The sequence below is a fragment of the Bombina bombina genome, chromosome 2, assembly GCF_027579735.1.
Source record: "Bombina bombina isolate aBomBom1 chromosome 2, aBomBom1.pri, whole genome shotgun sequence".
Lineage (NCBI taxonomy): Eukaryota > Metazoa > Chordata > Amphibia > Anura > Bombinatoridae > Bombina > Bombina bombina.
Window position 1 is genome coordinate 1,336,362,028 of NC_069500.1, and position 72,089 is coordinate 1,336,434,116.

Consider the following 72,089-nt stretch of genomic DNA (forward strand, 5'->3'; position numbering starts at 1 on the left):
TTAGGGACTTTGGACTCAGGAGGAGTCTGCCCTCCCTATAAATATCCTATAATTGAGAGCAACTTGGCCTCAACTGAGTCTAGTCCGGTTTATCAGATTTCAATTGGACAACATCACTTCAGTGGCTTGTTAGATATGAAGTAGGTGACTCGCATTCTTCAGTGGGCAGAGTCTCATAATTGTCATCTATCTGACATTCATATCCCAGGGGTGGATAACTGGGAAGCGGATTATCTGAGCAGGCAGACATTTCATCCAGGGGAATGGGCTCTCCAGACGGAGGTTTTCTCGATGTTAAACCTCAAGTGGGGAGTTCTGGAGCTGGATCTGATGGAATCTCATCTAAACACCAAGCTTCCAAGATATGGAGCAAGATCAAAAGATCCTCAAGCAGCTCTGGTAGACCCTTTGGCAGTGCCATGGGCTTTCGGTCTAATTGATCTGTTTCCTCTGGTTACCCTCCTTCCTCGGGTGATAGCTCGTTTCAAACAGGAGCAGGCTTTGGTGATTCTAATAGCTCCAGCATGGCCTCGCAGAACTTGGTTTACGGACATAGTGAGGATGTCTTCATTTCCCCCGTGGAAATTGCCTCTGAGGAAGGATCTTCTACTTCAGGGTCTGTGATATACCTTTAAGGTATATCCCGCCCAAGAACAGGTACCTCCCTATAAAAGGGGGTTTGGTACTTAGCATTATTGCCTGAAAATTGTATCAGTCATAGAAAGCTTGTTTTCTTGACTGCCTATTCCAAAGGTCTCCAAATATATCTACTACAGATTCCTTATTACCTACTTTTTGCAGGATTAACCTCTCTGAACTACGGAACTTGTACTGAGGTTATTCGTTTATTCAGCTTACTTTTCTACGTGACTCTCCTGTTACTTCAATCGCTATCAAAGGGCCGCCGGATCTACTTTCTTCTCCGTGACTGGAAGTCGCACTCGCACCGCAGCATCGCTAGCAGCAGGTACGCTTCTCCATAGCTCAGCTCAGCTCCGGATTAAAACCTACTACTCCACTCCAAGGTAACTTTACAAATATCCTTGATTGGCTCCAACTTGTGCTTTTCTGTGGAATACCTTATTTAAAGTATTAGCGGTCTTGTGGTCACTTTCAGTACAAACTTGGATGAATGGACTTGTATATATTTTAAGCTGTGTTTGTGTGAGTGCGTGAAGTCGGTTGAAGACTTAAGGAATCCTTAATGTGAATCTGCAGGATTGGTCTCAAAGTTATACTGAAGTTAACACCTTCTAAGTTTCTACCTTTATTATTACATCTTACACTATCGTTGTAATCTCAGTAAGGTTGCATCGACGAGAATTAAGATTTGTTTATATTTCATAGCAAAGTGCCTCAATTTGAAATAAACAGGTTGTTATAAAAAGTTAACTTCCTGTTTAAAAATTCTAAAGAGCTACAATTCCAAAATTTTAACATGCATAAACCAAAGCATCACATAATTTTCAGGCCAAAAAGTGTTAAAATGAATTGTAGTTATAATGTCTCCTGAGGAAATAGAAAATCAGTTCAGCAGCATAGAACAAAAATTAGATTATCTGGCACATGATTTGACTGAGGTGCAAGCAGAGAATCTAGCTATCAAAACAGTACTTAAAGACTATATGGCTGCTAAAAGTAGTGAGGTACCTGAGCCACACATTCAGTACCCACAACCTTTCACTGGTAAGAGACAAGAGTTTAGGGATTTCAAGACTGCTTGTCATCTACTTTTCTCACTGCGGCCTCACACATATCATTCAAATCGTATAAAAGTCTGTACCACTATATCATTTTTACAGGGTGAGCCCAGAACATGGGCAAACAGATATTATGAAAACAATGACCCCATTTTAGACTCTCTACCAGATTTCTTCCAAGCTATGGCTAATCTGTATGAGGATCCTGACACACAACTATTAGCAGAAACAAAGCTGCGCTCCCTCAAACAAGGGAAGAGGACAGTGGAGGAGTATACTACTGATTTCCAGATGTGGGCAGTAGACTCCCAATGGAACCAGATTAGCTTAAAAAATCAGTTCAGACTGGGCTTGTCTGAGACTCTTAAAGATGAGCTTTCCAGACAGGAACTACCGGATAGTCTCTCAGGACTCATAAAACTGAGTACAGCAATCGATAGAAGGATTAGAGAGAGGCGCGCCGAGAAGGCCACGTATGATTATGTACCTAAGCGACCATTTATGTATACCACTCACACAGAGAAAGCCACTACTAGCTCCACACCTATGGAGATCGGAGTTATTAAGGGTTCTCTCTCAGAGGAAGAAAAGGCAAGGAGAAGATTGGAGAATTTATGTCTATATTGTGGAAAAAAGGAGCACATTGTCTCACAATGTCCACTTCTACAAAGACAAAGGAAGGGTAAGCAAAATAAACTGACTAACATATACCATATTTCAGAAAATATGCAATTGACTTTGATTCTCTATTTACAGTGGGATCAGGAAAGTATCCAGTGCAGGGCGTTGATTGATTCTGGTGCATCCGGAAACTATATAGATTCCCTATATGTTGTAAATAATAAAATCCCTCTTGTGTGTAAGCAAAACCCTGTCTATGTCAAATCTATTGATGGCACCTTAATTGAAAAGGGTCCAATCACACATCAGACCATACCTCTATTAACCATAATAGACAACGGACACACTGAGTACGTCAGTTATGACGTAATACCCATTGCCCTTCATACTATCATACTGGGTTATACTTGGTTGCAAAAACACAACCCCGATATAAACTGGGTACATTCAAACTTAAACTGAACTCTACCTATTGTATGACTACTTGTTTTCCTCATAGTGTTATATCTGCTGTGGTAGAGGTTGTTCCAGTAGTTTATCAGGATTTGGCAGAGGTTTCAATATGTTGGAGGTGGAGAATCTGCCTCCACATAGAAAATTTGATTGCCCTATAGATCTGGTCCCAGGGGCGATAATACCCCATGGAAAGATTTACCCTTTATCCAAAATGAACTAACATTTTTAAGATCTTATTTGGATGATAATTTGAGAAAAGGGTTTATTTCACATTCCACCTCCCCTGCAGCAGCAGGGATGTTTTTGGTAAAAAATAAAGATGGCACGTTGAGACCAATAATCGATTATAGAGCATTGAATGCTGTAACTGTCAAGAATAGATACCCACTCCCATTAATACCCGAATTAATAGAATCTTTAAAGGGTGCCACGATCTATACAAAATTAGACCTGAAGGGAGCATACAATCTTATACGTATGAAAGAGGGAGATGAATGGAAGACTGCGTTTCACACTAGGTATGGGCTCTTTCAATATAACGTTATGCCTTTTGGTTTGAGTAATGCCCCAGCGACGTTCAACATTTTATTAATGAGATCTTTCATGATTTAATGGATATATCATTATTTATTTAGACGATATATTGATTTATTCCAAGACACAGGAGGAACATGAAAGACATGTAAGATGGGTCTTAACAAGGTTAAAAGAACATAAATTATACGCTAAAAAGGAAAAGTGTATATTTCACATAAATAAAATTAAATTCTTAGGGTACATCATAACACCTGATATGATTCAGATGGATCCTGAAAAGGTTTCAGCAGTAATTCAATGGCCTGTACCTACCTCTATACGTGCACTACAAAGATTCATAGGATTTGCAAATTATTATCGTAAATTTATCAATAACTTTTCCGATATAGTTAAACCTTTGACCCAACTTACTAGCAAAAAGCAAAGATTCAAATGGACGGAAGAAGCCCAGAAAGCTTTTGATATTTTAAAACAAAACTTTAGTACGGCCCCCTTATTACATATGCCAAATTCAAAGCTACAATATGTTTTGGAGGTGGATGCCTCTACTTCAGGAATTGGGGCTGTTCTGTCTCAATATAAATTAGAAAAAACAGAGATACATCCTATTGCCTATTACTCAAGAAGGTTTACCTCCTCAGAAAACAACTACAGTATAGGTGACAAAGAATTGCTAGCCATAAAGGTCATTAGAACAGTGGAGACATTTATTAGAAGGCACCATTGAGCCTTTCAGAATATACACCGACCACAAAAATCTCCAATATTTAAAACAAAGCAAAACCTTGTCAGCTAGACAAGTGAGATGGTCGCTGTTCCTAGACAGATTTAATTTCCTGATAACCTATAGGCCTGGGGTATTGATCACTAAGGCGATGCGCTTTCACAATTTTGCGAACAGACTCCTTTAGAAACCCTCAGTCCTATAATTCCTCTTGAAAAATTCATAGGTGTCTTAACACCCCTAGAAATAGAGATTAAAAAAGCGTTAAAGAGAGAACCAATACAACCCAAGACTTGTAACAAAGACACTAAAACTGGATTACTTTATCATAATAAAAAACTGTATATACCTTCTTCCATAAGAAAACAAATACTACATCATACACATGATATACCCCTCGCTGGTCACAGTGGCATACAAAAAACTATAGAAAGAACGAGAAGATCATTCTGGTGGCCTCAGATGGACCAGTCCATACAAGACTACGTCTTATCTTGTGACACTTGCGCCAGAAATAAGATCGACCACAAAGGCCCAATAGGGTTATTGACTCCTCTGCCTGTTCCTGATAGACCCTGGGAAACAATATCTATGGATTACATAGTGGAATTACCCAAATCACAACATTACAATACCATATTAGTAGTAGTGGATCACCTAACTAAGTTAGGGCACTTTATACCATTAAAAGGGTTACCTTTAGCTTATACTACTGCTAATACTTTTTTAGATCATATAGTAAAACTACACGGATTACCAAACAACATAATTACTGACAGGGGTACTCAGTTCACCTCATCTTTCTGGAGGTCTTTATGTAAAAGATTACAAATAAACCCAAAGTTCTCTACTGCTTTCCATACTCAGACCAATGGGTTAACGGAAAGGTTAAACCAAACCTTGGAGCAGTATCTGCGGCTTATAACCCACCAACAGGATGATTGGGTGAATTATCTCCCGATGGCAGAATTCGCTTATAATAACTCAGTTTCCTCTACTACAAAAGTATCACCTTTTTATGCAACATATGGTTTTCATCCAACAACCATATCTTTATCTAACATTGAAGTTAATTCCCCAGCAGCTACTGAATACTCTGAACAATTACAGGAAAGACTAGATTTAATGAAATCACACCTATATGAAGCAAAGACTTCACAAAAACATTATTATGATCTTCATCACAGATCTGCTCCTGAATATCAGGTAGGGGATAAAGTCTTATTATCCACGAAACATCTCAGGTTACACGTACCCACAAAGAAACTTGCTAATCAGTTTATAGGTCCTTTTGTTATTAATAAAATAGTGAATCCGTCTACCGTGAAGTTGACTTTACCTGCACACTATAAATTTCATCCAACATTTCATCTGTCGCTTGTGAAACCTTACAAAGCATCGGACAAATCGGCCTCACAAAATATTACCCCTATCTTAGTAGACGACCAGGAAGAATTCGAGATCGAAAGAATTTTAGATTCTAGATTCCGAGGTGGTCGTCTTGAGTATTTCCTGAAGTGGAAGGGTTTTGGTCCCGAGGAAAACTCTTGGTTACGACACACTGAGGTGCACGCTCCACGTCTGGTCCGTGCATTCCATCACCGTTATCCTATGAAAGCATCACTCACTACTTGAGGGGAAGCTTTGTTGGGGGGAGTGTGTGATATACCTTTAAGGTATATCCCGCCCAAGAACAGGTACCTCCCTATAAAAGGGGGTTTGGTACTTAGCATTATTGCCTGAAAATTGTATCAGTCATAGAAAGCTTGTTTTCTTGACTGCCTATTCCAAAGGTCTCCAAACATATCTACTACAGATTTCTTATTACCTACTTTTTGCAGGATTAACCTCTCTGAACTACGGAACTTGTACTGAGGTTATTTCGTTTATTCAGCTTACTTTTCTACGTGACTCTCCTGTTACTTCAATTGCTATCAAAGGGCCGCCGGATCTACTTTCTCTCCACGACCGGAAGTCGCACTCGCACCGCAGCATCGCTAGCAGCAGGTACGCTTCTCCCTAGCTCAGCTCAGATCTGGATTAAAACCTACTACTCCACTCCAAGGTAACTTTACAAATATCCTTGATTGGCTCCAACTTGTGCTTTTCTGTGGAATACCTTATTTAAAGTATTAGCAGTCTTGTGCTCACTTTCAGTACAAACTTGGATGAATGGACTTGTATATATTTTAAGCTGTGTTTGTGTGAGTGTGTGAAGTCGGTTGAAGACTTAAGGAATCCTTAATGTGAATCTGCAGGATTGGTCTCAAAGTTATACTGAAGTTAACACCTTCTAAGTTTCTACCTTTATTATTACATCTTACACTATCGTTGTAATCTCAGTAAGGTTGCATCGACGAGAATTAAGATTTGTTTATATTTCATAGCAAAGTGCCTCAATTTGAAATAACAGGTTGTTATAAAAAGTTAACTTACTGTTTAAAAATTCTAAAGAGCTACAATTCCAAAATTTTAACACGCATAAACCAAAGCATCACAGGGTCCCTTCCTCCATCCAAACTTAGTCTCTCTGAAGATGACTGCTTGGAGATTGAATGCTTAGTCTTGTCCAGACGAGGTTTTTCTGTGAAAGTTATTGAGACTATGATTCAGGCTCGCAAGATTTATTATAAGGTATGGCGTAAATATCTTCATTGGTGCGGATCTAAGGTTTTTTCTTGGAGTCAGGTGAGAAATCCCTGTATTCTGTCCTTTCTTCAGGAGGGCCTGTAGAATGGTTTATCAGTCAGTACCCTAAAGGTTCAGATTTTAGCTCTGTCGATTCTTCTGCAGAAGCGTCTGGCAATTCTGTTGATATCAAGTTATTGTCCTGGAAGGTTTTGTTTCTGCTGGCAATTTCCTCTGTAGAGTTTCAGAGCTTTTGGCTCTACAGTGTGATTCAACTTATTTTATTCTTCATGCGGATAAGGCGGTTCTCCATACTAAATTAGGATTTGTACCTAAGGTGGTCTTGAAACATAATATTAACCAATAAATTGTTGTTCCTTCATTTTGTCCTAATCCTTCCTCTAAGAAGGAGCGGTTATTGCACATGGATGTTGTGCATGCTTTAAGGTTCTGTTTACAAGCTACAAAAGATTTTCCTCAATCTTCTGCTCTTTTTGTTCTCTTTTCAGGTAAACTGAGGGGTCAGAAGGCCACTTCTTCTTCTCCATCCTTTTGGTTGAGAAGTGTTATTCAATTGACTTATGAGACAGCTGGATAGCAGCCTCCAGAGAAAATTATGGCTCACTCCACTAGGGCTGTCGCTTCCTCTTGGGCTTTTAAAAATAATGCTTCTATGGAACAGATTTGCAAGGAGGCGGCCTCTTGGTCATCATTGCATACTTTTTCCAAATTTTCCAAATTTGATGTTTTTGCCTCAGCTGAGGCTTCTTTTAGGAGGAAAATGCTTCAAGCGGTGGTGCCTTCTGTTTAGATTTGCCTGTCTTGTGTATCCCTCCCTTCCATTATGTGGACTCTAGCTTTGGTATTGGTTCTCACTAGTAATTGAATGGATTCATGGACTCTCCATGCCATTGAAAAAAAACCCATAATTTATACTTACCTGATAAATTCTTTTCTTTTCTGGCATGGAGAGTCCACGATCTGCCTTTATTTTTAAGACAGCTTTTTGTCATTTTTCTAAACCTCAGGCACCTCTATACCCTTTGTGTCTTCACTTTCCATAATTCCTCGGCTGAATGACTGGGGATTGTGGGTAGTAAGAGGATAGTTGAAGCTTTGCTGGGGTGTTCTTTGCCTTCACCTGGTGGCCAGGAGTTGAATTCCCACTAGTAATTTAATGGATTTGTGGGAAGTAAATAATTTATCAAGTAAGTATAAGTTTTTACAAAGTGTATATTTCTGTTATCTTGCTATAGAATAACATCAGCCAAGTCTAAACATTTTAAAACAAATTAGTATCTTGTTTGCTGTGATTGTTTTTCAGAAGCCAAAAACTCTACCCACCACTTTTCTTTGGAGTAGCCAATCCAGACTTGAGTGCGCAGATGACAAGGCTAGCAATGATCTTTATGTTAGTATTAAATTGCTTTTTTTGTTTTGCAGTTGTTATCTGCTAAAGCCAGTTAGGGAATGATATGTAGCATGGTTATCCTTGAGAAGCTTTTATAGTTCTAAGAATGATAAAATCCACAGTTTTCAGATCTAGATTACGTGAAAATATCTAATGAAAGTTTTTTTAATATGGATAACTTAACATTTTATATTAAAATCTCTAGCTGGTTACTGTCTCTTTAAAGGGACACATTTGTCAAAACGGAAATGTGTATGAAATGAGTACATTTAAGTTATGAATGGGAACCTTTTTGTAAAAACAAACTTGTATTAGCAAAAACATTTTTCTATCAAAAGTTATTACATATTCTGAGTGCACCAAGATGGCTTCTTATAGTGAAATGGAAGGTTTATTGCTAAAGGCTGGTGTGAGTACTAGGGTGACCTTGGGAGATGAGACACAGTAACACAAATACTTGGAGCATTTATACAATGGACATCAAAGACATAGTTCAAAGAAATCAAAGGATTACAAAAGACAAATACATTTACATCTGCTTTTAGCTTTATAGCTTTGGGGGTTAAGAGATCTTCAGATATGAGATTTTAAATGGTTATATGAGGTTTATTAGTATAATTACTGCCAAAGTGCCACGGCTTCTTCATGAACATGACTCTGAAAAAACTAATCAAACTAGTCTTTAACTATTTGTAAATAGTTTGTAAACTGTGTCTGACAACAACCTTTACATATAAAGCTTTCTGAAGCTTTTCCTACGACTACAATTGCTATATCTGTTACACACTACTGCTCTCTTCCACACATACATTTAGTACATACTAAAATTCTCAGTTAAATTATGTTGATCATAAACTCACAACTTTTGTAAGCAGGAACAAACCTGGAATATAATTGTGTGTGTTTAATAGAATGAAGTAATGTGTGTTCTTTTTTATCTATGTTTTCGAGAGCATTTTTTAGAAATGTTTTAATTCATATTTTAATATCCCTATTTTTTTTATATATATATTTTTATTGAGACAAAATTGGTGTACATAGCATATCCATGTATACAAAACATATATTGACAATATATCTCCAGCTTAAAAAAAACAAAGCTGGGTAAACATAAGACAAGTATAAGGTATATTGTAGTCGCATATAGTGAATCTCAAGTTTTCTAATTTTTATTATGTTAACAAGGTAAAGGCTAGATTACAAGTTTTGCATTATGAGCGGCTCGGTACTAACTTGCAAGTTATTTCCACCACTCACCTCCCTATAGCGCTGCTATTACATGTTTGCAAAAACCCGGCATTAGCAGGCAATATTGCAGCGTTGAGCTCCATTGAGCTCCATACCGCACCCAAATACCAGCGCTGCTTTGAGCTGGTTTTACGTGCTCGTGCACGATTTCCCCATAGACATCAATGGGGAGAGCCGGCTAAAAAAAAGCCTAACACCTGCAATAAAGGAGTGTAAAGCTCCGTAATGCAGCCCCATTGATTCCTAAGGGGAAACAAAATGTATGTTTACACCTAACACCCTAACATAGACCCCGATCCAATCAGCCAATAGGATTGAGCTTGCATTCTATTGGCTGTTCCAATCAGCCAATAAAATGGGAGCTCAATCCTATTGGCTGATTGGATCAGCCAATAGGATTGAAACTTAATCCTATTGACTGATTGCATCAGCCAATAGGATTTTTTCACCTTTAATTCCAATTGGCTGATAGAATTCCATCAGCCAATCGGAATTCAAGGAACGCCATCTTGAATGACGTCCCTTAAAGGAACCTTCATTCTTCAGTAGCCATCGTCAGAAGAGGATGCTCCGAGACGGATATCTTGAAGATGGAGCCGATCCACGTTGGAAGGATGAAGATAGAAGATGCCGCTTGGATGAAGACTTCTGCCCGCCTGGAGGACCACTTCTTGCTGCTTGGATGAAGACTTCTCCCGGCTTCGTTGAGGACTTCTTGCTGCTTGGATGAAGACTTCTCCCGGCTTCATTGAGGATGGATGTCCGGTCTTCAAAAACTGTAAGTGGATCTTCGGGGGTTAGTGTTAGGTTTTTTTAAGGGTTTATTGGGTGGGTTTTATTTTTAGCTTAGGGTTTGGGCTGAAAAAGAGCTAAATGCCCTTTTAAGGGCAATGCCCATACAAATGCCCTTTTCAGGGCAATGGGGAGCTTAGGTTTTTTAGATAGCATTTTATTTGGGGGGTTTGGTTGTGTGGGTGGTGGGTTTTACTGTTGGGAGGTTGTTGTTTTTTACAGGTAAAAGAGCTGATTTCTTTGGGGCAATGCCACACATAAGGCCCTTTTAAAGGGCTATTGGCAATTTAGTTTAGGCTAGGGTTTTTTTTATTTTGGGGGGATTTTTTATTTTGATAGGGCTATTAGATTAGGTGTAATTAGTCTAAATATTTGATAATTTATTTTTTATTTTGTGTAATTTAGTGTTTGCTTTTGTAATTTAGTTAATTGTATTTAATTAATGTAATTGATTTAATTGTAGTGTAAGGTTAGGTGTTAGTGTAACTCAGGTTAGGTTTTATTTTACAGGTAAATTTGTATTTATTTTAGCTAGGTAGCTAGTAAATAGTTAATAACTATTGAGTAACTAGTCTACCTAGTTAAAATAAATACAAACTTACCCGTGAAATAAAATAAAACCTAAGTTAGATACAGTGTAACTATTAGTTATATTGTAGCTAGCTTAGGGTTTATTTTATAGGTATTTAGTTTTAAATAGGAATTATTTAGGTATTAATTGTAATTTTTATTTAGATTTAGTTTAATTATATTAAAGTTAGTGGGTGTTAGGGTTAGACTTAGGGTTAGGTTTAGGGGTTAATAACTTTAGTATAGTGGCAACGATTTTGGGGGCAGCAGGTTAGGGGTTAATAACAGTAATGTAGGTTGCGGCAATGTTAGGGACAGCAGATTAGGGGTTAATAATATTAACTAGTGTTTGCGATGCGGGAGTACGGCAGATTAGATATTAATATGTTTATTCTAGTGGTGGCGATGTCCGGAGCGGCAGATTAGGGGTTAATACATTTTTATTAGTGTTTGCAATGTGGGAGGGCCTCAGTTTAGGGGTTAATAGGTAGTTTTATGTTATGGCTTTGTAACATAAAAGCCATAACTACTGACTTTCAGTTTACGGTACGGATCTTGATGGTATGGGCTGTACCGGCCACTTTTTGGCCGGACAGGCAAATTCGTAATACCGGCTCTATGGAAGTCCCATTGAAAAAGGACTTTTGGAAAGCTGCGGTAGTTACGTTGCGTGATGGCCAAAAAAAGTGTGCGGTACAGCTGTACCTGCAAGACTCGTAATAGCAGCGGTAGTAAAAAAAACAGCATTATGAGGCTTTTTCACCCATAACGCAAAACTCGTAATTTAGCCGTAAGTTACCTTCCTTAAACTATAGAAGCCACTCTTGGGTCTCATCAAACTAGATATTGACTGTATATAGTAGGGAAACGTATCTGATCATGAAAATAATAAATAGGTTCTGAATTTTTTTTTTTAAGCTATAAACCAAACACTCATATCCTCAACTGCGGCATGTTAAGCTATCTCAGATTGAAAAACTTTTGAAGCTTAATATCTCATATTAAAAAACTGTTAAGGTTTAAGGTAAGCTGCAAAATTCAGGGGGTGCATTTTCCTAAGCTTACAAAGTAACCAATATTTGGTGGGGGGCAGGGTTGGCGAAAGGGTACTATGGGAACTAAGATCCTTGTATGTGTATAATGGTTTCTATTTGACATTGTAATTTTATTACGTTGGTTTTAAGGGTAAGACTAAAGCATATTGGATCTATACCAGTACACAGATAGCTACCAAAAATTGCTAGGCTGGTATCTGTTAGGTGTTAGCTTAAACTGTGAGGAGGGGGGGACCCAAAGCTAGCAAGAATAGTATAGATATTAGGTGCAGGGATATAGACATTCTGGGGCCATCCTTAATGTTTAACATAGATGTAGAGATATATCTGCTTAGACCCCTACTAACATTAAAATTATTTGTGGCAGGCTTATGCATTTAAAATATGAGACAGCATGGGGTACCCAGTAAATCACACAAGATAAGCAATATAAATAATAAACCATACAGTGTCATGAACTATAAACAGAAACATAATGTCGAGAGCATACCATAAAAAACACAAAATCCTTAAACATAAAAGGGCCCATATCATTAGTGTAAGGAAACTGTAACATACAAGCCTATATCTCGACCCATCAGGTGTTAAGAGGAAGTAAGCCTACAAACATATAAATCCTGCTTGTTAGTTATAGAGATGGTTTAGGACTGTATTAACAAATGAACTATAATAAAATTAGAAACACTGCAATTTATGAGTAAGAATATGACTCACATAAACTCTAGCCAACTAGGAAAAATTGTGGTGGCAGTTCAAATATAAAGCTAGTTATATCTCTCTCCCTCGATCTCTAGGTAGGTGTATTGTCCCATTATGTAAATTACATGCCTTGTAGAATGGATATCCAGGTCTAAGGTCCCATGGAGAACTAGGAGACTTCAAGGAGGATCTTATGTCTAGCCTACACCAGATCGAATGGGGAGTTGCACATAATAACTCTCTAGAACATCAGCACCTCTTCTTTGATTTATAGGACTGGTAGAGGCTGTTAGCACCCTAATAAGGTTTCTCAGGTAAACCACAGCATAGAACAACATATTACTGTTGTACTCTTATTCCCCCAGGACAAAATCGACTTAACCAGTTGACTAGCTGACACATCATTAGTTTTTTGTGTCCTGGCAAACAGAGTGGGGATATGAGGCTAAGATTGTAGGTTAGTCTCTGAAGCGATCACTTTATAGAGCCTGACTCCCGTTGTTTCTAATGCAGCCATAGACTCAGGCAGAGTCATCAGGTCGACTTGTCGAGTTTCCTCTAGTAGTCCCATAAAAATATGAATCCCAGCCTCTGAGATCCCAGATCCGTCTAACAGACATCTTTGGGACACTAGCACTCCATCAGCTGCTGCGCAATTGGCAAAGGCAGAGACAAACACGGCTTCTATCTCTTTGGTAAGGTTCCCAAAATGATCCACTATATTGTTGCATAGATCGGTGAGTATTAAATCAATCTTAGTCTCCATGTTCGAGCTGAGGAGGATATTAGTCCATAACACTCCAGTACAGTGCCACGATGTAGACACGTCCTACGTTTCTCCACTACTGGTGCTCTGTGAGGTTAGTGCGGCCTGGGTAACATGCAGTGGGATTCCACAATGTCTTTGTTTCTCACTAAAGTAGGCACATCAACAGGTATAAGTTCCATACATCTCCAAAATCTTCAAGAGCCGCAATAGCTCTACTTTCAGGGAAGCTTTTTGTGATCATACGCTTACTTACAGGTCACCACACGTGCAGAAAGATGGCTGCTCTTCTAAGATCACTGCAAGTATTGTCGCAAAAGTTAATGGAGTTGCTTTTCTCACGGATTCTCTGTATCTCAGAGTGTTTAATGGGTCATTAGCCACATTTTAATTACAAATTAGGCTGAATTTAACGGTCTAACCGACGGTTATTTGTAATATATAGCCAAAGCTATTGTAGTGTGCGACTGTTCAGTTCAGAGCTTGCTCCGCCCCCTTAATATCCCCATTTTTGTTATACTTTTTTAACTCCAGGTTTTTTGGAGAAAAAAAAAATATATATATATATATATATATATATATATATATATATATATATGTGTGTGTGTGTGTGTGTGTGTGTGTGTGTGTGTGTGTAATATATAATATACTGTACATATATTTTTTAAAAATAAAATTTTCTCTAAAGTGAAGAACATAGGTATTTAAAGTATTTCTTATCGCACATTCGGCTTAAGCACAGTTGTCCTAGCACACCTTCGGGTTATTGCGCAAGCGAAAGCCATGAGAGGTTTTTTTAGCACGCCCCATAGAACTCTATGGAGAAAGGGAGTAAGCTTGGTCACGGTGTACGACCTCCAGATGTTAGCACATCTATGCCTTTTACCTGTGTACTAACTTTTTACTTCCAACTTGTAATATGAGTGCAAGAGTAGAAGCGCTCTTAATTTAACTTGAGCACAGTAAGCGAACAATAGAAATCTAGGCTTATATTGGTGGACTGTAAATGAGAAAAAAGTCACCAGTGCTAGATCAAGGATATTAGTTATATAAAAGGAAATGACTCCTAATATGTGTGGCGAGCTAATACTTAGATGTCAAATGGTAGTCCTATGACGGTGTGTGAGGACTAAAAGGAGATAGCGTGCTGCCTCTGTATTGAAACAGAGTACCCCTGACTCTGTAAAAGTATGTATAGAAAGAGGACAATTCAATATAGAGGAGGCGCTCAGCTATAAGGTGGTACACTTAGTGTATTATATACTTGTATAGGTATAAGTCCACAGAAAATATAATAAAAAAGGGTGGTGTCCTGGTAGAAATCTTCACAAGAAAATAATCAGTCAAGTAAGAATTTACTGCTTACCAGCTGTTACCTCAATCATATGAGGTAAGTTGTTGGCCCAATAAGAGATGGTACACTGTAATGATATCCCCGTCTCTGTCCTGGTGATGGTCCGTAAAGGCTTTGTTGAAGAAAAGGGGGGGTTCCCCTTTCAGGTTTTCTTGAACTTGTATGAATGAAGATCCTGGACTCTCTTTGGTGAAAAAGATGAAGCCTGTAATTCGTCTGTGTATATCTCTTTTAAATGGTGGTAGGAATACTTGTTCCCTTCTGGATGATCCTTGGGATGGTATGCCCTCAGATGGTGAGAATCTCCATCTCCTTGGAGAAGTAAATTGAAGCTGTGTCTCTTGGGCTCCCACCCCTAGAGGTGCCTGTGTGGATCTGATGTCTGGAGACCCTCAGCTGGCTCTTTATGAGGGGGATGAGTGCAGTTAGGTGGAGCGAAAGGCGCCTCTGGAAGGCAGAGCACAGCTGGAGAGAAGCCACAAGGTGCCCCAATTCGACTGGTCCTAACACTGCCTTTTGCCACAGAGGGCTGAATAATTCCTGCTTTTACTCTTCATTATATTGGTGGACGGTGACATAACCCACAAGTATGTAAACAAAAAAGTATTTATATATAAAATTCCGAACAGTGTGCACTCCAGATCGATAATCCACAACAGCCTTGGGTGCAGCAAAAATTATTAGAATATCCACAGAACAGAGCGCACTCCAAAGGACTTAGTATATAATCGCTTTAATCTGTGTGAACGTTTTCGGGTAAGGCTACCCGTCCTCAGACAAACAGTGAATCAAACAGCTTACTTACCCACCACCAAGCATATAACACTTCGCAACACACTTCTGGACGCTGCGTTCTCCCCAGTAGCCACGCCCCCAACATGGGCGTAATCATCCAGGGCAGCGCATGTCCGCATATTGACATTCTGTTACAAAAGAACTTTCATTAATAAAATCAAAAAAATAACTCAAAATATCATGACTATAATGAAGGCAATACTTTCTAGCTTATTACCAATAGCGATAATAGCGTAACAGTGAGTGCATCCCATGGGTTGCATATGTGCCTCCGTGGTTACCATAGTAACATATACACAAAACGCCAATCGGCGGAGGATAAAACATATGCTGCCCTTGTAGGCAATTCACATACTTACGCCTAGATTTAGAGTTTTGCGTTAGAAGGGGTGCGTTAGCTATGCATGTCTTCTTTCCCCCGCACCTTTTAAACAACGCTGGTATTGAGAGTTCTCTGAAGGGCTGCATTAGGCTCCAAAAAGGGAGCGTACAGCATATTTACCGCCACTGCAACTCTCAATACCAGCTTCAAAAACGTGCTTGTGCACAATATCCCCATAGGAAACAATGGGGCAGTTTGAGCTGGAAAAAAACCTAACACCTGCAAAAAAGCAGCGTTCAGCTCCTAACGCAGCCCCATTGTTTCTATGGGGAAACACCTCCTAAGTCTGCACCTAACACCCTAACATGAACCCCGAGTCTAAACACCCCTAACCTTACACTTATTAACCCCAATCTGCCGCCCCCGCTATCGCTGACCCTGCATATTATTTTTATCCCCTAATCTGCCGCTCCATACACCGCCGCAACCTACATTATTCCTATGTACCCCTAATCTGCTGCCCCTAACATCGCCAACCCCTATATTATATTTATTAACCCTAATCTGCCCCCCAACGTCACCGCTACCTACCTACACTTATTAACCCTAATCTGCCGACCGGACCTCGCCGCCACTAAAATAAATGTATTAACCCCTAAACCGCCTCACTCCCGCCTCAAAAACCCTATATAATAAATAGTATTACCCCTAATCTGCCCTCCCTAACATAGCTGACACCTAACTTCAAGTATTAACCCCTAATCTGCCGACCGGACCTCACCGCTACTATAATAAATGTATTAACCCTAAAGCTAAGTCTAACCCTAACACCCCCCTAAGTTAAATATAATTTAAATCTAACGAAATAAAATAAATCTTATTAAATAAATTAATCCTATTTAAAACTAAATACTTACCTGTAAAATAAACCCTAATGTAGCTACAATATAAATAATAATTATTTTGTAGCTATTTTAACATTTATATTTATTTTACAGACAACTTTGTATTTATTTTAACCAGGTACAATAGCTATTAAATAGTTAATAACTATTTAATAGCTGCCTAGTTAAAATAAGTACAAAATTACCTGTAAAATAAATCCTAACCTAAGTTACAATTAAACCTAACACTACACTATCAATAAATTAATTTAATAAACTACCTACAATTATCTACAATTAAATCAACTAAACTAAATTACAAAAAAAAACAAAACACTAAATTACAAAAATAAAAAAAAGATTACAAGAATTTTAAACTAATTACACCTACTCTAAGCCCCCAAAAAATAACAAAGCCCCCCAAAATAAAAAATGCCCTACCCTATTCTAAAATAAAAAGTTAACTCTTTTACCTTACCAGCCCTGAAAAGGGCCTTTTGCGGGGCATGCCCCAATGAAAACAGCTCTTTTGCATTTAAAAAAAACATACAATACCCCCCCAACATTACAACCCACCACCCACATATCCCTAATCTAACCCAATCCCCCCCTTAAAAAACCTAACACTTAGCCCCTGAAGATCTCCCTACCTTATCTTCACCATGCCGGGTATCACCGATCCGTCCAGAAGAAGGTCCGAAGTCTTCATCCTATCCGGCAAGAAGAGGTCCAAAAGAGGGTCCGAAGTCTTCATCCTATCCGGCAAGAAGAGGACATCCGGACCAGTAGACATCTTCATCCAGGCGGCATCTTCTATCTTCTTCCATCCGGCGCGGAGCAAAACCATCTTGAAGAAGCCGACACGAATCCATCCTCTTCTTCCGGCGACTTCTGACGAATGAAGGTTCCTTTAAGTGACGTCATCCAAGATGGCGTCCCTCGAATTCCAATTGGCTGATAGGATTCTATCAGCCAATCGGAATTAAGGTAGGAAAAATCTGATTGGCTGATTGAATCAGCCAATCAGATTCAAGTTCAATCCGATTGCTGATGCAATCAGCCAATCAGATTGAGCTCACATTCTATTGACTGTTCCGATCAGCTCTGGTTAACTGTTTCTCAAAACTAAAATTTTTCACAAAACACATCAGAAATGGAGGAGGTGGGGGAGGGATAACCTGCGTAGTTTCACTTCTTATCCCTTTTTTCCCTTTTTTTTTTTTTCTCTTCTTTTTCTTTTTCTTTTGGTTTTCATGGTTTTCATGCTATAAATATAAAAATCCCAACAGTGTTTCAAAAGATTCAAATAAAGAAAGCCTAGAGCTACTTTTCAACGGAAAAAAAACATAATTTATGCTTACCTGATAAATTTATTTCTCTTGTAGTGTATCCAGTCCACGGATCATCCATTACTTATGGGATATATTCTCCTTCCCAACAGGAAGTTGCAAGAGTCCACCCACAGCAAAGCTGCTATATAGCTCCTCCCCTAACTGCCATTACCAGTCATTCGACCGAAAACATGCAGAGAAAGGAAAACCATAGGGTGCAGTGGTGACTGTAGTTTAATGGAAAAATTACCTGCCTTAAAGTGACAGGGCGGGCCGTGGACTGGATACACTACAAGAGAAATAAATTTATCAGGTAAGCATAAATTATGTTTTCTCTTGTTAAGTGTATCCAGTCCACGGATCATCCATTACTTATGGGATACCAATACCAAAGCTAAAGTACACGGATGATGGGAGGGACAAGGCAGGTACTTAAACGGAAGTTACCACTGCCTGTAAAAAACCCTTTCTCCCAAAAATAGCCTCCGAAGAAGCAAGGTATCAAATTTGTTAAATTTGAAAAAGTATGAAACGCAGACCAAGACTCCGTATTGTAATCTGTTCAACAGAAGCCACATTTAAAAAAGGCCCAAGTGAAAACCACAGCTCTAGTAGAATGAGCTGTAATCCCTTCAGGAGGCTGCTGTCCAGCAGTCTCATAAGCTAAATGAATTATGCTTTTTAACCAAAAAGACAGAGAGGTTGCTGAAGTCCTTTGACCTCTCCTCTGTCCAGAATAGACAACAAACAAGGTGAATGTTTGATGAAAATCTGTAGTAGCTTGTAAGTAAAACTTTAAAACACGAACCACGTCCAAATTGTGTAATAGACGTTCCTTCTTTGAAGAAGGATTAGGATACAAGAATGGAACAACAATCTCTTGAGTGATATTCTTGTTAGATACCACCTTAGGTAAAAACCCAGGTTGGTACACAGGACTACCTTATCCGTACGGAGAACCAGATAAGGAGAATCACATTGCAACGCAGATAACTCGGAGACTCTATGAGCCAAGGAAATAGCTACCAAAAGGAACTTTCCAAGATAGAAGTTTGATATCTATGGAATGAAAAGGTTCAAATGGAACTCCTTGAAGAACCTTAAGAACCAGCTTTAAGCTCCATGGCGGAGCAACATTTTTAACCACAGGCTTGGTTCTAACCAAAGCCTGACCAAATGCCTGAACGTCTATAATACCTGCCAGACGCTTGTGCAAAAGAATAGACAGAGTAGAAATCTGTCCTTTTAAAGAACTAGCTGACAACCCTTTTCTCAAAATCATCTTGGAGAAAAGATAATATCCTGGGAATCCAGACTTTACTCCATGAGTAACCCTTGGATTCATAACAATAAGATATTTACACCATATCTTATGTTAAATTTTCCTAGAGACAGGCTTTTATGCCTGTATTAAGGTATCAATTACTGACTCGGAGAAGCCATGCTTTGATAACATCAAGCGTTCTGTCTCCAGGCAGTCCATCTCAGATTAGTTATATTTAGATGGTTGAAAAGACCCTGAGGTAGAGGGTCCTGTCTCAGAAGCAGAGACCGTGGTGGAAAGGATGACATGTCCACCAGATCTGCATACCAGGTCCTGCGTGGCCACGCAGGCGCTGTCAAAAGCACCAAAGCACTCTCCTGCTTGATCTTGTGCAAACCCCTCCGGAGGGAATTCCCACTCCCCCGGATGAAAAGTCTGACGACTTAGAAAATCTGCCTCCCAGTTCTCAACACCTGGGATAGGGATAGCTTTTAGACAAGAGTGAGTCTCTGTCCAGTGAATTATTTTAAGACTTCTAACATTGCTAGGGAACTTCTGTTCCCCCTTGATGGTTGATGTAAGCCACAGTCGTGATATTGTCCGACTGAAATATGATGTACCTCAGAGTTGCTAACTGAGGCCAAGTCTGAAGAGCATGGAATATCGCTCCCAGTTCCAGAATATTCATTAGAAGGAGGGTCTCCTCCTGAGTCCACTATCCCTGAGCCTTCAGGGAGTTCCAGACTGTATCCCAACCTAAAAGGCTGGCATCTGTTGTAACAATTGTCCCATCTGACCTGCGGAAGGTCATACCCTTGGACAGATGGACCCGAGATAGTCACCAGAGAAGAGAATCTCTGGTTTCTTGGTCCGGATTTAACAGGAGAACAAATCTGTGTAATCCCCGTTCCTCTGGCTGAGCATGCATAGTTGCAGTGGTCTGAAATGTAGGCGTGCAAACGGTACTATGTCCCTTGCCGCTACCATTAAGCCGATTACATTCATGTACTGAGCCACCAAAGGGCGCGGATGGAATGAAGAACACGGCAGAAATTTAGAAACTTTGACAACCTGGACTCCGTCAGGTAAATTTTAATTTCTACAAAATCTATCAGAATCCCTAGGAGGGAAACCCTTGATATTGGGGATAGAGAACTCTTTCCTTGTTCACTTTCCACCCATGCGATCTCAGAAATGCCAGTACTACGTCCGTATGAGACTTGGCAACTTGGATGTTTGACACCTGTATCAGGATGTCGTCTAAATAAGGGGCCACTTCTATGCCCCGCGGCCTAAGGACCGCCAAAGTGACCCCAGAACCTCCATAAAGATTCTAGGGGCTGTAGTTAACCCAAAGGAAAGAGCTACAAACTGGTAATGCCTGTCTAGAAAGGCAAACCTGAAAAACCGATGGTGATCTTTATGCATCGTAATGTGAGGATAAGCATCCTTCAAATCCATTGTAGTCCTCTATTGACTCTCCTGGATCATAGTTAAGATGGTACGAATAGTTTCCATCTTAAATGATAGAATTCTAAAGAATTTGTTTAAGATCTTTTAGATCCAAAATAGGTCTGAAGGTTTCCTTTCCTTGGGAACCACAAACCGATTTGAGGAAAACTGTGTCCCTGTTCCTCTATTGGAACTGAATGGGTCACGTACACAATGCAAGAATGTCTCTTTCTTTATCTGGTTTGCAGATAAATGTGAAAGGCAAAAACTCCCCTTTTTTGGGGGGGAAAGCTTTGAAATCCAGAAGATATCTCTGGGGTATAATTTCCAATGCCCAGGGATCCTGGGCATCTCTTGCCCACGCCTGGGCGAAGAATGAAGTCTGCCCCCTATAGGATCCGTTTACCAGATAGGGGTCCGTTCCTCATGCTGTTTTAGAGGCAGCAGCAGGCTCCTTGACCTGCTTATCTTTGTTCCAGGTCCGGTTGTCTCCAGACCGCCTTGGACTGAGCAAAAGTTCCCTCTTATTTTGCCTTAGAGGAAGTTGATGCCACACCTGCCTTGAATTTTCGAAAGGCACGAAAATTAGGCCTTTTTTGTCCCTTGATTTGGACCTGTCCTGATGAAGGGCATGATCTTTTCCTCCAGTGATATAAGTAATAATCTCCTTCAAACTAGGCCTGAATAGGGTCTGCCCCTTGAAGGGAAGTTAAGTAGCTTATTTATTAAAGTCACGACAACTGACCATGATATAAGCCATAGCGCTCTGCGCGCCAGTATAGTAAAAAACAGAATTCTTAGCCGTTAGTCTAGTCAAAGGAACAAAGGCATCAGAAAACAAAGGAATTGGCTAGCTTAAGTGCTCTAAGCTTGTCAAATATATTCATCCAATGGAGCCTGTAAAGCCTCATCAAGAGACTCAAACCAGAACGCCGCAGCAGCAGTGACAGGAGCAATGCGTGCAAGGGGCTGCAGGATAAAACCTTGTTGAATAAACATTTTTTATCCATTGGATCTAAAAAAGCACAACAGTCCTCGCCAGAGGTAGTGGTACGCTTAGCTAGAGTAGAAACTCTTCTCTCCACCTTAGGAACTGTCTGCCATAAGTCCCGTGTGGTGGCAACTATTAGAAAACATTCTTCTAAAAAATAGGAGGGGAAGAGAACGGCACACCTGGTCTATCCCATTCCTTATGAAAAATTTTAGTAAACCTCTTTAGGTATTGGAAAAACATAAGTACACACCGGCACTGCATATTATTTATCCAGTCTACACAATTTCTCTGGCACTGCGATTGTACACATTCATTCAGAGCAGCTAAAGCCTCCCTGAGCAACAAGTGGAGGTTCTCAAGCCTAAATTTTAAATGTAGAAATATCAGAATCAGGTTAAATCATCTTCCCTGAGTCACAAATATCACCCACAGACTAAGCATATTGTGAGGTAGTATCAGACATGGTTCTTAAAGCGTCTGTATGCTCTGTATCTACCCCCAGAGCTGTTTTGCTTTCCTTTAATTTCAGGTAGTCTGACTAATACTGCTGCCAGTGTATTATACACAACCTTTGCCATGTCTTGTAAAATAAACGCTATGGGCGCCATTGATATACTTGGCGCCATTTGAGCGTGAGTCCCTGGAGCGGGAGTCAAAGGGTCTGACACGTGGGGAGAGTTAGTCGGCATAACTTCCCCCTCGACAGAATCCTCTGGTAAAATAAACGCTATGGGTGCCCTTGATGTACTTGGCGCCATTTGAGCGTGAGTCCCTAAAGCGGGAGTCAAAGGGTCTGACACGTGGGGAGAGTTAGTCGGCATAACTTCCCCCTCGACAGAATCCTCTGGTGATAATGTTTTTAAATACAAAAAATGATCTTTATTGTTTAACATGAAATCAGTACATCTGGTACACATTCTAAAATGGGGTTCCACCATGGCTTTAAACATAATAAACACAGAGCCTCCTCTATGTTAGACATGTTAGAACTAATAAAGAGACTAGTAAGCTTGGAAAACACTTTAAATCAAGTTAACAAGCAAATATAACAAACGTTACTGTGCCTTTAAGAGAAACAAATTTTGTCAAAATTTGAAAAACAGTGAAAAAAGGCAGTAAATCAAACGAAATTTTTACAGTACATGTAATAAGTTAACAGAGCATTGCACCCACTTGCAAATGGATGATTAACCCCTTAATGCAAAAAACAGATAAAAAAAAAAAAAACGACATTTTTTTAAACAGACACAACAAAACTGCCACAGCTGAGCTGTGGATTACCTTCCCTATAACTGTTTCTATGCAAAATTTAAGCCAGCCATGTGGAAAAATTAGGCCCCAATAAGTTTTATCACCAAACATATGTTAAAAAACTATTAAACATGCCAGCAAACGTTTTAAAACACATTCTTATAAGAGTATGTATGTCTATTAATAAGCCTGATCCAGTCGCTATCACTGCATTTAAGGCTTTACTTACATTACTTCGGTATCAGCAGTATTTTCTTAGTCAATTCCATTCCTTAGAAAAATATATTACTGCACATACCTTAGCATATATCTCTATCAATCAGCCTGGTACCAGTCGCTTTCACTGCATTTAAAGGCTGTACTTACATTACTTCGGTATCAGCAGTATTTTCTTAGTCAATTCCATTCCTTAGAAAAATATTTTACTGCACATACCTTATTTGCAGGAAAACCTGCACGCCATTCCCCCTCTGAAGTACCTTACTCCTCAGAATGTGTGAGAACAGCAACTGGATCTTAGTTACGTCTGCTAAGATCATAGAAAAAACGCAGGCAGATTCTTCTTCCAAATACTGCCTGAGATAAACAGCACACTCCGGTGCCATTTAAAAATAACAAACTTTTGATTGAAGAAATAAACTAAGTATAAAAAACCACAGACTCTCACGACCTCCTATCTATGTTGAGACTTGCAAGAGAATGACTGGTAATGGCAGTTAGGGGAGGAGCTATATAGCAGCTTTGCTGTGGGTGGACTCTTGCAACTTCCTGTTGGGAAGGAGAATATATCCCATAAGTAATGGATGATCCGTGGACTGGATACACTTAACAAGAGAAAAACACATCAGAAATACGTTACAAAGTACACTTATACTTATAATGACACTATCTGATAAGAATTATTTAAAAAAAATATTGCACACAAAAGTTATAAGGGCTCAAAGATATGAGATCTCAGGTGTTAGAAAAAAAGACAAGCAAAGGGCTTTAAAATAGAGATACATATATGAGAATATGCTATCCGGTTTGCATGCGAGTAGGGTGTTAAGTTTTTCCACTTTTTTTCTCTCCATTGACTTCTATGGGGGAATACGGGAACCCCCCCCCCTCTGGACCTATCTGACGCTCAGTGGGAGGTGGAGTCTACAACCCGGTGGACACTGGAGCTGGTTTGCCGATATAACTATTTTGTTACATGCTTTTATACACATTTTATCTTCTCAGTTATTTTCTTGAATAGGGATATCTGTCAATAAATATCACTTTTTATCTGCACTTAGATGAGTGTGTGCTCTTTTCGCCTGATCTTTTTTAGTGTCTTTTCAATGGGTCTGTGATGGGACTTTTTTGAGGAGCTGCAGTTCGTTTGAAGATTGGATTCACAATGAGCACATATAACAGTTACACAAAAGAGACTAATAGTGCCTATATTGGACATTGCAAGGTATCTATATGAATGTGTTCTTGTGTATATTGATCTATGACATTATTATCTCTTTGGATAGTTGAGGTTTTTACATCTGTTTATTTTATAACAATAGTCAGCAGCGCCTAGTGTAACTGTCTTTAAGAATACGTGAATGTGCACGCAATATTCTAAGTTCGTCTTTTTGCGCTCGTCGGGTTAGCACATGAGCGAAAACAGTGTACTTTTAACTCATACAAGCGCAAACCGACGAGTGCAAAAAACTTATTTCTAGCAAAGTTATCGCTCGAGTGGGAGAATAAATTAGAGCTCCACTCGTAATCTGGCCCTAAGTGCTTTTGCATTGTCTTTTTATAAGGCATTTATAGACTACTAGTCCTAAAGCCCGTTCACACGGGCCGTGTGGTTTTATTTTTATATTCTCTCTCTCCCCTATCTCTCTCTCTCCCCTCTTTCTCCCCCCCCGTCTCTCTCTCTCTCTCCCCTGTCTCTCTCACTCTCTCTCCCCTGTCTCTCTCACTCTCTCTCCCCTGTCTCTCTCACTCTCTCTCGCCTGTCTCTCTCACTCTCTCCCCTGTCTCTCTCACTCTCTCCCCCCTGTCTCTCTCACTCTCTCCCCCTGTCTCTCTCACTCCCGTCTCTCTCACTCCCCTGTCTCTCTCTCTCTCCCCTGTCTCTCTCCCCTGTCTCTCTCTCTCCCCTGTCTCTCTCTCTCCTACCCCCTCTCTCTCTCTCCCCTGTCTCTCTCTCCCCTGTCTACATAAGTCCAGACGCAATTTTTTTTAAGTACAGAGCAAATGTTTGTTTTTAAAATTAAAATATGTGTTTTGTATGTGCTGTGTAGATAAGTCCGGACCTTTCAAATGACCTTTCTATCACTGCGTTGCGCATTTGTATTAAGTTTTGTGAAGCCTCGCAACGCTTTCAACTGCTAGTCACGCGACTACTCGCGCCGGTAGCTCGCGCTGAGGCTATGTTTGCGTGCGCGTGGGTGCGAGGGTGCGCGTGCGCATGCGTGCTAAGTGTGTGTGTGTGCAAGGGTGCGCGTGCGCGTTCGGCCAAGTAAGTGTGTTAATGGCTAAGTGTGTGGGGATAGGCTAAGTGGCGTGCGGGCAAGTTTGTGGGTGCGAGTGTGCGCGTGCAAGGTACAATGGCTAAGTGTTAATGGCTAAGTATGTGAGGATAGGCTAAGTGGCGTGCGGGCAAGTTTGTGGGTGCGAGTGTGCGCGTGCGAGGTACAATGGCTAAGTGTTAATGGCTAAGTATGTGGGGATAGGCTAAGTGGTGTGCGGGCAAGTTTGTGGGTGTGTGGGTGCGAGGGTGCGCGTGCGAGGTACAATGTGGGTGTGTGGGTGCGAGGGTGCGCGTGCGGTGAGGGTGCGCGTGCGAGGTACAATCTGTCAGCTGTCAGCTGTGCCGAGGTGCGCGTGCGAGGATCTAAGGCCAAGTGTTTGTCTCTACTGCGCATGACGGCTTCAGACAAACACTTGCCTTTTATAATATAGGATGCTATTCTACTGTATTTAACACCATTTGCTAATCATCCAGCAGATGCACAAACACCCCCACAGTGCTGCCACCCAGCGTCCCCTGCTCCACTAAACCCTCCCTAGCACTTCAAGACACCACACAAAGAATTAGAGAAATGGAGAGGATGGCAGACCCCTTAATGTCCCACATGGCTTATGGTGGGTTTTTAAATTGAACCCTTTTCCAATCTGTTTTGAAAACTCAACAATACCTCACTTATTACAAACCATGAAAGGCATTTGTAGTGGGATAACACCCCATAACCTTTTTCACATCCCATTCAATTTGCAAGCAGTATGATATGCACAGTGTTGGTTGTACTGGTGGAGCATGAATGTGCAAATTCACCCCTATATTTCAGGATGCACCACCATTGTGCTGAGGGGGAGTGAGAAAATTGTCCCTTTCACTTAGCAAAGCCCCTAATATTCTTGCAATGCCCCCAGACCAGCCAACTCCATCCATTAAACATAGGATCCTACCCCCACCAAAAATGAGCATTCCCTTTCTCTCATAACCATTCCCCAGAGTATGTGACATCATCATGCAATAAACATAACGCAGAGGAATATTTTCCCACCTCATTAAACCTCAAAAGGTAAGAAATGCCAAGGGTCCTATTGGAGTTTTCTCCCCAAATGTAGATGTGAAACATGGGACAAGTTCTCCTGCATCCTCAAGATAAGTGGTTTAGCTGCAGTGAAACAAGTCTATGGTTAATGAAAAATGCCAGCACAATGCCAGTTTTAATAGACATTAAATCTTACTTGTTTTGTCTTTTTCTAGTGACATTATTCCTTTAAAGTACTCTTTACGATGTAGCTGTATGACCTTCTCATAATTAAAAAAAACAGAAATCACAATATATAGCTACAGCCTTAATTGTGCTAGAATGCATCGTTAATTATACATGGGACTATATATGTAAGACATAGACTTAAAACACATTTATTGCTACTTGAAGCCTGAGTTTCGTAATGTTCAAATGTAACATTAATGCTTTGACACAGACATGAATCTTGTTAAGACATTTAATGATGGTATTTAAAAAACAAATAACTGATGATATATTAATGTATATTCCTGTAATGGAGCACGTAGCCTTTAAGGCAAGCAAATCTTTGTGTAAAAACGTAGCTCTACATTTAATGAAATTTTGACAAAATGTGGGAAAGATCTAACCATGGTATACATATGGGGTACATTTATCATAGAGATAACAGACTATCAGTGCATATATATGACTATAATTTCACAAAAGATAGAACTGTAAAATGCCACATGTTTTTTTAAACACAAAATTCTGACTCTGACATACAAAGCCCTCAACTGCACTGCTCCCCCCTATATCTCAGACCTTGGGGTCGATTTATCATCGGTCTGTCTGACATGATCCGCTCAGTGGATCATGTCCGACAGACATTAGTGAATGCCGACAGCATACACTGTTGGCATTTATCATTGCACAAGCAGTTCTTGGCAGATTTGCAACCAATCACCCACTAGCAGGGGGTGTCAATCAGCCCGATCATATGAGATCGGGAGGATTGATGTCCGCAGCCTCAGAGCAGGCGGACTAGTTAAAGAGTAGCGGGGGCCATTCGGCCCTTGATAAATCGGCCCCCTTGTCTCCAGATACTCTTCCTCCTGTCCCCTTCACTCTGCTCATGACCTCCTCCTCTCTTGTTACCTCCTCACATTCCCATTTACAAAACTTCTCCAGACTGGCTCCCATCTTGTGAGACTCTCTGTCACGCCGCCCGGCTGCCGCTTCGTCAGTTGCCATGGCCGTTGCCATGGACGCTGTGGTGAACTTCGGTGCCGGCAATGATGTCATCGCCACGAGCCTCTCTTCCTGATGCCAGTCCGGATTTCTCCTGTGGTGCAAATCCTGCAGCTATGTAAGTACCTCACTTACATTCATCTGTGCCCAAGTATAGGTGTTGCTTCGTGTGCTCCTGGGTGCTGGGTTACTTTATGCTAGATTGCCATACTGTTATTGAACTCTGCCTGTCTGACTACTCTGCTTGCTTAATCCATGAACTGCTGGACTGCCATACTGTTATTGAACTCTTCCTGTCTGACCACTCTGCTTGCTTAACCCCTCAACTGCTGGATTACCATACTGTTATTGAACTCTGCTTGTCTGACCATTCTATTGGTTTACCCCTGAACTGCAACACTGATGGATTGTTTTCCTTTTGCCGGACTCACCCTATCTTGACCATTCTCTGCCTTCTTCTTATTGCCCTGAAGGACTACCTTGTCTACCGTGAGTACTGCTTACCTCATTTCACTAACCTACACTAACCTTTCCTAACTCCTTGAACCCCTTAGCATGTAAGCCTATGAGCCTATGGGGAAGTCTCCCTATGGGTGATGGGGGAAACCAGACGTGGACTCCTTGCCCAGTGTGCTTAGAGGAATGTGGCTGCCCCTCACTGACGAGGCCCATAGGAGGCCGAAACGATCGTCTGGGGTTGTCATGTTCCTTGTTCAGAGGAGAATTGCCTGGTATTTCGGGACTGGACTGACCTTACTTGGCGGGATCAGACTGATATACTTCAGGAAAGTTTTCTTCTGTGAAAAGCACACTGGTCTAAAAGAGGCTGCTTCCGGGTGGTAAATCGCCATAGAACAAGCCACTGAGCTGTTGTTCGTTCCTGGTAGAGCGCTTCTCTCTTCGTATGCATGTAAGCCTATGAGCCCAGCTGTTTGTATATCACCTTCATAAGAGCTGACTACAACAGTGCAAATCTCAGCAGGGCCCCCTACCCATTTAATCCCTATAAATGTTATCTTGAAAACCGTGCTGCAGAATCTGTTACCACTCTACAAATACCTAATAATAATAATAATAATAATGTTTGTATGAGAAACTGCCCTTCCTTAAAATGAATAGACATAGAACATATATGCATAAAACCCCACAGACAAATACTTCAAAAATGCCCATTATATGCAACATGCACTTGTATAGTAGAGTCCCACATAAAGGTAAATGTCTGCTTATTCGGTCATACATTAATTTACTACATTCTTGCAATAAGTCCTACAATTTGTCCTATGTACATCATAAATATATATTCCAATATTTATTAACAAAGAAAAAATACTGTTTAGAATACATTCAAATCTATAAAAACTAACATTCAAAATTTAGCATTCAATAATCAAATGTTACATTGAAGAAGAAAAAAAAAAAGGAAATTTATGTGTTAATGAATGTGCTGAACATTTGACCATCAATACCTACACCAAACCAAACCATCACCACCAACATCACCATCGGTTAAACATTTGAATGCAAATGGAATTGAATATATAAATTCTGCAACTAAATGCTTTGTGCCAGCTTGCCAATGCTTCTGCTTTTTATTTTGCTTACAAAACTCTAAGGTCACTTGTACTTAGTTCCATAAATAATGGAACCAATCAGGCACAAAGTATTGCTTTTTGTTTTGTGGTGGGGTGTTATGTCCTGAGACACAGGGGTGGTCTCTCTCACCAGTACTGACAAAACGGAAGCCACCACAAGAATTCAGTATAACAATAGTAGTGTTTATTATGAACTTATTACAACAATATAAAGCAGTAATAGCAAGGTGATGATTAAACTATAAACGTTACTTATCTTCGGATTTTAAGGGATATTTTAGACCTCTGTCTTAGATGTTGAAGTTATAACAGATAAGATACAAGGTAGCTTTACATGATTATTTCATGATAAAGACATTGTCCTGCAAGCACCCTCTTGGCAGTTCCTCGGGCCAAGCCCTTTTACCCCCCCAGAAATCTTATGATGAGCAGTATAGCTGATGAGAAGCCCCAGAGCCTATTAGATGTTTTTTCTTTCTTTCTAGTTTATAAGGGGCTAATACGGGCATAGTTGTATACTACAGGTACAAATCCCTTTATCCAAACTGCTCGGGACTGAAAATTTGAATTTTGGAATATTCGTATATTTGCATTGGTAAAATGGAACAGCTTGGAGAGGGGTTGGGGCCAAGTTTAAATAACACTATCTTATGTCATTTAGGTAATATTTATATGTTAAAATGCAGCTTATACATGCAACCTATTGTAGTTTTATATATTTTTTATATATTTGTAGACATAGTACTGTCATTAAGGTAGTACAGTACTGTAATCAGAAAGGTAATAGTTGATTTTTTAAATAAACATGGACTATTATTTGCATTTTAGAACACAAAAACAAAACCAAAGATGAAGGCAAAGGAAATTATAACTTAATGACAGGGGAAAATAGTAATTGTTAATATTTTTTTATGAACAAGTCAGTTTTGTGGAATAATTCTGGATTTAGAATTCTGAATTTGGGGATTTATACTAGCACTCCTTTTCACTGTGCTTCAACAATTACAGGATATCTATGGATGAGGCCAATTGGTGCCGTCCTATAATGGAAAAAAAACAATGAGGAGGTCTTTAAAAAAATTATAATTTTAGACATGCAGGGACCTAAATTGTGGTTTTTTTTTCAGGAATAATGGAATCTTGTTTGAGATTTATGTCCATGACAATCAGGGCCTCCTTTAGCAATAGCGAACCCCTAGGCAAGACAAATTTGTGGAGCTCCTCAGCCCAGCCTCCTAATTCCCTTCCCCCCGTATGGCCTGCACGCTGTATAGCCCACCCTTGTCCCAACATTCAATATGTCTTATATAAAGAATCAATGACACCATATATTGCCTCTCCTGATACCATAAACGCATCCTAATAAACTAAATACATTGTGTACATTGCACCTTCCCATACCCTCACTCTTGATGGTAGTGTGGGGTCTTCCAAAGTGTGGTGCCCTGTGTAGGTGCCTCTCTTTTGCCCTGCCAAAAGGACAGGCCTTATGAGAAGTATCTGTCAAGTTAACATGGTCAGACGCCATATAATAATGTTCTAGAACTATCACTTATTCTATAGATTGCGATTGTTTGGAATTTAAGAACCAAATGATTGATTTATGCAAAAACAGTTCTTAGGTTTAATATGACTTTACTTTTATTTTAATGGAGATCATATCATTACAGCAAGTTTATGAATAAACAAAATAAATAGAGATTATAATTTTTTTTCAGATAAGGAAAGTAGAAATGTTTTAACAGTGTTTTTGTCTTGTATAAAATTAAATTAAGCAGTTTCACATCTGTAAATAAAACTGTAATATTGCTGAGTTTCTACTGCCAGCACACTTGGCATAATACACGCCTGGGATGAACATCTGTCTTGTGAAAGACCACAGGGAATGTTATCACACATGATCCAATTGCCTGCAGCAAGGAACACTAGTTACAGCCAACCAACGTCTTTATTCATGCATTAGTGGGAAATAGGCCAACACAAGTCGCACTACAGACAAATTAAATTAATCAGAACTCAAGTACATGGTATAAGGTGTCTGGTCAAACATTATGTTAAGCTAAGTTCTGCCCTTTAAATGATATGTTTGTATAATTCTCATCAACAGGGACTCCAGACTTTTACTTAATCTAATTTATGCAAAACAATTAGACTTTACATTCTTCACCTGAAACTGTTTTATGACATAGCCAGAAGAGACAACTTCCAGGAAAATCAGCATGTTCAGTGTTTCTTAGTAAAGGTCATCATGGGTTTGTGACTCCTAAAAAAAAAACATTAGAAAATTATTGCATGAACAACAAATAAACAATGTTTTCCTGTTTCTGATCACAGCTCCATCTCTTTCAATTTGGCAAAGTATTTAAAACAAGCCTTGTTTCAGTCTAGCCAATCACTCTTCATAATTGTGTTAACTCCCCCTATATGATTAGTGATGAATAGGTTGTACTGTACTGCCTGTGCTAAGCTGCACGTACCTAACGCATTTAGGAATATATCATCAGTCTTTTAGAAGGGCACATTTTTTTTCCAGTAATAATAATGCAACTTTGAAACAGCAATAATCAGCATATGATCGGGTTGATTGTCATATGCAGCTAACAGAGTCACTGCTGGGCCAGAAATATGAAGTATGATGGCATATGGCTGACATAGGGCCTGCAAAGCCAAGGGGCTGGATTGACATTTACAGGATTTGTGGTTGACAGAGGCGCTGCTGGTTTGTCTATACTGATGCCGCATGTGGCTGTGAGAGGGGCATCAATTCCATGGGGCTAAAGTGGAAATCTTATTTCATATCATATATGGGGTTCAGGGGCTCTTATTGTGCATGCAGCTGAGTTTATTTGATGTGGTATGTAGGGCCAATTAAGTGGTCTGATGTGGCATGCAGGGCCAAGTGTTTCTGATGTGGCATGCAGGGCCAATTGTTCTGAAATGGCATGCAGCTGAGCTTATTTGATATGACATGCAGGGCCAAGTGTTCTGATGTGACATGCAGGGCCATGTGCTCTGATGTGGCATGCAGGGCCAAGTGTTCTGATGTGAGATGCAGGGCCATGTGCTCTGATGTGGCATGCAGGGCCAAGTGTTCTGATGTGACATGCAGGGCCATGTGTTCTGATGTGGCATGCAGGGCCAATTGTTCTGATGTGGCATGCAGGGCCATGTATTCTGATGTTGCATGCAGGGCCAAGTGTTCTGATGTGGCATGCAGGGCCATGTGTTCTGATGTGGCATGCAGGGCCAAGTGTTCTGATGTGGCATGCAGGGCCATGTGTTCTGATGTTGCATGCAGGGCCAAGTGTTCTGATGTGGCATGCAGGGCCATGTGTTCTGATGTTGCATGCAGGACCAAGTGTTCTGATGTGGCATGCAGGGCCAAGTGTTCTGATGTGGCATGCAGGGCCATGTGTTCTGATGTGGCATGCAGGGCCAAGTGTTCTGATGTGGCATGCAGGACCAAGTGTTCTGATGTTGCATGCAGGACCAAGTGTTCTGATGTGGCATGCAGGGCCATGTGTTCTGATGTTGCATGCAGGGCCATGTGTTCTGATGTGGCATGCAGGGCCAATTGTTCTGATGTGGCATTCAGGGCCATGTATTCTGATGTTGCATGCAGGACCAAGTGTTCTGATGTGGCATGCAGGGCCAAGTGTTCTGATGTGGCATGCAGGGCCGAGTGTTCTGATGTGGCATGCAGGGCCAAGTGTTCTGATGTGGCATGCAGGGCCAAGTGTTCTGATGTGGCATGCAGGACCAAGTGTTCTGATGTGGCATGCAGGGCCAAGTGTTCTGATGTGGCATGCATGGACAAGTGATCTGAAATGGCATGCAGCTGTGCTTATTTGCTATGGCATGAATTTCACAGTGTAAGCTCATTACCAGGGGTTTGTTCTAATTTGGGTGTGTAGATGAAAAGGGACTGCAGGGGCTGACATGAATGATTTGATACAGCGTGCACATGTCTGCCTTTAAATGCCCTCATGGGTATGCATAGGTATCAAAGAATAGCAAATTCCAGAAAACCTGGAGAATTGGCTCTGAAAAGCCATTAATCAACTCACTTACTTGTTTTATAAGCGGTGAGCGTGGAGATCCTCTTCGTACTATCACCGCCGCACACTGAGGATTGAATTCAAGGTACGCCTTTAAATATGGGGTACCTTACATTCCTATTGTCTGATTTGATTCTTTAAATTCAAATCAGTCAATAGGATGAGAGCTACTGAAATCCTATTGGCTGTTCAAATCAGCCAATAGGATTTCAGTAGCTCTCATCCTATTGGCTGATTTGAATTTGAAGAATCAAATCAGCCAATAGGAATGCAAGGTACCCCATATTTAAACACGTACCTTGAATTCAATCCTCAGTGTGCGGCGGTGATCGTACGAAGAGGATCTCCACGCTCAATGGCTCCGCGGTCGCCGGTCTTCTGTTTCACATTGGCTTGGTCCTGGATGAAGATAGAAGATGTTACTGCGATGGAAGAAGATATCGCAGCTTGGAAGAAGACTTCACCGCTTGGAAGAAGACTTTTTCCACCGGACTTCAGGAACGGTAAGTACCTATTTGGGGGTTAGAGTTAAAGTAAAGGTAAAGTTAACATTTGTTTAATTAATTTAATCATTTCTCAGTATCAACTTATAATAGTCGCTAAGTTTTTTTTTAATGAATATTCAAATATATATGTTAAAAATTAATTTGAAAATCCCTACCATTTGTCTCCCGACTCCTCCCAAGCCTTTACTTCCTGCTGCATTTTGTGAAGTCTCTACCCCTCTCAAATGCGCGTGCACGACCCAGGATAAAAATTGCGCATGCGTTACTCTCCTATTATTTTACAATGCGCATGCGCTAATTTGCCTTGTAGTATAGTATTGAATGAATAGGTATATTCATTCAGTACTATACGATCAGAGACAGGAGCTGCATCTATTCTTATCGTTCAAACGTTTCTTAAAAACATTGATCTATTAACTCGGTTTGCCCAATTGTACTATAAAATCTATAGTACAATTGGGCAAACAGAGTTAATAGATCGATGTTTTTAAGAAACGTTTCAACAATATCAATAAATGCAGCTCCTGGCTCTGATTGTGCACACTGTAACAAGACGATGAGGTAGTCTGTGGGACGCATGCGCGAAACTGGAGCGCGCTTGGTTGATAAGAAGGAGACAAATTAAAGTGCGCATGCGACGACGAGTAAAGGGGCGGATGACGTCGGATGACGGCCGCTTAACGGCCTAAAAATCAATTGGGTATAAAATACATGTGATGTTAAGTAGAAAAAAAAGAAAAATACGGGTTGAATTTGGGGATGTATATAATTAGGATTATACAGGTAATATATTTATTTATAACTATTTATATAAAATATGATGAATTAAAGTCATATTATTTTTAAACATTGAATCATATTCTAGATAGTGATGAGGGTAACTTTACCTTCACTTTAAGATTTTATTTTAATTTTTTTTTATTTTTTTTAGAATAGGAATTTTGGGCAATGAAAAAGAGCGGAATGCCCTTTTAAGGGCAATGCCCATACAAATGCCCCTTTAGGGGCAATGGGTAGTTTAGGATTTTTTAGTGTTAGGTTTTTTTATTTTTGGGGGTTTAGTGGGTGGGGGGTTTTACTGTTAGAGGGGGACTTAGTATTTTTTTAAGGTAAAAGAGCTGTTTAACTTAGGTCAATGCCCTACAAAAGGCCCTTTTAAGGGCTATTGGTAGTTTAGTTTAGATTAGGGGGTGTTTTTATTTTGGGGGGCTTTTTATTTTCATAGGGATTAGGTTTATTTTTTTATTTTTAATAATTTGGTTTATTATTTTTGTAATGTTAGGTTTTTAATTGTAAATTAGTATTGGTTAATTTAGGGGGCATTAGGTTAGGGGGCTTAGTAATTTAATGAGTTATTTGCGTTTTGGGGTGCTGGCGGTTTAGGAGTTAATAGCTTAATTAGGTTAATTGTGTTGTGGGGGTTTGGCGGTTTAGGGGTAAATAGATTTATTAGGTTTATTGCGATGTGGGTTAATGGCGGATTATGGATTGCGGATTATGGATTAATAGTTTTATTAGTTATTGCGCTGGGGGTTGACAGGTAGATAGATATTACGCATGCGTTAGGTGTTAATGATAATTTTCAGGGAGTAACGGGAGTTAAGGTGCTTACATTTTCAGCACAAGGCTTGCTGCGCCTGCCTATGTGTGACGAGGTGAAAATGGAGTAAAATTTCTCAATTTTTGCAGAGTAGTCCTTGCGCTGAATATGTAATACCGATTTGCAACACGGTTCTATGTTAGTTTATGGGAGTAAAATTAGCAAGCAACAAGTGAAATATACTCGCCACATTTATATGTGGCGCCATATATGTGATAGCAAAACCGGACTAAAGACCGTTGTCTCTGGCTTTTGCGGGCGACGCTGCATATATAATCTTGCCCAGAGATTTAGAGTGTCACTTCTACTAAAATGACAAACTAGAGCATGTATTTGTTTTCTTTAAAATGTCCCTTTAAATGGATATGAAACCCATTTTATTTTCATGCTTGCGATAGAGCATGTCATTTTAAACAGCTTTCACATTTACTGGAGTTAAGGTGCTTACATTTTCAGCGCAAGGATTGCTGTGCCTGCCTATGTGTGACGAGGTGAAAATGGAGTAAAATTTCTCAATTTTTGCAGAGTAGTCCTTGTGCTGAATATGTGATACCAATTTGCAACACGGTTCTATGTTAGTTTATGGGAGTAAAATTAGCAAGCGACAAGTGAAATATACTCGCCACATTTATATGCGGCGCCATAAATGTGATAGCAAAACCAGACTAAGACCGTTGTTGCTGGCTTTTGCGGGTGACGCTGTATATATAATCTTGCCCAGAGATTTAGAGTGTCACTTCTACTAAAATGACAAATTAGAGCATGTATTTGTTTTCTTTAAAATGTCCCTTTAAATGGATATGAAACCCATTTTTTTTCATGCTTGCGATAGAGCATGTCATTTTAAACAGCTTTCACATTTACGCCTATTATCTAATTTGTTTCATTTTCTTGATATCCTTTAATGAAATCTAGGCAGGCTCAGGAGCAGCAATGCATTACTAGGTGCTAGCTGCTGATTGGTGGCTGCACATACGGTATATACTGCTTATAATTGACTCACCTCATGTGTTTAGCTAGCACCCAGCAGTGCTTTGCTACTCCTTCAAATTTTATAATAGTAATAAACTAGAAAGTTGTTTCAAATTATATGTTCTATCTGAACCATGACATTTTTTTAAATTTTATTTCCCTTTAAGATGGAACCACTACACAAAAACTGCTCTCAACTAATTTAAGTTATAGCCCATCATTTTTGTATTGTTTATAGATCTGTATAGAGTTCGCTTTGAGTCTTTTAATTATTTTGTTTTATTTAGCGAATGCATTTTTCATATGCCAAGTGTGCTAAAGGTAAACAGCTACTGTCAGTGGGTGGCAAAGTTGTCAGTGATATACAGCTTATTTTACTGATCCGATTTAGAAGTGTAACACCATGTGTGTATATGTGATTATGCTAATGAGAGTCAGAGAACAATAATTATATTTAATGAATGAGTTCATGAATTCTAAATAACCGCAGCTATACTAAAGAATGTGTAACTGTGCAGACTGTGCAGACTGTGCATGCAATTGATTGACAGGCATCAATTTTAAAAAAAAAGAATAATAATATAATGAAGCTTTATTTTCCCTTTTTTTTTTTTACAAATAAATGTATATTGCAAAAAAAAAAACGCCCTACTTGCACGCAAACCCGATCGCATATTCTCGTGTGCTAACCCAATATGAAAATATGAATATTTCACATAGCAGAATATATTCTATTTATTCATAAAACATTTTTTTTATTCCCCCCCCCCACAAATATATATCTATACCTAGGTATATACATATTTATATATATAGGAATATATATTTAAAAATACATAGAACATATTCCCTTATGTGCAGAACATTAGAATGTGTAATATTTACAGTAAATACACAGAATAACACTTTATTAAATATGGATATTGCATAAATATGCTTTTGCATGTTTTCCTCTTCTTGACTGCAAAGGGCTCCAAGCACTTTGTTATATATGTCTATTTATGTATACATATGTATTTATGTGTTTATATATGTCTGTAACTACATATACACATATAAATACCTACAGTATGTACATATATATATAGCCCTTTGCCTGCCTTATCTTTCTAACACCTAAGACCTCATATCTTTAAGTCCTTATTTTTGTGCAATATGTTTTTTAAATAATTTTTATTAGATGGTGTTATTTTGAGTGTAACTGTACTTGTAATGTATTTTTGATGTGTTTACACTTTTTTGTTTAACGCAACGGTTAACCAGAGCTTTAAGGTCACGCTAACCCGATGCACATTAACTCCAATTGCGCTCAAGTGATTACATTTACTTTCAATGAGCGAAAAACTCAACGCGTGCAAACACCCGCGATAAACCCCATGTAACTGTCATAATTTGGCCCTAAATAGTTGCTAGATAGAATAATTGAAAGCAAAGATTTGCCTGAGATTAATATGCAGATATATTTTTCAAAATCATATTATTTAAAAAATCAAGTGTAGAATTTTAGTCTCCTTAAAACAATTTGGCACCGTCATATTGTAACCTAGGTTTCCTTCTCTGCTTAGGCCAATTAGGGACAGCTGTAAATTAGTGTGTAACCAATGACTGTGTGGTACATGGCACTGTATAGAGTTTGCACTTCCACTCCACTTTCTAGAATTATAAACCCCACAATATTGAAAGATAAATTACAGGAAAAAGGGACAAAATAAATAACATATTACACAAGTTTTTTTACTACACATAATTAAAATTTTACAGTGGTACAATCTCATAGTGTGTAATTTCCTTTAGCAATGTGTTTAACCCCTTTGAAGGAAATGGTTTTATCATGAAATATTTATTTTTATCTGATCGATAGCTGGTCTCATTTTTCAATCTCTCTCTCTCTCTCTCTCTCTCTCTCTCTCTCTCTCTCTCTCTCTCATAAAGAGTACTAACAAAATAATTTTTTTTTTAACTACAATGTTTTGAACTAGATTGTTTATTTTTTTAAATAGAAAGTTTATTTTTTTTAAGCTAGAATGTTTATTTTTTAAACTAGGTTTAGAGAATTTAGAGAAAAAGTCCTAACAAAATCATATTTTTTAACTACAATGTTTTAAACTAGAATGTTTTCATTTTTAAACTGGAATGTTAATTTTTTTAGTACTAGAATTTTATTTATTTTTTAACTTAGAATGTTTATTTTTGAATTGGAATGTTTATTCCTTCTGTAACACTGTCTGCCTAAGTCCATAATTGTGAGAAGAATATATCAGCGTAAAACACATTTGGTTTTAACCTAAGCTATTTTTGTACTAATGGTTTTGGCAAAACAGTTAAACCATAGCAATTGTTGGTCTACTGCAAGATCATAATGCACTGTTTGGACATAGCTACTGTAGATAATAATAACTGTATTATTTATATGGCTATTTTCTCCCTACCCAAAATGCTTGGCACACATGTCTCTTCTGCTAACCATAATTGTTAGCTATAAATAACTATTTACCCAACATAGGGTTAGATTTCACGAGGCAAGCTAATGATAGCGCACACAATAACTATTTTCACTTGACAGCGCTACCATAAGAGCTGCGGGCGAACATATGCGATGTTCGATCCGCCCCCTATGTGTCATCATTGAGGAAACTTTGACCCTGTATCTCACAGCCTTCTGACACATTTGAGCCAATCAGCAGCAGACATTCCCTCACAGACCCTCCCAGCTCCTTGGCAGCAGCCATTTTAGATTCATTACGATCTTGCTTTCTTAGTGAGAGGAGCTTTAGTGTTGCTGCTGCTGACATTATAGGGAAATAGATAGCTAGGCTAATGTATTTAGTGTCCACTACAGTCCTGAAGGACTCATCTAATCTCTGCTGTAAGGACAGCACCCCAAAAAGCCCTTTTTAGGGCTATAACTTCAGTCGTTTTTTTTTTTATTATTTGTAATTTTATTGCTAGTGTAATCTAATTTTTTTCTATCAGGCCTGTGTGTCAGGCTTACACAGCATACTGTGGTTAATTGCTGTGCTAGCAGCCACCACTCATATCTGCTTAACATTATTTTAAATTTTAAAAAAATATTTTAAATCATTTTGCTAGTGTAATCTAATTTCATTTTCTATCAGGCCTGTGTGTCAGGCTTACACAGCATACAACGTTGTTTAATTGCTGTGCCAGCAGCCACCACTCATATCTGCTTAACATTATTTTAAATTTTAAAAAAAAACTTTTAAATCATTTTGCTAGTGTAATCTAATTTCATTTTCTATCAGGCCTGTGTGTCAGGCTTACACAGCATACAACGTTGTTTAATTGCTGTGCCAGCAGCCACCACAAATATCTGCTTAACATTATTTTAAATTTAAAAAAAAAACTTTTAAATCATTTTGCTAGTGTAATCTAATTTCATTTTCTATCAGGCCTGTGTGTCAGGCTTACACAGCATACAACGTTGTTTAATTGCTGTGCCAGCAGCCACCACTCATATCTGCTTAACATTATTTTAAATTTAAAAAAAAAACTTTTAAATCATTTTGCTAGTGTAATCTAATTTCATTTTCTATCAGGCCTGTGTGTCAGGCTTACACAGCATACAACGTTGTTTAATTGCTGTGCCAGCAGCCACCACAAATATCTGCTTAACATTATTTTAAATTTAAAAAAAAAACTTTTAAATCATTTTGCTAGTGTAATCTAATTTCATTTTCTATCAGGCCTGTGTCTCAGGCTCACACAGCATATACTGTGGTTAATTGCTGTGCCAGCCACCACTCATAAACATTATTGTAAATAAAAAAATAAAAAATTTAAATAATTTTGCTAGTGTAATCTAATTTCATTTTCCATCAGGCCTGTGTGTCAGGCCCACATCATATAGTGTGATTAATAGCTCTTTTTTCCACCACTTATATCTGGTGTAACATTACTGTAAATTTTGTAAAAAAATTTTTTTTACATCAGTCCTCTTCTAGTGTTATTTAATATTAGTTGCCAGGCCAGCCTGGCTGCAATTAGTGCCAGCCTGTGTGTCAGGCTGCCAGCATATACTGTGCCTACTTCCATCCTCAGTGCCAGTCCACCACTCCTATCTGGTGTAACATTAGTTTAAATTTTGTAAAAAAAAACTTTTACATCAGTCTTCTAGTGTTATTTAATTTTATTTGCCACGCCAGCCTGCCACTAGTGCCAGCCTGTGTGTCAGGCTGCCAGCACATACTGTGCCTACTTCTATCCTGAGTGCCATCACTCCTATCTGTTGTAACATTAGTGTAACTTTTTTTAAAAAACTTTTACAACAGTCTGCTATTGTTATTTAATTGCAGTTGCCTATCTGCCAGCGTGTGTGCCAGGCCCACTTTCCAACTAGTGCCACGAATCATATTTGTTATAACAGTAGTGTAAATATTTAAAATAAAAACTTTTTTGACTGTGAATCATCAGTCTGCTAGTGCAATTGAATTGCAGTTGCCTGTCTGCCAGCGTGTGTGCCAGGCCCACTTGCCAACTAGTGCCACCAATCATATTTGTTAGAACAGTATTGTAAATATTTAAAATAAAAACTTTTTTGACTGAGAAACCTCAGTCATCTGGTGTAATCTAATTGCAGTTGCCTTCCTCCCAGCGTGTGTGCCAGGCCCACTTGCCAACCAGTGCCACCAATCATATTTGTTATAACAGTAGTGTAAATATTTAAAAAAATAAATTTTTGACTGTGAAAGATCAGTCTGCTAGTGTAATCTAATTGAAGTTGCCTGCCTGCCAGCGTGTGTGCCGATAGGGGGAGTAACAGGAATTAAAGTGCTAAGAATAGTACTACTTAACACAACCTAGTTACCATGGGTCCCAGACCGCATGTCTTATTATTATATTTTGTCAGGATAATCATGCAGGCCATATACACCTCCCCCGATAGGGGGAGTAACAGGGATTAAAGTGCTAAGAATAGTACTACTTAACACAACCTAGTTACCATGGGTCCCAGACCGCATGTTTTGTTGTTATACTTTGTCAGGGTAATCATGCAGGCCATATAGACCTCCCCCGATAGGGGGAGTAACAGGGATTAAAGTGCTAAGAATAGTACTACTTAACACAACCTAGTTACCATGGATCCCAGACCGCATGTCTTATTATTATATTTTGTCAGGATAATCATGCAGGCCATATACACCTCCCCCGATAGGGGGAGTAACAGGGATTAAAGTTCTAAGAATAGTATTACTTAACACAACCTAGTTAACATGGGTCCCAGACCGCATGTTTTGTTGTTATACTTTGTCAGGGTAATCATGCAGGCCATATAGACCTCCCCCGATAGGGGGAGTAACAGGGATTAAAATGCTAACAATAGTACTACTTAACACAACCTAGTTACCATGGGTCCCAGACCGCATGTTTTATTATTATACTTTTTCAGGGTAATTATATATCTATCAAATCTATCTATTTATCTTCTATCGATTCTATCTAACTATCAATCTATGTATATCTATCTATCAAATCTATCTATCTCGTGGCCGGACTGTTTTGAGACAGCCACTTGTGTTGAGGACAAATTTGAAGTAGGAGGACAGACCAATCATCTTCTTCCATCTCCCTGTTCCAAAAATGCAGACCATATAGACCTCCCCCGATAGGGGGAGTAACAGGTAGTAGTAAACTGCTAAGAATAGTACTACTTAACACACCACGGGTCCCAGACCGCATGTCTTATTGTTATACTCTGTCAGGGAAATTATATATCTTTCAAATCTATCTATTTATCTATCAAATCTATCTAACTATCAATCGTATCTATCAAATGTATATTGCATCTATTGATCAATGTAATTCGTATCTATCAAATGTATATTGCATCTTTTGATCTATGTAATTCGTATCTATCAAATGTATATTGCATCTTTTGATCTATATAATTTGTATCTATCAAATGGATATTGCATCTATTGATTTATGTAATTCGTATTTATCAAATGTATATTGCATCTGTTGATCTATGTAATTTGTATCGATCATATGTATATTGCATCTATTGAGCTATGTAATCTATGTATCTATCTATCAAATCTATCTATCTCGTGGTTGTGCAAATGGACTGTTTGCGGTGCGTTACACTTGGAGTTTGGTCTGTCACTGTGAAGTGGGCGTAACCCTTACACTACCTGATCGATACAACATCATAACTGATGTTTTAAAGCACGTTATTCCAAACAATTTAGGAATGTTAGGTGATTTAGGCCCTTTATGGGTTAAAAGCAGACTCTGCATCAACTATGTAATTTTCCATGGGAGTTTTGCCATGGATCCCCTTCCAGCATGCCACAGTCCAGGTGTTAGTACCCTTGAAACAACTTTTCCATCGCTATTGTGGCCAGAAAGAGTCCTTGTGGGTTTTAAAGTTCGCCTGCCTATTGAAGTCAATGGCTGTTCGCGCGGTTCGCCGGTTCGCGAACAGTAGCGGAAGTTCGAGTCCGCCGTTCGCGAACCGAAATTTTTAAGTTCGCGACATCACTATTTAGCACACCTTGAGACCTGAAGTAAACTGCAAGGGTTAAAAAAAAATGTTGCACAAAACACAAGAATAACATATTACAAGGATGCATTACACATATATGTACACTTTTTTTAATAAAAAATATATAATTTATATATTAATAAAAAGGGTTTATAAGGGTTTAAAGGTATATGGCAAAGTGTTGGACTGGAACGGGCTCCAATGTATATAGATATGGTATGTCTAAATATGTGTATATATGTATATATGTGTGTGTATATAAGTGTATACATGTGGATTTATTTGTTTATATGTGTAAATATGTATGTGCATATATGGATACATATATAAACATATAATCACATAAATGCACATGTATACATTTCTATACACATATTCATACACATTCATACACACACACACACACATATACAGGGAGTGCAGAATTATTAGGCAAGTTGTATTTTTGAGGATTAATTTTATTATTGAACAACAACCATGTTCTCAATGAACCCAAAAAACTCATTAATATCAAAGCTGAATAGTTTTGGAAGTAGTTTTTAGTTTGTTTTTAGTTATAGCTATTTTAGGGGGATATCTGTGTGTGCAGGTGACTATTACTGTGCATAATTATTAGGCAACTTAACAAAAAAAAAAATATATACCCATTTCAATTATTTATTTTTACCAGTGAAACCAATATAACATCTCAACATTCACAAATATACATTTCTGACATTCAAAAACAAAACAAAAACAAATCAGTGACCAATATAGCCACCTTTCTTTGCAAGGAAACTCAAAAGCCTGCCATCCATGGATTCTGTCAGTGTTTTGATCTGTTCACCATCAACATTGCGTGCAGCAGCAACCACAGCCTCCCAGACACTGTTCAGAGAGGTGTACTATTTTCCCTCCTTGTCTTCTTTTATACCCTTTCTTGCCAGCCACGCTGTGGAGTACTTGGACGCGTGTGATGGAGCATTGTCCTGCATGAAAATCATGTTTTTCTTGAAGGATGCAGACTTCTTCCTGTACCACTGCTTGAAGAAGGTGTCTTCCAGAAACTGGCAGTAGGACTGGGAGTTGAGCTTGACTCCATCCTCAACCCGAAAAGGCCCCACAAGCTCATCTTTGATGATACCAGCCCAAACCAGTACTCCACCTCCACCTTGCTGGCGTCTGAGTCGGACTGGAGCTCTCTGCCCTTTACCAATCCAGCCACGGGCCCATCCATCTGGCCCATCAAGACTCACTCTCATTTCATCAGTCCATAAAACTTTAGAAAAATCAGTCTTGAGATATTTCTTGGCCCAGTCTTGACGTTTCAGCTTGTGTGTCTTGTTCAGTGGTGGTCGTCTTTCAGCCTTTCTTACCTTGGCCATGTCTCTGAGTATTGCACACCTTGTGCTTTTGGGCACTCCAGTGATGTTGCAGCTCTGAAATATGGCCAAACTGGTGGCAAGTGGCATCTTGGCAGCTGCACGCTTGACTTTTTCTCAGTTCATGGGCAGTTATTTTGCGCCTTGGTTTTTCCACACGCTTCTTGCGACCCTGTTGACTATTTTGAATGAAACGCTTGATTGTTCGATGATCACGCTTCAGAAGCTTTGCAATTTTAAGAGTGCTGCATCCCTCTGCAAGATATCTCACTATTTTTGACTTTTCTGAGCCTGTCAAGTCCTTCTTTTGACCCATTTTGCCAAAGGAAAGGAAGTTGCCTAATAATTATGCACACCTGATATAGGGTGTTGATGTCATTAGACCACACCCCTTCTCATTACAGAGATGCACATCACCTAAAATGCTTAATTGGTAGTAGGCATTCGAGCCTATACAGCTTGGAGTAAGACAACATGCATAAAGAGGATGATGTGGTCAAATTACTCATTTGCCTAATAATTATGCACACAGTGTATATATACATACAATTTTGAGACTTTCCAATCAAATACCTTGAAAGATGAAATATAATTGTTATTCTTTTATTTAAGTAAAAAAAAAATAACTTTATTTAATCCATCCAAAGACAGAAACAGTTACAGTGTAGTACCAACCAGTGATGACAACAAAATGTTACCTCACTTACATACTTTTAAAGCAATAGGTCAGCTACTCACAGTTAATCAGTCTTATGCAAAATGTTTTGCTTGTCCTTTTCCAGTTTTCTAAAGAATGTATGCATAAAAACAGCATAAAACCAAATGACAAAAACCAAATAAGTAATTAAACCTCCTAAGGATATCACCTTGATAAATGAAATAACCAAGTGTTCTTAAAGAAAGGTATACTCATATTTATAAAATGAATATGTGAACATTAAAACACATATAGATGTAAATGTAAAAGAAAAGGCTGCTTGTTCCACTCCCTTCTCAAGGCCATCCAATCAGAAATGTCATTTTGCTAGTTATCGTGAATCATAATAACTCTCAAAGTCTATTGGTCAAAGGTCAAAAGTCCATGAGTCTCTTGATTACCTGTTCATGAAACAATCCGTAATCCTCAGTGGGTATATGATTTGCTTCTGAGCCTCATATGGCTACGAAAGTAAATATAATTCCCGTTTTCCTACAAATTTATTATTTTTTATGTCCTGATATTGCTGTTTTGTTTGTCTTATATCGTGCACTTTATTTTTTCAATGCGATTTCACTAGATTAGCAAAGTGAATAAAGATTTTTGTTGTTTTCTGGAGAGTATAATTATTTATTTCTATTCTTTATTTATAAAGCGCCAACAAATTCTGCAGCGCTGTCCATGAGTACAAAGATAAAAGTAGGATGATACAGAATTTTTAAGACACAGGATAAAATTTACCAAACAAATACAAGAGGAAAATGAGGGCCCTATTCCCATGGGAACTTACAATCTAGAAGAGAGATAATGGAGATAATGATCTTGTGTTTGGGAGTACAACAGAGGCGCTTTTGATCGCTGGAAAAACACACTGACAATATCATTCGATGTCCATAAATCAGTATTGACATAAAATAACTCAGATATGGTGATCAACCCTAAGGCCTCTATTTATCAAAGGTCTTGCGGACATGATCCAACAGTGCGGATCAGGTCCGCAAGACCTCGCTAAATGCGGAGAGCAATACGCTCTCCGCATTTAACATTGCACCAGCAGCTCACAAGAGCTGCTGGTGCAACACCGCCCCCTGCTGAATTGGCCGCCAGCAGGGAGGTGTCAATCAACCTGATCGTACTTGATCAGGTTGATTTCCGGCAATTCCTGTCCGCCTGCTCTGAGCAGGCAGACAGTTTATGGAGCAGCGGTCTTTAGACCGCTGCTTCATAACTTGTGTTTCTGGCGAGTCTGAAGACTCGCCAGAAACACGGCCCTTCAAGCTCCGTATGGAGTTTGATAAATATGGGCCTAGTCTTAGATATGATCTTGCGCATAGGAGAATCCCTCATATTTGTAGTTTTCTGACTAAGATATCATTGCAACAATTATTGCACATATCAATGTTGGTCCCTGTTGTATAAAATAAAGACCAATTTTATTTAAAAGGTTTGGCTGGACTGATGTCTGTGTATGCAGTGGTGAAGTCCTTGGCAAGCACAGCACATGCCAGACAAGGAATATGTTTGGGTGGTGTTGTTCTTTGACCTAAAATGGCCATCTGTCACCTGCTAGGGGGTCATACTTTTGTGAGTGTACTAGTCACCGAGGGTGAGCAGACTGTCTCTTTAAAGGATGATTAAATACAGTAGAATTGCATAGTCAACAAATGTATAATAATGCAAAATTTACTTCAATTAGCGCCCTCCCCATTTTACAGCTACCGCTTGACTCTTGCACATGCTCACTAGTAGCTGACGTCTCGGAAACTGTGTACATAAAAAGACTTTGTTATGCTATGAGAGTGCCCATTTTTTCACTTTAGCATAACTATTACTTTTGGGGTTTTTTTAAGCGACCTGACACACTGCCATAAATCTTGCACATATGATCTCAAAGCATTTAATTAGAATCACCTTTTTATATTACCACAACTTGTGGCTAATGATATTGTGTAAACATTGTTTCTTTTAAGAAAACACTAACCACCTTCTTTCAAAACAATCTGTGTCTTTTGAACTGTTTAGCTTTTATGTATTCACTAAACAGACCTAACAACACAATGTGCAAGAAAAGTTACAATTTATAAGTATCTTACAATACATTACTAAAAATATTTCTTAGACATATAGATGGTAAAATGTTATTAAAATATTTTTTTCTCTCTCATGATTCAGACAGAGCATGCAATTTTAAGCAATTTTCTAATTTCCTCCTATTATGATTTTTTCTTCATTCTCTTGGTATCTTTATTTGAAAAAGAAAAAAATGCAAGCTTTGGAGCTAGCCTATTTTTGGCTTAGCACCCTGGGTAGCGCTTGCTGATTGGTGGCTTCTACCAGAGGGTAAGTAGCGCAGCGATGGCAGCAAATATAAATACATGTGTATATAATTATATACATATATATTTATTTGTTAATTTGTATAAATACACATAATAACGCATAAATATATATGTATGTAAGCTAAATATAGTTACTTTGAACACACAGTTCCCATAGACATCAATGTAAATGCACTTTTCAGTGCCGTTTTTTTTCTAACACCCCTCTCCCACCAACTTGACCCCCAAAATACTGCCTAGTTCAGTTATTTTATTAAAAAATAAAGATGCCGCTATGTTTATTTTTTATAAAATACACTACAATGTATTTTGGTATATTTGGGGCACATTTATAAAATTAACCAGAAATCTGATCATTAATTTTATAATCGCTAATTGCTACCGTACGTTCATGGTAGCAATAGCCAGTCACTTATAAGGGCTGATTAATTATCATGTGCCCACAAACTGTTCGCGGGCGCACAATAATTTAGCACTCCACTTGTAATCTAGCGCTTATTTGGCAGCATCCAACCTAAGGCAGAACTTTTCATGTGGGGACAATCAGCTAGATTACAAGTTTTGAACGCTATAGAGTTGTAATCTAAACTTGTAACATTACTAATACATATGATAGAAAAACTATACACATGTGCAATACAGAAAATGTTGCAAATTGAGCACCATATAACATTTAAGGCTCTAAAACCTGTGACAAAAGAAATATATGAACACGCAATATATAGCATTTAATACCAGTCAGCTGTGGACCTAAGATAAAATATTCAGTGGTATTATATATCTTAACATCAACTACCTAATACAAAAGTTCATGAGATGCAGTAAAAGATCCAGCAATTGATAAAAAAAATATACACACAAATAGTGAGGTTTATTAACCTAATAGATGCTGTAGATATATAGATATTGCATGCAATGATATCTTTACAATAATAAATAATGTCAAGAAATATAAATAATAATTGAACTCTGGGAGACCAACAATTTGATACCGGGAAAAACATATATATACACCTTATGACGTTCAAATAAACACTGAGATTTGCTAAGAAATACATCCATATTCAGTGGTGTTTATCAAATAAACAAACACTGAGATTTGATAAGGAATACATTTATTTAAAAAAATTCATTAATAAACACAGTAATTAAAAATAGCATTGAAACAACAATAGCTGAAGGAAAATTGAAGAATAAAAAACCAAGCTCAATATATCCATAATCAGTGCTGTTTATTAATTAAATGAATATAGAGATTTGATAAGGAATATATTTTCTGTAAAACTTTCCAACTAATACAGCATTTATAAACAGTGCAGAAAGAATAACAGCAAAAAAGCTCAATATATATTAATATATACAATTTATTCCAAGTTGCAAAATTTAACTATTCGGGAGTAACAAATAAACCAGGAATATCATGCAGTTGATGTTACATTACATATTGATACATTAAAGGGACACTGTACCCAAAATATTTCTTTCGTGATTCAGATTGAGCATGAAATTTTAAGCAACTTTCTAATTTACTCCTATTATCAAATTTTCTTCATTCTCTTGGTATCTTTATTTGAAATGCAAGAATGTAAGTTTAGATGCCGGCCCATTTTTGGTGAACAACCTGGGTTGTCCTTGCTGATTGGTGGATAAATCCATCCACCAATAAAAAAGTGCTGTCCAGAGTACTGAAACAAAAAAAAGCTTAGATGCCTTCTTTTTCAAATAATGATAGCAAGAGAACGAAGAAAAATTGATAATTGGAGTAAATTAGAAAGTTGCTTAAAATTGCATGCTCTATCTGAATTACAAAAGAAAAAATTTGGGTACAGTGTCCCTTTAACCAACTGTGGGATTAGAAATACACAATAAAGGATATACGACTATCAGGCAAAATATTCAAAGCAATACTATCAATTGCCAAATTAAGAACCACACAAGTTTAAAATATTTGACCACTATAGATATCAACTTAAACAGGATCTTTTGACAAAAGGTCAAAATTTGAATTTATGATCACAGCTACCTTAGCAAATATAGCGGTCATCCTGACAGTATACAATTAAAATGTCCACAATAATGAGCCAATGACTAGAGCACAATATAATACAATATATCCCGCAATTGATAAAGTTTGTGGACAAATCAAGCAAAATATTCTAAGCAATATTATAAATTGCCAAATTAAGAACCATACAAGGTTAAAGTATTTGACCAATAGATATCAACTCAAATAGGATCTTCTGACAAAGGTCAAAATTTGAATCTATGATTACAGCTACTTTAGCCAATATAGCGGTCATCCTGATAGTATACAATTAAAGTGTCTCCAATATATTACATATTAGATAAGGCCGGATTGGATAAATAAGTGAGACACTTCAAAAGACTAGCACATTGTTTATGAAAGTGATTTTAACCATTTTTGTAATGTTCACCCATCTTTTAAATGTAAACAACAAATAAAAATTACATTTTAACCCCTTAACGACACGAGTCGTACAGGGTACGTCGCACACAACCTGGTCTTTAAAGACCAGCGACGTACCCTGTACGACTTTGGGGATTAAAGCGGCTGGAAGCGATCCTGATCGCTTCCAGCCGCTTTACAGTTATTGCAGTGATGCCTCGATATCGAGGCATCCTGCAATAACATTTTTCCCCCATCCGATGCAGAGAGAGCCACTCTGTGGCCCTCTCTGCACCGGCATCGATGGCCGCAATCGTTGGTGGGTGGGAGCTGACGTGGGAAGCGGGTGGGCGGCCATCGATGAAAGGCTGAAGAGAGAGGAGGGCGGGATCGCGGGCGGGGTTGTCGGGAGTGCGCACCGGAGCGCGCGCGTGCACGGGGGGCGGCGGGCGGGCGCGTGCACGGGGAGGGAGCGGGTGGGAACCGCTTCACTACGGAAAAAGACATTGTACAGAAGTGGCAGTAAGGGGGGATAAAATCCCTAATAAAAGTTAATCTAAGGGATCTGGGAGCGGGTGGGGGATTGGTGGGGGGGGGGAAGCTACACTACACTACAGAAAAAAGGAAAATAAATAAAAAAAATAAAAAAAAAATACATTTTTATTTGCAAACTGGGTACTGGCAGACAGCTGCCAGTACCCAAGATGGCTCCCAGTAAGTTAGAGGTGGAGGGTAGAGAGCTGTTTGGGGGGGATCGGGGAGGTTGGGGGCTAAGGGGGGATCCTACACAGCTGCATATGTAAATATGCTATACAATTTTTTTTTTATTTTTTAAATACACCTTTTATTTTAGTACTGGCAGACTTTCTGCCAGTACTTAAGATGGCGGGGGCAATTGTGGGGTGGGGGAGGGAAGGGAGCTGTTTGGGAGGGATCAGGGGGTGGGATGTGTCAGGTGGGAGGCTGATCTCTACGCTAAAGCTAAAATGAACCCTGCACGCTCCCTACAAATGACCTAATTAACCCCTGCACTGCTGGGCATAATACACGTGTGGTGCGCAGCGGCATTTAGCGGTCTTATAATTACCAAAAAGCAAAGGGGATCTCAGAGAAGTATTTACAATCATTTATGCCATGCTTGCAAAAGTTGTTTGTAAATAATTTCAGTGAGAAACCTAAAATTGTGAAAAATTTTACGTTTTTTTTTATTTAATCGCATTTAGCGGTGAAATGGTAGCATGAAATATACCAAGATGGGCCTAGATCAATACTTGGGGTTGTCTACTACACTACACTAAAGCTAAAATTAACCCTAGACGCTCCCTACATGCTCCCTAATTAACCCCTTCACTGCTGGGCATAATACACGTGTGATGCGCAGTGGCATTTAGCGGCCTTCTAATTACCAAAAAGCAACGCCAAAGTCATATATGTCTGCTATTTCTGAACAAAGGGGATCCCAGAGAAGCATTTACAACCATTTATGCCATAATTGCACAAGTTGTTTGTAAATAATTTCAGTGAGGAACCTAAAGTTTGTGAAAATATTTGGGAAAAAGTGAACATTTTTTTTTATTTGATCGCATTTGGTGGTGAAATGGGGGCATGAAATATACCAAAATGGGCCTACATCAATACTTTGGGATGTCTTCTAAAAAAAAATATATACATGTAAAGGGATATTCAGGGATTCCTGAAAGATATCAGTGTTCCAATGTAACTAGCGCTAATTTTGAAAAAAAAGTGGTTTGGAAATAGCAAAGTGCTACTTGTATTTATGGCCCTATAACTTGCAAAAAAAGCAAAGAACATGTAAACATTGGGTATTTCTAAACTCAGGACAAAATTTAGAAACTATTTAGCATGGGTGTTTTTTGGTGGTTGTAGATGTGTAACAGATTGTGGGGGTCAAAGTTAGAAAAAGTGTGTTTTTTTCCATTTTTTCCTCATATTTTATCATTTTTTTAAAGTAAATGATAAGATATGATAAAAATAATGGTATCTTTAGAAAGTCCATTTAATGGCGAGAAAAACGGTATATAATATGTGTGGGTACAGTAAATGAGTAAGAGGAAAATTACAGCTAAACACAAACACTGCAGAAATTTAAAAAAAGCCCTGGTCCTTCAGGGAAAGAAATTGAAAAATGGCCGTGTCCTTAAGGGGTTAAGGCTGTTTTTTCCCACCTTCATAGTCTGGGCACAGAGTGTTGTTAAAGCATTTCTTTTTGTGGAACATAGTTCCACATACCTTTTTTTGTAAAGTTGAATACATAAATGTGAGCACCACTCCTCAAAAATTAAATTTGAGCAATATATATCTTATAATTAAATTTATTTTGTAACATGAGGAGATTGCCTTCATAGTGCCTTTGTCAAACTCTTGTGTATGTGAATTATTAACCCCTAAACCTCTGGCCTCCCACATCACTAACACTACATAAATATATTAACCCCTAAACCTAACCCTAACCTAACCCTAAGCATAAGTCTAACCCTAATGTAACCCATCCGGCACGGAGCAGGTCCATCTTCAAGACATCCGGTGCGGAGCATCCTCTTCTTCCAATGGTCGCTGTAGAATGAAGTTTCCCTTTAAGTGACGTCATCCAAGATGGCGTCCCTTACATTCTTATTTACTGATAATAGGAATTAAAGGTGAAAAAATTCTATTGGCTGTTGCAATCAGCCAATAGGATTGAGCTTGCATTCTATTTACTAACTATTTACTAACTAGTCTACCTATTTAAAATAAATACAAACTTACGTGTCAAATAAAAATAAAACCTAAGCTAGCTACAATGTAACTATTAGTTATATAGCTAGCTTAGGTTTTATTTTACTGGTAAGTATGTATTTAGTTTTAAATAGGAATTATTTAGGTAATAATTGTAAGTTTTATTTAGATTTATTTTAATTATATTTGAGTTAGGGGGTGTTAGGGTTATGGTTACGTTAGGGTTAGACTTAGGGTTACATTAGGGTTAGGTTTAGGGGCTAATAGGTTTATTATAGCTGCGGTTTGGGCGGACGGCAGATTAGGGGTTAATAATATTTAAATAGTGCACACAAAGAGAGGAAAGAAACCTCACAAATGACTGCACTGGTAGCACTCTTAGTCTGGACTGGATGTAAGAGATTGGAAAATTAAAAAATAACTTTTATTAGAAAATCTAAAATTAAGGACTCCAAGTTAAAAACAACTAAAGAACTGTTGGCCAGTATCCTATATCTATAAGTAAGCCTTTGATATGTTATAGGTAGTTGCAGGATAGTGCAAATGCGGTGATGCTTTACCATAAATCAACTATTACAGATAGATAGAAATATAATTAGTAATTTCTAATAGCTGCAATTACATTGGTTATGTAATAGCATACATTCACGTGGTTGTCGTACACATACAGTATGATTTTCGGTGTCACTTGAGTAAAAATGTGACTAGCAACTATTTTGTGAGGTAACAGCTAATAGTATCATAGAAGTACTTGAATATTATTAGTTCTCATAGATAATGCTGCCTTCTTAACTCTGTTGTTTCTATCCTACATATAGTATAAGTACCAGATAGTATGTAACATATATACAGGTTAAAGGTAGTCTAGAGGTTCTATCGTAATTCTGATCCTATTATCAGAATAATACTGAACAACCTCTACTATGGTTGCTAGGTTATTAATGCAGTGTATCCACCTATAATAAACTGCAGTTATTATTTAGAGTCAACAAACATAATTCTGCATAAAGTAATAATAGGTATTTATTGTAGCCAAGATTGGATGTTATATTAGATATGATTCTATACGTGTGGAGATATTTCTCACAGTATTATAATACTGAAATATTGTAGCAAGCGGTATCGATATTAATAGTACATATATTTATGGACCATACGTTATCTTATTCGGATCCCCTTCGTTGGGAATTGTAATTCAGAAATATTCCTAGTGGTTACCATATAATTATATGTGAGTAGACAGTCACTATGGAGGCTAGTAAATATGAAATATAGTGTAAGTATGCTTATACGTTACTACACCTGTCACGTGACTCTATTCACCAAATTTCAGGCAATATCAGTTATAACAGTATTGCCTCATAATCTCCACGTCTGGTTAATTGAGTCTTTGTTATATAAGTGCATTAAATATCCTATGGTTGTTGTCACCAACTGTGGTTTATGAAATTACCACTCTCTATGACAGAATCTGTCCGTTTTTAAAATTAGATGTATAGTTAACCAACTAAGTCCAATGGGGCGGGATTGCTGTTTGGAATTGGTCTGAAATACTATTCACAAAAAGAAGGCACTTAATAGTTGGTGGTTCTACAGCGTAAGCAACTGGTATAGAAATGTCTGTGCGGTCTACCGTAATGACCATAAGATATCTATTGCTCAGTTAATCAAAGGGTTCAAATAATACTCTTTGAAAGCAATTACTGATAGTGTAATTTATAGATATATCGGTAACAGCCACATTACTATCCAGTGTTAGCTCTACTCAATGGTATGATATACGGTTAATCAGCTGTCTGTAATAGGGCGGGACTACAATCTGCATACGGTTGTTGAATAACATTCGTTAATATCAGGGTAGATTTGTGCTTAAATTTACAAATTGCAGTCGAGCCATGATTATTGCTGATATACTAATAAATATGCGGTCCCCCCGCTGTAATTGCAAGGCTTTTATTTGTGTATCCCTAATACCCCGTTGGTTAGTAAGATAGTCGGTGTCAGCTGTTATTTTTGAAAGGACAAATGCTGACTACATTGTTTGCCGCTCGATGCGGTCCATCATTTAAGTATATATTAAGTAGTAGTTATAGTTGTAAAAATCAATATCCTCCAGGATCTTACTTATATACGCTATACGTATATGAGCTACCGTATTGTTAGAGAGTAAATACTGACTGAATCAGAAAAGTTTATTTTGACTTGAGTTTCCCTTTAAAGGGCCATAATACCCAAATATTTAAACACTTGAAAGTGATGCAGCATAGCTGTAAAAAGCTGACTAGAAAATATCACCTGAACATCTCTATGTAAAAAAGAAAGATATTTTACCTCAAAAGTTCCTCAGTAGCCACCTCCTATTGTAAAGGAATTCTAAGCAGCATTTTAGTGTGTCTGTCCTGGGACAGCTGAAAGGATGAGCCTTGTGAACTCTCATATTATTTCACCAATCAGGTAAAGGAAGCTTACTATGAAATCTCATGAGAGTTAAGTCAAATCTCATGAGATCACAGTAAGAGTTCATGACCTCAGCACTGCTGATGCTGATTGGCTGCTGTTCATTTCTTAATTTTTTTTTTTTTTTTTACCTGCAGCTGGGAGCAGGTGAAGTATAACTTTTCACACAGAACTTACTCTGCTGAGCTGAGGAGATTGTGAGGTAAAAGATCTTCCTTTTTTATATAGAGATGCTCAGGTGATATTTTCCTGTCAGCTTTTTACAGTTATACTGCATCAGTTTCAAGCGATTTAGCATATGAGTATTATGTCCTTTTAAGTGTAACCCTCAAGCTTAATTATGATTGATTTCACAATAGCAAACACTTCACACCACTGATTTTATTTGGGGTGGGGGGGGCAGTGACTCCAAAAGACCATATAAATTAAATCATAAGATACAAGTTGGTATTCTCACTGTTCATGAAAAGGTTGAAAAGTCATTCCCTTCAATGTCTAACTGAGTAATTTTAGGTTGCAAGCTTTAGGTCACTGACATGCTTTCTTCAGGCGATTGCTTAAACAAACAAAAGGTTTCATGTTCCTATGACTGTCATGTGATTGTCATAGTAATAAGATTTGCCATGCCTACTAGCTTGTGCTGATGTCGGTGTCTAATTTCACAAATTATGATCACTCTGAGAATTACTAAAAATCTGGTTAAATGTAAAATAGGCGAGGTTTTTAAAGGGACAGTAAAGTCAAAATTAAATTTGCTTTCTTCTCTTGGTATCCTTTGTTGAATAGCAAAGCTATGTAGGCTGATAGGAGTTTGGGCGTGTGCACTTGTCTATGACCGTCTCTAGGCTAGAATATGAGTGGCACGTAACTGTTGTGCGCAGGTGATAAGGGGATTATCGCGACTCTTTGCACGCATCTGAAGTAGCGCAGGTATTACAAGTTGTAAGCAAACACATTCACTAGAGCACAATGGAATTGAATGTGCGTTGGGAAAGGGTGACCTCAGAGCTATGGTTAACTGTTATGCTCAACTAAAAAGTGTCACAAAACACAACAAAATGGCATTTAAAAGTTACAGTTACACTCATAATAACACTATCTAATAAATAATAACACTATCTAATAAATAATAACACTAATAAATAATAACACTATCTAATAAATAATAACACTAATAAATAATAACACTATCTAATAAATAATAACACTAATAAATAATAATACTATCTAATAAATAATAACACTAATAAATAATAACACTAATAAATAATAACACTATCTAATAAATAATAACACTATCTAATAAATAATAACACTAATAAATAATAACACTAATAAATAATAACACTATCTAATAAATAATAACACTAATAAATAATAACACTAATAAATAATAACACTATCTAATAAATAATAACACTAATAAATAATAACACTATCTAATAAATAATAACACTATCTAATAAATAATAACACTAATAAATAATAACACTATCTAATAAATAATAACACTAATAAATAATAACACTAATAAATAATAACACTATCTAATAATTAATAACACTAATAAATAATAACACTAATAAATAATAATACTAATAAACAATAACACTATCTAAAAATTATTTTAAAAATGTCAATTAAACTTTATAAGGGCTCAAAGATATAAGGTCTGCAAAGAGCTTTAACATTGAGATTTAGACATGTATATGTATGTATCTCTATGTTAAAGCTATTTGCAGACTTTTTTTATAATACCTGAGACCATGGGCGTCCGCAGATTTTTTTCAGGGGAGGGCAAAAAAGGGAAATATAACCAGACAATAAATATATATATAATAATCTAAATTTCAAGAAAAACACGTGTAACTTATTTTCAAACATCACTCGGGGTGGCTGCCCGAGTTCACAGAGGATCTGTTGTGCCTTGACCGGGCCTTGACCGGGCCCTGAGGAAAAGGGAAATCGAGACAGCTGCAGCACTAAAAGCGGATTGAAAGTGGCGATTATTGCAACGGAGGTCACGCAGAAGTATATCGAATTGGTTTCACATAACCCAGGAGGTGGTGAGAGTGTATATGGGACCCTTAGTGGAAGTATATCTTTCAGTAGGATTATCCCTAAGTACCGATAACTGTGAACCTGCATATCAATGCTATATATATGACCGTATTTGCAAAGACTGCTTTCTAACAACCTACAGCTATATGTGACTGCTGAACTGTGTCCTGAGTTTAACGCCATATGCATGAGCTGCTCATACTAATCAATTGGTTCTTTTGCACTCACTATGCTTGCATGAATTATCGACTAGCATATGTGTATATTGCTTCCTTTCAACCTAACTACAATTGAGCAATATGATAGACTGCTTTAATGCAAGAATGCTTGGATTACACTGACTTGCTAACAACTACGCATTGATACCAACTTACATGCATGCACTGTCTGTAATCATCTATGACTGCATTTAACCTTGTCGTTTATACCATGTTGCTTACTGCATTATTTGCTTATTAATGTATATGACGTACAGGTACACTATTGCATCTGTCTCTTATCTTATTTGTCTGTAGTCCTTATACCATTTAGTAATGTCATACCTAATTATGACATTTTCACGATAGTGATATTGATTCTGCAATGGTATAGTTATACAGACTTTTAGTTTTTCCCTATGGCCATAGGTCTGTTTTAATTGATATTCTATGTATACTTAGGGTATTATTTGTATGTCTTTTCTCCTATGTGTAGGTGATCAATAAATATAATTGTATTATAAATGGACATGTGCATTTGTGAATCTTTGCTGTGTATTTGGTTCTATGTATCCCCTTGGTGCTATGTTTTCCTAGTATAGATTATATCAGAATAGGATAGTGCTGGCTATGGAATCCTAGTATTTTTCTGACTTTTTTTCTTACCTGGTATTTCTTGCTGTTCTTTAGAGTAATTATTAATTCTTTTTGATTCCACCTTGCACCCTGGACTCATACATTAGTAGTCACAGGTAATCCTATCTTGAAATTTAGATTATTTCAGGTATTCTTAGAGCTGGTTTACTAAACAATTAGAATTTAGTGTAATTGGAGTTTACCTAGTAAACTAGTACTCTTTCTCTTGTCATTCTTAGCTCCCTGATAGATTTGGATTGTAGTGGCCCCTAGGGGAGGCGGACCTTGACATAGCTTTAGCATTGCTACTATTAACGATGAAGAATGGGAAAGTGATATATCAGAAACTTTCTCTGTATGTACTGAGACTGCCACTAGCAGTCAGGATGAGACAAGCGCTGACAATAATATTTACAAATCTTTTAAAACATATAAGAATCGTTCTGTTAAACAACTTAAACTAAAGTGGGAGATATCGAGCATAAATAAATATCTTGAATCTAAAATCATCCCTAGAGGACTAAGATTCAAGATAAGACCTGGGAATAACTTAAGAGATCCATTACTTACAGACTTTACAAAAACATGGGATGATTATTTATCTGATTGGGACTAATTGTTAAAGAGAATGAATTGAGATCAGAGCGAGCTAAAAAGGAAATGGATGAGAGTAAATCAGTAATTGATAAATGGCAGACCCATACAGAGTATGAAAGACTAATGAATGGAGTAAAACTAGAATTAAGGAAAATACAAGAAGAAACTAAGTCCAGAAAGAAGAGAACATTTCAGAGAGATTACCAAGACTACCAAACTAAAAAGGTCTATGATTTTGGCAGAGAGTGGAACACAGATATTTCCTCCGATACAGATAAATCAACTAATAGTGATGGGAATAGAAACAAAAATAAAAAGAAGAACCGCAGAAGGAATCAGAGATCTTTTTTAGATCAAACGAGGAACAAGGAGAGGGGAGGAGAAAATGGCGCAGAGCAGGGAGGAAGTACAGAAGGGGGAGATACAGTGAAAAAGACCTACAATCTAAGGAGCCAGCAATAGTGGCTGAGACACAAGATCCGGCCACAGAAAAATGACAAATGATTTGAAAATAGTGAACCTGTCCAATAAAATACTTAAAAAGGAACATGAAGAAGTCCTTAAAAATAGACTGTCTTACTCACCAGTTAATAAAATGGACAGATTCACTGTAGTCAAAGATCTGAATCTATTTGCACGAAAAATAGTTTTAAAAAAACTATATACAGGCAAACCGAAACAGCAAACCTTAGATATGAGGGATAGACAATTACTAAATGACTTGGTATCCATACAACAAGAATCTACACAGAATAACATAACATCATCTGCAGACACTGAATTACAAGAAATATCAGCGCCACATATAGGGTTTACACCCCTAAAAAACAAATCAAGCTACATGCCACCCTTGTCCATGGCAGGCGCAGTAAACAGTTTTGTTAAATTGGTGGAGAAAGAAATAGCCAGCTTAGACATTGAGACTGGCTATAAAGATAATCTCACCAAACAACAGAGATGGGCTCTTAATGATCTGATTAAAGATCAAGATATAACAATCAAACCATCGGACAAGGGTGGCAATGTGGTTATACTAAATACTGCTGACTATAGGAAAGAATGTCTGAGACAAGTCACAGATAGTAGACAGTATAAATTATTGAACAATGATCCCACGGTTGAATACCAAATTGAACTGGATTACATTCTCACCCAGGCTATGAAAAGTGGTATAATTAATAAATCTGAATTTGAATTCATGAATATTAAAAAGCCTAAAACTGCCACATTCTATACTATACCAAAATTGCATAAAAAGAAAAACCCACCACCAGGAAGACCCATTATTTCGGGCCAAGATAGCCTGGGTGAGAATGTATCCAGATATATCGATTACTGCCTGCAGCCCTTCCTTGAAACTTTACCATCTTACATAAAGGATACAGGAGATGCCCTTAAAAAACTAGACAGCCTAACAGTGGATGAGAATACGATACTTGTGGCAATTGACGTAAAGGCTCTGTATTCCTCAATTCCCCATCATTTGGGAATTGAGGCATGCAGACACTACCTAAATCAAAGGGGTCAACATTATCAAAAACATACGAATTTTGTGATTGATATACTGAATTTTGTTTTAAATAGTAATTACTTCACATTTGATGGGAAATACTATTGCCAGGTAATGGGCACGGCAATGGGAGCCAGTTGTGCTCCCACTTACGCGTGCCTATACCTGGGAAAATGGGAAATGGACAGTGTACAGTACATGATGGCAGAATTTGATGAAAAGATAAAACTATGGGTGCGTTTTATCGATGATATCCTGGTGTTGTGGAAAGGAACTGCAGAGGAACTTGAGGAATTCATTGCAAAATTGAATTGCAATGAACTAAACCTCAAGTTCACCTACACGTATAGCCGCACTGAAATAAATTTTTTGGATTTGAACATCACTGCAGTGAATGGTACCTTACAAACTCAAATATACAGAAAGGAAACAGCAGCAAACACAATATTAAAAGCAGATAGTCATCATATAGAGACCGTGAAGAAGGGAATACCATATGGCCAATACCTTAGGTGTAAAAGAAATTGTTCAACAGAGGAACTATATAAACATCATGCTGATGACTTAAAAAATAGGCTATTGGAAAGGGGGTATTCGAAAAAACTATTGAGAAGAAGTTATTTCAAAGCGAATAAAAAGACCAGGGATGAAACCCTGTATACAAATAAACAAAATGATCCAAATAAAGAAGTGGTTAGATTCATTTCCACTTATAAAAATAAGTGGCAAAATATCAAAGCTATCTTCTCAAAATATTGGAATGTTTTACATACAGACCCAGTAATTAAAGAGATAGTGGGAGAGAGACCCATCATGACCCCCAAAAAGGCCCCTAATTTACGAGACAAAGTAGTACACAGTCATTTTAAACATAATAAACCAAAGGGAAATTGGCTATCAGACTACAAATTTAAGAACGGTAATTTTGCATGTGGGAAGTGTAGCATATGCAAAAACCTGCAAAAAGGCGATACTGTATATGATTATTACAACAGAAAACATACAATAAAAGGACATATCACTTGCAGGAGCGAAGGTGTAATATACATGATCTCTTGTTCTTGCCCGGTTTCCTATATTGGGAAAACTTATAGAGAACTCCGTGAGAGAATCAAAGAGCACAAAAGAGATATTAAAAATAAAAACCTAGATGACAGCAGTGTAGCTAGGCATTTCTATAAATATCACAATAGCTCTGTTTCTACATTCAAAGTCAGAGGTTTAGAATTAATAGACTTGCAAAATAGAGGGGGAGATTTGGACCAAAGATTGTTACAATCTGAGTTTAAATGGATTTTTAATATGAATACCCTTGCTCCAGGAGGCCTCAATGAGGAAATAAATTATGCTCCTTTTCTCCCATTATAACTATGAACTTGAACTTCAGCGCTTGGTCAGATTGCCTGTTGGCGTTAGTCACTGTATATAATATTTATGTATCACAATAATTTTAGATACTTTTGCACAATTGATTTTGAATTAGCAATAAATATCCTTATACGGACACATTTTTCTGCTAAATGATTCGCAGATGCACATGTTCCATATTTTTCCATCATTTCCTTTTTTCTTTTAGGAATTTAGTTATATTAATATATGCTTTTTGTGGATCGCTACACTTAGGAGAATTAATATGCATATAGTGTAAAATGTGGACATAGGCAAAAATTATTGAGCCTATGGTAAATATATTGATGTGATTTCTGCCCTGAGATAACAATAGAATGGAAGTAACAGATTCTCCAAAGAGGGAGGAGAAATTAACTACCCAGGACTCCCACACAAGGGGTATAAATTTCCGTGAGGAAGCAATTTTCAGCAGCACTGTTATGTCATGAAGAAGCCGCACCGGAACTTCCTGGCGGCGAAACACGTGTAACTTGTTTTCAAACATCACTCGGGGTGGCTGCCCGAGTTCACAGGGGATCTGTTGTGCCTTGACCGGGCCCTGAGGAAAAGGGAAATCGAGACAGCTGCAGCACTAAAAGCGGATTGAAAGTGGCGATTATTGCAACGGAGGTCACGCAGAAGTATATCAAATTGGTTTCACATAACTCAGGAGGTGGTGAGAGTGTATATGGGACCCTTAGTGGAAGTATATCTTTCAGTAGGATTATCCCTAAGTACCGATAACTGTGAACCTGCATATCAATGCTATATATATGACCGTATTTGCAAAGACTGCTTTCTAACAACCTACAGCTATATGTGACCTGTCCTGAGTTTAACGCCATATGCATGAGCTGCTCATACTAATCATTTGGTTCTTTTGCACTCACTATACTTGCATGAATTATCGATTAGCATATGTGTATATTGCTTCCTTTCAACCTAACTACAATTGAGCAATATGATAGACTGCTTTAATGCAAGAATGCTTGGATTACACTGACTTGCTAGCAACTACGCATTGATACCAACTTACATGCATGCACTGTCTGTAATCATTTATGACTGCATTTAACCTTGTCGTTTATACCATGCTGTTTACTGCATTATTTGCTTATTAATGTATATGACGTACAGGTACACTATTGCATCTGTCTCTTATCTTATTTGTCTGTAGTCCTTCTACCATTTAGTAATGTCATACCTAATTATGACATTTTCACGATAGTGATATTGATTCTGCAATGGTATAGTTATACAGACTTTTAGTTTTTCCCTATGGCCATAGGTCTGTTTTAATTGATATTCTATGTATACTTAGGGTATTATTTGTATGTCTTTTCTCCTATGTGTAGGTGATCAATAAATATAATTGTATTATAAATGGACATGTGCATTTGTGAATCTTTGCTGTGTATTTGGTTCTATGTATCCCCTTGGTGCTATGTTTTCCTAGTATAGATTATATCAGAATAGGATAGTGCTGGCTATGGAATCCTAGTATTTTTCTGACTTTTTTTCTTACCTGGTATTTCTTGCTGTTCTTTAGAGTAAATATATATATATATATATATATATATATATATATATATATATATATATATATATATATATAAATCAGGGGTTGAAAATGATCCAAAATCAGTACTAGTCCTACTTTATGAGTGTTCTATACATTTTGAAGCCACTATATGCTAAACTGATAGGAAAGTCATGACCTTTAAAGTCGTCAATCCCCGGCCTAACCTTCTAACATTTATCAAATAACTTACTTAATATAAATAAGAGTTACACACAACTTTGGTATAAAATTGGCCGCAGCCATTTTATTAATAACATAAGTTAAATATTAGATAATAAAACATTTTCAAACATTTATACAGAACATACCTGATGTTCATAAATAACATTCCACATCAAAACATACTATCGATTCCAGCGGTGCTAGTTCCCAAACCCACAAAAAACAAGATGGCCGTTATTCAAAAACTGGACTCAACTATATCAACGTTGAGTCCGTACCAAGCACACCTCCACTTTAAAAGGGAACCCCTTGTCCCTATAAAACCAGTTGCCCGCTCACCCCATGGAGAGGCAACTACTTAAAAATCTTCCAAATCACTTGGCCATATTGCTTAAAATATTTGTCTGGGAACTAGCACCCCCGCCTTGCTGCGACGAACACAAAACAAGGAAGGAACACCACAAACTTAGGGAGGGAGGGAGCACTTTCCACAGAAGTTTTCTTAACAATCTGATGACAGATTCTCCCGCTCTTTACATTAAATGCGTAGTAGCGCGTGCTAAGCCCGCCCCCTACACATTCCTAACCAATCAAAACCCACTAGGCCTATTCCTTCAACGGTCAAGGCCCCTTCGAACTCCCAGGGGCTCCCTGACCTTTAAAGTCGTCAATCCCCGGCCTAGCCTTATAACATTTATCAAATAACTTACTTAATATAAATAAGAGTTACACACAACTTTGGTATAAAATTGGCCGCAGCCATTTTATTAATAACATAAGTTAAATATTAGATAATAAAACATTTTCAAACATTTAAACAGAACATACCTGATGTTCATAAATAACATTCCACATCAAAACATACTGTCAATTCCCCACAGCGGTGCTAGTTCCCAAACCCACAAAAAACAAGATGGCCGTTATTCAAAAACTGGACTCAACTATATCCACGTTGAGTCCGTACCAAGCACACCTCCACTTTAATAGGGAACCCCTTGTCCCTATAAAACCAGTTGCCCGCTCACCCCATGGAGAGGCAACTACTTAAAAATCCTCCAAATCACTTGGCCATATTGCTTAAAATATTTGTCTGGGAACTAGCACCCCGGCCACCGACTGGACTGCACACACAGCCCAGTCCTGCCAAACCCAAAATTTTGCCCAAAGCTTCTTTTATATCAAAAAGGAATAGCTGCAGCCCAAATTGATTAAAGTGTACCCCATCCTTTAGATAGAATTCCTCAGCCCCTTCCACTTCAAAATCTGGGTGAAAAACAACACCCCCCCCCAACCTTCTTACAAAAGAGCTAATTATTTTATTAACTTTTTTACGGCTCTTTTCAAGTTTATGATAATCCCACGCTGATCTCCAAACCAGGCGAGGAGTAATCTGTGACCAGATTATTTTTATTCCAGGATAAAGATCTTTAATATTGCCCAAATCTCTTTTTATTCTTCTTACTAATTCCTTCTGAGGAATAATATCCAAATCATTCCCCCCCAAATGCAACACCAAGACATCAGGGTGATGAAAAACCTTGCTGTACTCGACAAATACTGGAAACAGAAGTTCCCAGCACATACCCCTAATCCCAAACCATTTGTCCTCCCATTGACCAACTGGACACCCGAGCTGCAGGCCGCCCATTTTCTTACTGACCTCAGCATTGGCCCAATATATAAATGAATGCCCCATCACCCATACGATCCTCACACCTGAAATACAAGAAATAAAAGAAAAACATTCAGGTTGTTGTTTGCTCAAGCATTCCCTCACATTCACCCCATTCTAAAAAAAAAATTTTTTTTTTTTTATACCCTCAAATCAGGCCTAACATAAGATTTATAACGACTTGAACCCCATCTACCAATCTTTTTAACTATATCTTCCTTGAGACCTAGTATAGAAGCTTCAGTAGCAGCTCCTATACAGAATGAGTGGGACCCAAACTCTAATGGATTAAAACCCAATAAAACAATTGATCCCTTCAAAATGGCTCTAAATTGATACTGCGACAAAAAGGAACCATCTGAGTGAACCAACAGCGGGCCATCCTGCAAAGGCCGTATAAACCCATAATGCATCATTACCTGACAAGGACATATCGCTGACCCACTAGGGAACAGCACTATATTCTTGCCTTTTCCATAAATGTCAGTTTTACTACTCCTCAGTAAAATTTCAACAATGCTCTCATCCCATATTACATCTTCTTTTTGTAAACCCCCAGAAACTCTCCTACTAGGGCTTACCAATTCAGATAGCCTAAAAGCCCCCAAAAAGGCCAAGACAAAGGCCGTTCTAAACAATGTTACTTCAAATGCTGATGAACAAATATCAGCCAATACTACCCAAATTTTTTCCAGCAAAGTAAATGTAATAGGCCTTCTCTTGTCTATACTCTTCGCCTTCTTCTTTAAACCTTTAAGGATCTGACGTACCCAAAAAACCTTTGTAATGTCAAACAAACCTAATAAACGGAATCTAAATGCTAAGGCAGCCAATCTTTTTTCCATATTAGATGCTGACAAACCCAAAGTTCCCCAATGCCACATCCATTCCAATAAGCAACCTGTGACATCATCAGACCCCTCCTTGAGTTCAGTCTGACCTAACCACATTTCCCATTCTCTCCAGACTGATACATAAGAAGACCAAGTACCTGGAGCCAAAGATTTCTTAATTAACTCAGCCAATCCTCCTCCCCAAGCTTCCATAATTGATCCGGGAACTTTGCTCCGACTACATCCGCCTGAGGAGCCAGCTCCCGAAAACGACTCCACTGTGAACGAGATAAAGCATCTGCTATCAAATTAAACTTACCAGGGATATGTTTTGCCCTGACAAAAACATTCATGCTCAAACATTTCAAAACCAGTACTCTCAAACGCAAAACTGGCAATGAGGACGCAGATAATGAAATGATAGCAGAAACAACACCCATATTATCCGTGTGGAATAATATAGATTTATTAACCAAATCATCCTCCCACACAAACAAAGCTACCAGAATCGGAAATAATTCAAGAAAGACTAGATTTCGAGTTAAACCCAACCCCACCCAGTCTTGGGGCCACACCTCCGCACACCAATGACCCTGAAAATAAGCCCCGAAACCAACACCACCAGCTGCATCTGTTATTAAATCCAAATCAACATTAGAGATCCTAGCTTCCATAAATATTGCAGCTCCATTAAAATTTTTAAGGAACTCTAACCAAACCTTCAAATCATCTTTGTGACCTTTTTTAACCCTTACAAAATGATGAGGCTTACTGACACCAGATGTAGCCAATGACATTCTTCTAGAAAAAACTCTACCAATGGGAATAATTCTGCAAGCAAAATTCAATTTTCCCAACAGAGATTGCATTTCATGCAAAGTAACCTTATGGACACCCAGAAAGCGCTGAATCATTTCAGACAAATCCACAATCTTTTCAAAAGGCAACCTACATTCCATTTTTTCCGAATCAATTGTAATACCCAAAAAATTAAGGGCCATAACTGGACCCTCAGACTTTTCCATTGCAATGGGAACCCCAAATTCAGATGCCATTAAATAAAAACAATCCCTTAACTTCAAACAAACATCCGATTCAGGAGGACGAACAAAAAGAAAATCATCAAGATAATGTACAATAGAAGAGAATCCTGACTTAAATTTAACTACCCATTCCAAAAAGGAACTAAAACACTCAAACAATGAACAAGAAATAGAACAACCCATCGGAAGGCAAAGGTCAATGTAGAAAAAACCATCAAAACAGCAACCCAAGAGATAGTGGGAAGAAGGATGAACCGGAAGCAATCGAAAGGCCGCCTCAATATCAACCTTAGCCAGTAAAGCAAATTGACCTGCCTCCCTCACCAACTTAACCGCCATGTCAAACGATGTATAAGACATTGACGATAATTCTTCCGGAATGTCATCATTCACTGACCCACCCTTTGGAAAAGACAAGTGGTGAATAAGCCGACATTTACCCGGCTCTTTCTTAGGGACCACACCCAAGGGAGAAATACGCAAATGGGGGATAGGAGAAACTTTAAAAGGCCCTGCCATTCGGCCCAACGAAACCTCCTTCTCAAGTTTACTCCTAACAACATCTGGCCATTCCCTAGCTGACTTAAGATTACCTCTGTAATGAACAACTCCCCCTGAAGATGGGATTTTAAAACCGTACTCAAAACCAAGGAACAATAACAAAGCTTTTTCTCTAAAGCCCTTCTGTTTAGCGTAGAGTACGAGCCACAGCTCCATCCCGCTTAACCTCACCGGAGTTAATCCCTTTTTCAGACAACTCCTGGGTTCCACCCGATTTGTTCTTTTTGAAACACTTGGAGAAAGAGTGGGAACCCCAACACCCTGAACACTCATGTCTAAATTTACAAGCTGATCCCCATTTGCAAATCTTTTCATTAAAAGCAAAACAGAAACCTTTTTTGACTGTTGCCGACGACCCACTCTGAAGTGACCCGCCGGCTCCCCCACGAAAAGGCTGCAAAGACCTTAACGGGGTCATTATTTTTAGCCAAAGGCCCATATCACGGTCATCCCACTTCATCTCAGGCTTAACCGACAAACGTTGTCTAAATTGTTCATCATAAACCCACCAAGCCATACCCCCATATGTTCTCTGAGCAGCAGCTACTTCATCTAAATAACAAAAGAGGGCTGCACCTTGGTCAGGGAACTTACCAGCAAATACACTGGCGTAAATAACAAAAGCTTGGAACCAATTAGTAAATGTTTTAGGTAACTTTCTGTACCGTTTTTTCCTCTCCTCTTCTTCCTTCTTTGACGCATCCTTCTTTGAGTCTTCAGGTATCTCAAAAGACTGGTCAAGAGGAAGGAGAGAAAATAATTCAATAAATTCTCTCTTCCATATCTTCTCCCTTAACTCAACCGTCAAGTGCATACCTAAAGGCCCAATAGAACACAAGCAAGACCTGGCCAAAGCCGTGTTAGCAATTTTAAGTTCAGGGCCCCCAGACCCTTTATTATAAACATTAGCCACTTTTGACTGGGGCAATCCAACAGCTTGAGACTGAATTGCTGACCCTACATCTTTTGCTCCCTCACCAGAACTCACTACTGACACATTTTGCGGTGCAGATCCAGGAGGAACCCACGAATTGGCGACTCCCCCTGGAACTTTAACACCTTCTAACTTGGCTAACAAGTCCCTTAAACCCGCTACAACAGTTACTGATAAAGGATCAACATTCACCCCAACTTTTTCAACCCCCACATTCACTTCCACGGCCCCAGATCCCTCATTACCTTTCCCAAGATCCTGAGCCGCAGCAGACTGATCCACTTGAGATGCAGCCATGACCTTCTCCCTACTCTGGAACCCAGGAGTCCTAGGTTCCGTATTAGCCATCACTTGTTGACTTCTTTCAGCCTGCAAAACAGAAACATGTGACAAACCCCCCGAAGGTGCCCAAACACCAATGCCCCTACTAGCCGTAGACATACCCAACCTACTATCAACTAAAACCCCTCTACCCCTCTTAGCAGCCGTAACCTCTAACACTTCCCCCCTTAAGTCCCCATACCTCTTGCGTTGTCTACCTCTACCTTGTATTCTCCCATTCCCAGACCTGTTTGGACGTTGAACAGAATTAACCAAACTATTAAATGTATTGTTATGACTCCGTCCCAAAATCCGATTGATGACCAAAATTAAAATTGTTGGCCGTACTCATCCCTGCTTCTTCTCCCCTTGAATTAGAACGTCCCGCCACCGGAACGCCATCCTCTATATCAAGCCTGATATTATCCGTCCAGGATTCCTGAAGGCCATAAGCTTCCCCAGGCCGTCATTTCCCACCACCAAGAAACCCGGAGAATTCACCGGCCGTGACCCAATCTCATTCCCTTCTAAAAGAAAAACATTATTAGAAACAGGTAAATTTTCAACCACATCCACATTCCTACCCCTCAAATTTCTTATCTCACCCCTTAAAATTAAATCACTCGATGCCCTAACTGCCGGTCTAAACTGGCGAAGGGGATCAACCGAACTGGGAGAAGGAGGAATAAAATCCTCCTCAGAAGAATCTAAATATAAGGCTAATTCCCCATCGCCAGTACCAACCTCCGTATCATGCTGATTCTCACTTACTTCAACCCCCTTAACTCTCTCATCTAATACCCGATAAGACTGCTCCTCAAAACTGCTACTAGGCCTCAAAACCTGGGCCGTCTTTGGAACATTATGTACTTGCGCCTCAACCGCCTGCAATAAAACGGTCGAGCCTGAAACGAACAGAGGACGTAACTAATCCTCGAGCCAGGTAGGGCCCATTTTAGCGGCTTCCAACTTAAGTTGATTGACAATAGCATCAAACTGCACCATCACAAATATCTCCAACGACGAGCACTTTCCACAGAACTTTTCTTTACAATCTGATGACAGATTCTCCCGCTCTTTACATTAAATACGTAGTAGCGCGTGCTAAGCCCGCCCCCTACACATTCCTAACCAATCAAAACCCACTAGGCCTATTCCTCCAACGGTCAAGGCCCCTTCCCGTTACTTCGAACTCCCAGGGGCTCCCTAATTAAGCCAAGATTCCGATAGAGCATGTGATTTTAAGGTACTATTAAACTAACTTCCATTTTCAAATGTGTTTTGTTCTCTTCGTATACCTTGTTGAAAAATAATACACACATATCCTTAACAAGTGGAAGCTAGCTGCTGATTGGTACCTGCACACACTTGTCTCTTGTGTTTGGCTAACTAGATGTGTTAAGCCAGTTGCCAGTAGTGCAATGCTGTTTCTTCTTCAGCAAATAATTACAATAGAATGAAGCAAATTTGATAATAGGAATAAATTGGAAAGTTGTTTAAAATTGTATGTTCTATCTGTAGCATGAAAGAAAAATGTGGGGTTTCCTGTCCCTTTAAATACACTATCACATACACAGACACATTCTGACTTATATACACATATACATTGGTACATAAACACACTGTCACATAAATACTCACACAGACACTCACAAAGACTGACACACACACACACACACATACTCACACACTGACACACACACACTGAAACACACAGACACTCACAAAGACTGACACTTACACACACAGACACTCACACATACTCACACACACTGACACACACACACAGACACACACAGAGACTCACAAAGACTGACACACACACACAGACACTCACACATACTCACACACACTGACACACACACAAACATACACACACTGACACACACAGACACTCACAAAGACTGACACACACACACAGACACTCACACACACTCACACACACTGACACACACAAGCTGAGTTTGTATTGGTGCAGCAAGAAATATCGGGAGGTTGATTTACCTACAATATATATTATTATTAAAGAATCATGTAAGCATAAGCACATATCTATACTTACAATTGTTTATGTATTACACATAAATAAAAGTATAGTATAGACCTCATAGGTCTTAAAAACATGTAACCTGCCAAAATGAGACACGTATAGACACATTAAAGGTTCAGTAAAGTCATAATTAGACATTCATGATTTAGACAGAACATACAATTGAAAACAACTTTCCAATTCACTTCTATTATTTAATTTGCTTCCTTCTCTTGTTACCCTTTGCTGAAAGGTTTATCTAGGTAAGCTCAGGATCAGTAAAGAACCTAGGTTCTAGCTGCCAATTGGTGGCTACATATATATATACCGATTGTCATTGGCTAACCCATGTGTTCAGTTAGAAACCAGTAGTGCATTGCTGCTCCTTCAACAAATGATACCAAGAGAATGAAGCAAATGTAATAATAGAAGTAAACTGGAAGGTTGTTTAAAATTGTATGTTCTACCTAAATCATGAAAGAAAATGTTTGGGTTTCATGCCCTTTTAATTTAAATTCTCCTCATACGGAAATATTTTACCAGTATTATAAGCCACCATCAAACTCAAATGATATGATTTCCCTTTAATACGAGCTTCTCTTTGCAATCTTAGTTACTGTAGGTCAGCATAACATTCAAAGGTATTTCATAGATGAGTCTGATAAGCTTCATTAAAAATAGTAGATCAGTTTATATTATCTTCAATTTGTATTCTGTTTTTTTTGTTATGTGCTTTTTGATATCATATGTTAATTTTTATATACTTTTATATAGTTTTGCAGAATATTACAAAGTATCATGATGGTGAACTGTTTGTATTAACCACTTCTTGGCCATTTTAGATTTAAATAGAGTATTTTTACTACCTGTTTTTATGCCTGATGAAACGACCCTATGTTTTGGCCGAGAAACGCGTAGCAATAAAGACGTTTTTACCATGACCCGGTTTTGTGGTTTTCACCTATGTCCATTAATAGGACTTTTTATCTGTAGCCGTATGGCGGTTGTTTCTTGCTAATTTGGTTTCCATTTTGTTTCCTTTGCCGGTCACGCATACAACGCGTGTGGAGAATCACTGGTGCTTGGGAGTTGTGGAGTCAGTTGTTTGGAGCTACACCTGCTTTGCTGGATACATCAGTGTCCTCAGCGTACTGACTGCTGTTTTGAATGTCAGCCTGCTCGTATGCACCTTATTCATCTAGCGTGCCACCTATCTTGTGAGTAGTATTCATACCTCTCCTACCAACACCAATTTTTACAAGTTACACTATGAGGTGCCCCATGTTTGGCAGGTATTAAAGGGAAACTAAACACACATTTTTTTTTTCTTTAATGATTCAGATAGAGTATGCAATTTTAATCAACTTTCTAATGTACTCCTATTATCAATTTTTCTTTGTTCTCTTGCTATCTTTATTTAAAAAGAAGGAATGTAAAGTTTAGGAGCAGGTCCATTTTTGGTTCAGAACCTGGGTTACACTTGCTTATTGGCTAGCCAAATGTAGCCCTAAAATGGGCCGGCTTGTAAGCTTTACATTACTGCTATTTAAATAAAGATAGCAAGAGAACAAAGAAACATTTATAATAGGAGTAAATTAGAAAGTTGCTTAAAATTACATGCTCTATCTGAATATCTGTGTGTTGAGGCTAAAATGCTTGCGTTACAGCCTATACCGACAGGATCCATACCACCATCTGAAAGCAGTAGTTATGAGTTTTGCGCCACAAAAATGTTT

At 38.4% G+C, this 72,089-nt stretch overlaps 1 protein-coding gene across 1 annotated transcript; it reads right to left on the reverse strand.

Annotated features, from left to right (window-relative positions):
* Positions 1-32,030: 32,030 nt before the first annotated feature.
* Positions 32,031-32,999, reverse strand: LOC128647528 (histidine-rich protein PFHRP-II-like). The gene has a single exon (XM_053700312.1). It carries the CDS (start codon positions 32,997-32,999, stop codon positions 32,031-32,033), a length of 969 nt encoding a protein of 322 aa, XP_053556287.1.
* Between the last annotated feature and the right edge of the window lie 39,090 nt (positions 33,000-72,089).

Bases quoted from the DNA above. Each gene is read 5' to 3' on its own strand.
- LOC128647528 (XM_053700312.1), bottom strand. From the start codon at position 32,999: ATGCATGCCACATCAGAACACTTGGCCCTGCATGCCACATCAGAACAC.